This window comes from Juglans regia, chromosome 13 (assembly GCF_001411555.2).
Source record: "Juglans regia cultivar Chandler chromosome 13, Walnut 2.0, whole genome shotgun sequence".
NCBI lineage: Eukaryota > Viridiplantae > Streptophyta > Magnoliopsida > Fagales > Juglandaceae > Juglans > Juglans regia.
In genome coordinates this window covers 31,122,983-31,195,071 of record NC_049913.1, presented here as the reverse complement: position 1 = coordinate 31,195,071, position 72,089 = coordinate 31,122,983, and the positions used below count along the sequence as shown (strand labels likewise).

General features: G+C 36.3%; 1 protein-coding gene across 1 annotated transcript; it reads left to right on the top strand.

The window, feature by feature from the left end:
* The first annotated feature begins 32,449 nt into the window (after window positions 1-32,449).
* Window positions 32,450-49,534, top strand: LOC108992292. Its single transcript, XM_018966816.2, has 14 exons — window positions 32,450-32,512; window positions 32,665-32,827; window positions 36,532-37,077; window positions 37,542-38,735; window positions 38,859-39,186; window positions 39,793-40,048; window positions 40,141-40,357; window positions 40,508-40,881; window positions 41,001-41,546; window positions 42,595-43,783; window positions 44,462-44,803; window positions 45,317-45,554; window positions 46,222-48,928; window positions 49,058-49,534. Exons 2-13 carry the CDS (start codon window positions 32,708-32,710, stop codon window positions 48,693-48,695), a joined length of 7,824 nt encoding a protein of 2,607 aa, XP_018822361.2. The 5' UTR covers window positions 32,450-32,512; window positions 32,665-32,707; the 3' UTR covers window positions 48,696-48,928; window positions 49,058-49,534.
* The last annotated feature ends 22,555 nt before the right edge of the window (window positions 49,535-72,089 follow it).

Genomic DNA, 72,089 nt, shown 5'->3' with positions numbered 1-72,089 from the left:
AGAAGAGTCCAATACTTAGACTAGAGATTGGACTAAAAAAAATAGCAGATGAGAGTAGTGGGGGTTCTATGTTGAACCGATATACTAAGTATAACCCTAATGAGTATAGAAGAAAGTTAGCTCGTATGGTTATCATGGACGAGCTACTTTTCTATTTTGTGGAGGGGAGAGGGTTCCAAGAATATTTTAGTTGCTTGGAACCTAGGTTTAATATTTTTTCTCATCACACTTTGGCAAAGGATATTAAAAAACATTACCAAAATGAGAAGGATTTGTTGAGGGGCCAATTGGCGGGTCAAGTTGTTTGCCTCACTACCGATAGTTGGATATCTGTCTAAAATTTTAATTACATGTCTTTGACTGTGCATTTCATTTATTGTGATTGAAGATTACATAAGAAAATTGTGAAGTTTTGTCTAATTTTCGATCACAAAGATGAGATGATTGGGAAGGTTTTGGAGGCCGTAATAAAGGAATGGGGGTTGGCACGAGTTTCAACGATTACAGTTGATAATGTCTCGTCTGACGATATCACATTGGGATATCGTAAGACCTATCATTAGATAGATGAATAAGACAATCTTGGGTGGTAATTATTTCCATGTTAGATCTGTTGAACATATTTTGAATTTAATTATGTCTGATGGCTTGAAAGATGTTGATGTTGCACGAGTCAGAATGGCTATGAGATTTGTGAGATCTTCTCTTGCTAGATTGAGAAAATTCAAAATTGCTGCAAGGAATGCTGGCATAACATCCAAGAATGGTATTTGTACTGATATTCCTACAAGATAAAACTCAACCTTCTTGATGTTGGAGGCAACCCAAGAATATAAGATAGCTTTTGAATTATTGGATGATGAAGACATCCAATAAGTTAGATATTTTGGTAAGCACGGGGATTAAGAAAGTCTATTGCTGATGATTGGGAGGTGGTTGCTATCTTTGATTTCTTAAAACTTTTCTATGATGTGACATTAAAAATATATGGTTCTTTGTACCCTCCATCTAATGAGTTAACTCAAAAAATATATAAAGTGAAAGAACAATTGGATGAGATGTATATGAGTGACCATACTAGAATGCGGGAGATAACATTAATAATGAGGGTCAAATATGACGAGTATTGAGGGATTTGAGTAGGCAAAATCTTTTGTTATATTTGAATGTTGTTCTTGAAACCCAGCTCAAGATTGATGTCAAGCTATATGGTTTGGCACTTGTTGATAAGGGAAAGTCAAATGTTTCAGAAGTTGCTGCGGTGTCTGGAGCCTACAGCCAAAGCAGCAGGGAAACACAAAACAAGGGAAAGGGCAACAAGAAGTCTAAGAAGAGAATAGGGGTAAAGGAAGCCGGAATAAATAAATAGTTGTACATGAGTTGGAAGGTGTGATGACATTATGCTTTCGGAAACGTTATTCTAATGTGCTATACATCATTGAAATAGCTACCTAATACATATCTCAATGTAAGGTAAGACTCAGGGCTGGAATTAAGTACTGCTTATTAGTTTTGGTGTTCAGCTATATATTTATCATTCTACCCAAATGTCCTTCACCTTCTAAGAGATGATCTCTGATGTTGTAGGTCAGGTCACTAACAAGTAACATTTTCTCCTCTCAAGATATAGAGAAAAGATAGTCCAGCCACTCACAGTTTACAGTCAAGTATTTTTTCTATTTATTAAATTCTGTGAAAATAGATGTGTAAAATGAGAAGTTTGGACAAAAGAATTTTAGTATTTCTTATGTTGGGGTATGCAAAATGGTAGGTAAATTTAAAAGTTATTTATATAAATTCTTTGTGGGATGTGTTTTTTGGCAGAAATTTAGGCAAATGATTAAATGTTTTTCTAGAAGTAGAGAATAATCGTTCGTTGGTGTTTTAAATAGGATTATGGATTAAAATTGAAAAAATAAAAATAAAAATAAAAATTTTGAAATTTTGAAACAAAACATAACCTAAAAAAACTTTAAAATACAAATATTACAAAAGACTTAAAATTTTTTTATTTATTTTTAATTACAATACCATTATAAATCTCTCTGTATTAATTTTTTAATTATACACTTTTGGAGCCACACCTCATGGGTGCAAACAATCATTTGGGACCACACATCTTGGTGAAAAGCCAGCTATTTAACTAGTTCCGTGTAGGAAAACTTCCGAGTGTGCGATGCACTGGACCAAAGTTTATTCTGCAGGGGTGGATCCGAAATGCCATGCCTTGGAGAGGTTTCCGACATCTAAAAAAAAACATTTGAATCATTTATATTTAATGTGTATAATTTTTTTCTGTTTTAAACTTCAAAGATTATTTTTTAACCCTTAATTAAATAATTTACCTATTTCATCCCTTAAAAACAGAATAAATAAAGATAAAAAGAAAAGCACACGTAAGAAAGCAAAAATAACACCTATTTTAGTATAAATAACACCCATTTATACACATTATATTCTCGTAAGATTTTTCTATCAATCAATGTTGTATTAATTTTTCATTTTCTATTTACCGGTCCCCTCTTAAAGTGAAATGATATTTATAGTCAAAGTATGGAAACGTAGCGCACTCTTTTTTAAAAAATTGAGTAAATATAGAATCTACATAAAAAAATAATTTTTAATGGCGTTTACATAAGTTATGACTGTATTTAGTATTCTCTAATCTCACATTTTCTTTACTTCCTTTTTCATATATTTTTTTTTTTCTGTCTTTACCCATAAGATCTGTTGTTTTTGGGACCCTTCCAACAATTGATATCCATCTCAACTCTTCATTGGCATATTCTGGCCTAATCCTCATCATCCCTAGCATCAACTCTCAGTCCCTGTGCTAAATGCATCCCATGAAACGCATGTGTTATACCAATTAATTTTTTAGGAGATAATATCAAATTAAGACACCTTCACATCTATTGATTAGTCACCGATGAGATGATAAAAATGGTATTAGTGATCAAGTGAATGGCAACTAAAACATCAAATTTGAAATTCAAGAATTCAAAACTTTCCAGCTCGAACTTGGGAAGATGTTGGAGATAATATCAAATTAAGACTTTTGTCAATCTTGTTCACATTTCTATCCCCTTTCTTCTTTCTCTCTTCCAACTTGCTCTCCCCCTGGCACATAATCCCATATTTTGGATGCTCAAGTTTACCTTATTTTTACATCATTCTCCTAGGCTACAACCGTAGCACCACCTTACAGGATCCTGCAAGCGGTCGCTCCTTGCGATCCCTTCATCTCTTGCTCATTTAAGGTGACAAAAATATGTTTAAAGGCGTTTTATCAAAACTTAAAAATCTTGAAATTGGGTTTTAAACTTAATTAATCTCACGTTCTTTCCACCATTATACATATTATGCGAGATAAACTCGGAGCAAGTGTCCTTTCCAGGCAGTTTTATCCTAACTCTAGTAACCAAGCATGCTAAGCCAACTTATGGGCTATCTCATTTAATTCCCATCGATCCGGCCTATATTATTCACAGTAACTGCTTCAAACCTTGTAAGCATTGAAAATGTGATATCTGCCACCACATTTCCACGTTGGGTTATGGTAGGCTTGTCCAAGTTTACCAAGTGAGAAATACCCATATGATATAGAGTGCTACTATGTGCATGGCATCCATATGCACGGTCCCTCATAGTTATAGTGAAATTAATATTGTAGCTACAGCCTACAATGCTATAATGAAATGTATTTATATCAAAACCAACTTTCTCTCTCTCTCCAAGATGAGCTCTTTCCCTCTCCCCAGTGAGCTTAACCCTCCTTAGTGAAATTAACTCAGAAGTTTATCTTCTAAAAATCAAGCCTTTACAATTCCCCTCTTCTCAGAAAACCCGTACCCACCATTCTTAGCTAACCTCTATTCAGAAAGCTGCTGAAACCCATTCTCACTTCTACACAAGCCTTCTCATGCAAATAGCCTTTTCACATTCCCCTTCCTAAACTCCTAACATATCCAAAAATGGCTACCCAACCAGAAATTGAAAGCCTCATATCAAAAGCATAAGCTCTATAATAGAAAGACCTCAACTTGGATGTGAAAAGACTCAGAAGACCTGTCCATTGGAGAATAATAAAAACATTTTTCTGTTAAAAGGGACTCAGCACCGCATTGTGAGAACAAAGAAGATCCAAAAGCAAGAAACAAAAATGAGAGTGAAGGACAAGGAGACTCAAGCCAGCTAGAGGATACCCCTGTTAAAGACTTGGCACGATGGACATCAAAAGAAAAGGTGATAGGTAGCAACACAATCGAAGAAGAGATGCCTATAGCAAAATTGGTACAACAAACAAAGAACAAAAGGACATAAGCACTAATCAGACGCACCAAGAAGCCTAGATACTCACCTTATTAGAAAGTGGAGCAGGTCAAAATTGGTATTTTACCTCAATCCCAGCCTATACATGATGATGAGGCCAGAGTGGTAAGGCCAATACTACCACCAAACTAGAAATGAGATTCATATCATGGAATTGCAGGGGCATTGACAGGCCTCATGCAATTAGAAGCTTAAGGGCAAACATCAAGACACACCAACTTGATGTAGTCTTCCTCTCGGAAACTCTTTTGGTAGATGTGAATACTGTTGGTGTTGTTAATAGGCTTGGTTTCCTTAAGTATGTAAATATTACATCAGTAGGTAGATGGGGGTGGCCTTTTGTGTATGTGGAAGAATGAACTAGATGTGAAACTTATTTATATGGATTCTAATATAATAGCTCTTTTGGTGTACTCGAGCCATTCTCATAATCCATGGTTAGTTAACTTAGTTTACTGCCTTGCGCAAAGCAATATGAAATGGAAATTCTGGGATAACATGCACAATTTGGTTAATAATTTTCAAGGTCCATTTCTAGGGTTAGGAGATTTAAATGTCATTCTAGGACAGTCTAAGAAATATGGAGGAAAACCATACTAATACTTCGTATCATAGTGGGCTAATAAAGTTTATGGAGGAAAATTGGATGGTAGATGTAGGCTACTTTGGTCCAAAATACACTTGGTCTAACAATAGGCAAGGCATGGGAAACATTAGAGAAAGACTAGATCATGGCATTGCTAACCACTACTAGACTGTACTCTTCCCAAATGCAACTCTCCAACACCTCCCGATTTTTCCATGTGATCATGCTTTTATTCTGTTAGACACCTTGGGTCATAGGGATAATCATTCCAGCTTTAAATTTGAGGAGTTCTGAATAAGAGATCCAACAAGCCAACTCGTCATACAAAAAGCTTGGAATATACTCCATTTCGAGGAACTCCAGGTTTCATCCTATCTAAGAAATTAAAGGAGGTGAAGAAAGCCTTAAAATCTTGGAAGATTGCTTTGGGCATATTCAAACCTCAATAAAAAATATGACTCATTGTCTCACTCTCATACAGTCCAACAATCCTACTAATAAATCGATTCTTTGGGAAAAGGAGCTGGAAAACAATCTCACTGAGCAATTAAAAAGAGAAGAAATACTTTGGTGCCAGAAATCCGGACTTTAGTGGCTAACAACCACTTACTTGAATACTAAACTTCTTGATATGTCGACCACCATGAGGAGAAGAAGAAATTTTATTGAAAGTATGAAAATAAACCCAAATCAGTGGACTTCTGACACAAATGATATTCAAAACAGATTCTTAGAACATTTAAAAAACATTTACACCTTCTCCAAGCATACTTTCTCTCTTGAACTTGATGACCTTTTTCCTCAAAAACATTTCTGAGTCTGATAACCTTTCCTCTGTGAGATTCCAAATGAAGAAGAAATTCTTGTCACTCTTAGGAAAACTCCTTCATTAAAGGCCCCTGAATCTGATGGGTTTAATGGGTTGTTTTATAAGCACTTTTGGGATTTTGTGAAACAGGATGTGGTTGTATCTATGAGGAATTTTTTCACACATGGAAAACTTCTTAAAGAACTAAACCACACTCATATAGCTCTTATTCCAAAAACAGAGAACCCAAATACTGTCCACCAATTTAGGCACATAAGTCTTTCAAATGTTTGCTACAAAATTATTTCAAAAATCTTAGCAAACAAACTCAAGACTATTCTTTCAAAGATCATATCTCCACACCAAACAACCATTGTTCCAGGTCGAGTTATTCAAGAGAATACCATCATTGTCCAAGAAGTGTTTCACCATCTTAAAAGGAAAAAAGGAAAACAATGTCTTATAGCTATAAAGATTGACATGGAGAAAGCTTTTGATTTTATGAAATGAGACTTCTTAATCAAAATACTCACATGTTTAGGATTTCAGCCTTCTTGGATCAGTTGGATAAACGAGTGCATTTCTACTGTTACATTCTCTATGATCATCAATGGAATTCCTAAAAGTTTCTTTCATCCCTTATGAGGTCTAAGACAAGGAGACCATCTATCTCCATTCCTTTTTGTCATTGGAACTGAAGTTATTTCTAGGCTAATTGCTAGAAAAGAAATCCTGGGGCTTTTAAATGGCATTAACATCAGTAGAACAGGTCCTCCTCTCACTCATCTACTATTTGCTGATGATATGATCTTTTTTGGCAGGGCCAGCACACAAAATGCCCAAATATTTCAAAATTGTCTTGAGATATATTCAGATTGGTCTGGACAATTCACACTGGGAAGTCCTCCATCCAATTCAGCCAAAACACTTTACGTCAAGAAAAAATAAACATAAAGGAGCTTCTAGGATTCAAGCTTGCCTCCTCAAGGATTAAATATCTTGGAATCCCACTTTCCTTCTCTACCTCAAAGAAAATCTATTTTGAAAACATTCAAGAAAACATTTCTCAAAAGCTGGCTGGTTGGAAAGCAAAACTCATTTCTCAAGCTGGTAGACCCATTTTAATAAGATCAGTTGCAAGCTCCATCCCTTCTTATATCATGTCAACTCTGATAATCCCCAAGCCTGTCTTAAAAAAAAAATTGATATATCTTTTATGAAATTTTGGTGGGGACATAACCCAAACAAGTCTCATAATTTTATACAATAATCATGGAAGTCTATTTGCCAACCTAAAGCTATGGGAGGGCTGGGACTAAGATTAACATCAAACTTTAATAAAGCTCTTCTTTGTAATCTGAGTTGGCAAATGGTTAATGGGAGCAAATCCAAATAGATGACAATCCTTGAGCACAAATATATATAAAACTCTTCATTCCTACAAATCTCATTAAAGAGGCCATACTCTTAGTTTTGGAAAGGTATTTTACAACAAAGAGATTTACTGAAGAGAAATGCTTGTCGTCAGACTAATAATGGCATTTTTACTAGAGTCTTGGGAGGCCCATGGATACCAACTCAGAATACCTTTCTTCCCATCCCTCAATCAGAATCCACTCACAAAGATCCAAACTTATTGGTTTCTGAACTGGCTTTAGAGGAACCTAGAAAATGGAACATCCTTTTACTTCAGACTCTTTTCCATCAAAATATAGTGAATGAGATACAAAAAATCCCATTAGCCCAGAATAATTTTCATTCGAGAAGGGACAAGGTGGTATGGACTTTAAATGCCATAGGGAACTTTTCAGTGAAATTTGCCCAGAAAGCGATTAGTCAGACCTCTAACCAGCACTAATAAAAAATAGCTCCTGCTATTTTGAAATAAGTTTGGAGACTAAGCATTCGGGATAGATTAAAGATGCGCACCTAAAAAATACTGAATAATATCTTACCTACAAAATTCCTATTGAAAAATTGTTTTACACTAAGTGATAGCCAATTAGTCTACCCCATATGTGAGTCTAAAGAAGAAAGTCTCACTCACTTGTTCCTAAAATGCACATTTTCTAGAGTTTTATGGAGACAATCCCCATGGCCTATAAACATCTCTTGTTTTGCTCCAAATGGGATTACAAACTGGATAGAGTGCATTCTTAACCCATCAAATTTTCTCAACATTCCTACTCCAAAAGAGCATGACCAGTTTCAAATCTTTGCAATCTTATCTATGGACAACATCTGGTTCTTAAGAAACAAAGTTGTGCATGGTTCCTTTAATCCTACACTAGACAAATTTATTGATGGGGTTTTAAAGAACATTGTAATGCTCAGGGTAATACACATTTGAACAATCCTAGGAATTGGAAGGCAATACCAAAAGGCCATTATTTGCTAACATTGAGGAATATTGGAAGCATTAGTGCTGCAGTCTGCAAATCAGAAGATGGCTCGGTGGTATTTGTAATAACCAGCTTCACAAATAGCCAGAATCCTAATCAAGGAGAAGCCATAACATTATACACAGGCATTAAGGAAGTTCAGACCCCATTTAGAAGATAACAATTGGTGGAGACTCTCAAGTGGTTATAAGTGCAATGGAGGAACCAGAAAGAATTACGGATTGGATAATTGAGCCTATAATCAGAGACACCAGAATAGTCCTTCAATTATTTTATAGTTGGAGCATTCTAAAAATACATCGAGATTACAATCGATGTGCGCATTCCATTGCACAATGGGCGGCTTCCAATTGCTTATATGGAAACATACGCCTCATATCAATCCCTTATTGTCTTTTAGACTTTTATAGTGGAAAAGATCCACCTTAGATGTCTGTATTAACGCAACTAAACTGTAACTAATATTATTTCCTTTCAATTCAAGATCTTGATTCAAAAAAAGAAAAAGAAATGTACTTATATCTTTTCGTGCACATAAAACTGTGCGCCTAACATTTTCCTACGACATATCAACTGTAAGCTCCTTAGAATTGCCAACCTTTCGATCTCTGTAACTGCATTCACGTCATTCTCTTTACTAGTGCTCATGGCCATATTTACCCTACCATGATCATCCCTCAAAACAATTTCAATCTCTACCTTGCATTGATCTTAGAAGTAGGGTAGTAGATTCATATCAGACTTTTTGCTAGTCCGATCCGGAATCCGAGTATTTGGGTGAATCCAGGATAGCTATCCAAATTGTAACTAGGCCCACCTGGACTCGAGTATGGATACCAAGTTGGGTATGCAGATATCGGATATTTGACCCGGTACTCACAATACGGTATTTTATTTAAAAGAAATTAAACTATGTGCAAGACCAAGTCGTTTTAAATAGACCAAAATGACGTCGTTTTGAAATTGGTTAAGCCCTCGTTTTAGAACACTCCAATTCATTTTCTCCCTCTCTTCAATTTTGATCATCTCTCCCTCTTTCTCTATCTCTCATTGAAACCCTAAATCATTTTTTGAGCCGTCGCCGTCAGTTACCGTTATAGGTACGGGGCTCCTGATCTTTTATATCTAAGTCTTATATATTGTTTTGTTTCTTCTATTTCATCACCATCAGACTGTCTTTTCCTCTGTTTCTTCAACTTTGCTTTCGAATTCATCCACCCATGTCATAATTTTAATATGTGTATAAATGTATCTAGCATTTATCTTCAAAAATGTTAGAGGAGTGGAATAATGTTAGAGGATTCTGCTGAATCGATTTTGGGTAGATTAACAATAAAATGGAAATAATTAGAAAATTACTAGCATAATAGCATCTTTATATCGCTATAATTAGAAAGTATAAAAAGAATAAATATAAAAAGCTTTGGACCAAATATATATATATATATATATAATTGTACCTAACTTGTGTAGTGGTCCATGCGACAATAGTGGAAATAATAGAGAGACAATTTTCGTGATCTGGGCTCGTTTGTTTTCAGAGATGAGATGAGATGAGTTGAGATTAAAGTTAAAAAGTTGAATAAAATATTGTTAGAATATATTTTTTAATATTATTGTTGTTTTGGGATTTGAAAAAGTTGAATTGTTTATTTTATTTTGTGTGGAGATTTGGAAAAATTGTAATGATGAGGTGAGATGAGATGAGATGAGATGAGATGTTTTTGGAAAACAAACAAGGCTTTAAAGAGAGAAGGAAAAGATTTATTTAAAGACATGAGCTCCCCTAGGAAAGAATGAAGATAAAAGAGAGAAGGAAAAGATTTCAAAGTAAAATAAAAGTAGGAAAAGCTGAGAGTGAAAGGAGATGATCATGATTATAATGCCAAGTTTGGAGTTTGGGAAAATAGTATGAAAACCATGACATGAGATATATCGTAGATTATATATACTGAAAACTAATATGATAATACCAGTACGTACTTAACTTCTTCTTCTATCTTCTCCTCATGTGACGGTTTCAATTTTCTGATAATGAGATTACAAAGTTTAGCTAGTGAAACTTTTATTTTTCTAAGGAAGATCCAAAGTTTGTTTCGACACATATTCATTAATAGTCATTTCCTTAACCATTAAGTAAAAAAATAAAAAATACAATCGGTCAGGATTGTCGACCAGAATCCTCGGTTCAAGAAGCATTTTCAATATCTATATCACACACACATATATTTCTTTCCAAAAATAGACTTGTTTCTGGTTTTGATATTATAAGAATTCCTTTTTTGTTTTATTTCAGAAAAGATATTCTTCTGTCGATCATATAGTGAATGTTTTCAATAAACTAATGCAATTTAATTTAATTTTATCTTCTCTTTTATATTGATTTGATTTCTATTATTTTCTTAAAGCAAATGGAAGATAGTTTTATATATATTGATGGTACAACACTAAGCGGTGGTGGTGGTTTTGTTTGCTCATATATCATTGGATGTGGAAGTTAACACTAGTCCTTTAATACTTTCCTCCGTGAATACCAAAGACCTCACACCATCCCTCCCTCCAAAGGCAAAAAGGGTAGCAATTAGTATATAATATGGGATAATTTTACAAAGGTTGAGCCTATTGATCCCATTGACATTAAAGCTTGATGCAATTATTGATCAAGACTATTTGAATGCCATTATAAAAATGACATTTCATCATTGACACACCACCTACGATTCTCTTGTCAAGCCTCTCCCATTAAAGAAAAGAACCTTAGAAAGGATAAAACATCATCACAATTTGGACTTAGGATGGATGGTAAAAGTTCTAATCCTCAATGGTTAGGAAAATATGAGAGAGGAAAAATAAGAGTGACGATTGCCAAGTATTTAAGATGGTTTGAATTCTCATTTAGGATTGTGGAACACGAGGCATTTGCCGAACTTGTGGTTAATTTAGAGCCTAGGTACACCTTGTCATCACAGACTACTTTGGAAAAAGATTGTATAAATTAATAGAATGAAGATAAGCAAAATTTGAAGGCTTCATTGAGAGATCAAAGAGTTTGTTTTACCACTAATATATGGACAGAGGTCAAAGAGTGTGAAGATAGAATTGAGGCCAAACTGAGGTGTTTGATTGAGGAATACCACTAGTTTGATGGGTTAAGTAGTGGAAGATCAAACGTGGCCCAAACAAGTTTCAATGGTACTTCGTCGAATATTATTGATGACAAGCTATACTCTAAAGAATTTAATTCAGTTCTTGACCAATACTATAATGACCTAGTCCAATATTTTTAAGCTTCATATAAGGATAATTTTATTAGGTCTAAATTATGTTTGATGGGTCATATTGGAATTTCAACTTTTGGATAATATTGAATAGGCCACGAACCCAAAAATTATTATGGTAGATTATGAAATTTTATTGGGCTTAATAATTAGGTTAAAAGCTCAGTTAATAATTATGGACTAAATGGACCCAAACCCCTAAGAACTAAGGCTCGATTTATTTATGAACTCCAAGCCCATGAACCTGTTCAATTTTAAACACGCTTTGATTACAATCCTACAATCCTCTTCAAATTAGCAATCTTAAACTCAACTACCTTATATATATTTAGCTACCTTATATATATTTAGCCCTATGCATTGTACGTGCATCTTCTTATTTGAGTTCGAGTTTTAGTTCTCTATTTACCTTCAGCACGCCACAAGCTCTAAGGGACCTCACCCACAACATACACAATCACGCATAGTCCCCTCTCATGCATGTAGAAAATTTCAGTTCCTAGGGTTGTCGTCGACCCCCCTCCTGTCAAGCCCAACGTTGCTTTCGTCTCTACCAAAGCCCACACCTAGCTCATTGCACTCCTTACAACAAAAAACTATCGGACTCCATTGTCCAAGCCACAGCACCATGCTTGATTTACCACACACCAGCCTCGATTAGAAGAGAACTAGTCCAAGACCCACCGCTACAGAAGCCGCAAGCCCCTTCACACCACTACCACCTTGTACCAAGTATCGAAGCAGCCGTGCCCAACCAACTTCACGCAATGCCAAATGGAAACTGTAAGCTCCCACAACCCTTGCACCACTGCAAATAGTTTGGCAGTACCTTGTACATTCATTCATGTTGTACTTTCAACCACCCTTAGTCCAAACTAAGCCAGTATATCACCGTCAACGACCAAAACTAGCAACTTGGGATACCAACGCAACCTCTATTATTTCCCCACAAAAACAGAGCACGACTATTCTGCAAGTCACCTCATCCGCTACCCCAGGCTGGAACCACCCTGGTGAGCCTCCATGTCCTCAGTTTCAACCACCCATAAATAGAGCAACCTTAACCCTTAACCCACCAATTGAACCGCTCAATTTCTTCCCCCACTAGCCATAATTTCTCTCTCTATGTAATTCCCTCTCTTCTTCACTCAATGGCAAGCCTTTTCTCTATCTCTTGGTTTCTCTCTCCCCCCCTCTCTCTCTCTCTCCCTCCCTCTCACAACACCTCTCTCTCTCTCTCTCTCTCTCTCTCTCTCTCTCTCTCTCTCTCTCTCTCTCTCTCTCTCTCTCTCTCTCTCTCTCTCTCTCTCTCTCTCTCTCTCTCTCTCGACTATGGGTTGGTATGTATATTGTATCATGGGCTATGCAATTTACATGGGCAATGGATTTGCATTGATGTAGTGTGGGTTTAATGGAGAATATTGTTTTGTGAGAATTCGGGCCTACGAAAGGTTAGATTATTATAGGGTTATAATAATTCTAGACTTTTAATAAATATATGTTATTTTAATATTTCAGGTTTTAATTACAAAGTATGTGTTTAATTAGAAATTGACATGAGTTACGTGTCTATTTTTATAAGTGGTCAATTATGTGTCAGAAATATTGGATTAATGCTACGAGGTAAGTAACTTAATCATAAAATTAAGATTATCACATGTTAGCTGGTATGTAATGCATGTCTTCGTGGTGGGACTTTAGAAAAATAGTTTTAGAAAATAAGACGGGAATTATTGATCCTTTTAAAACTTTTTCCTTCCCTTCCCAAGATATAAAAGATTCTATAGTTAAAATTTAAAACTTGCATTTATAAATCTATGAGAGAGTTTTGCAGTAGAAAACATTAAATTAAAATATAAGTTCTTTTACAAAATAATATTTCATACGCTATACAAAATGTCTAGTCATCCATCACCTTTTCCTTGGACCATATTTGTCTTAACGCTTCGACCTCATTTCATTCCTGAGTGGGATACACAAAAAAATAAAATGCGTCGAATACTCAGTAAGCGGACTGCTCATGGTGGCGCGGTGGAGAGAAATCGAGGGAGAGAGAGCTACGGGCTTTGGCTTGGTTGAGAGAGAGAGAGAGAGAGAGAGAGAGAGAGAGAGAGAGAGAGAGCTTGGTGGTAGCACGACAACAGCAACGTTGGGAAGAGCTGAGAAGAGGAGATCGGGAGGGAGGGGGAGGCTGTTGGCATGGGAGAGAAGAGAGAGAGGGAGAATAGGAAAGTGAGTGGAAAAAGGGAGGGAGGTAGGGTTTTAATCTAGGTCATTCATCTAAGGGTCCTAAATCTGATCCAACGGTGGAGATTTAAACACTAATTTAAACTAACTAAAATATCTAGATAAAATATATATACAATATCATAAATTAAAATCAACTTTCTATTATAAAAATATTATTCTTTCATCATTAATTAAAATGATGAAGTTTGCTAAATATTTTTAAGAGACTAAAACCATCTAATTAAATAGAGTTTTTAATATAATTTAAATCTCATAATATTATTAAATAAATAAAATCATTTAGATAAAATAATTTTTTTACAATTATAATATTTTTGGGGCTTCCAAAATATAAGAGGCTTACTTTAAAATCAAGCTTGGTTCAATAATACTGAAAATATCCCATTTAAAATATCTCTTGGACATTTAAAATATTTCGAGGGCTTTAAAACACTAGACTCACTTTAAAAGTCACTTGCAATATTTAAAAACAATAATTCGGGATTTAAAACGCAAAGGCGAGATTCATGACCAACCGAGAGAAAAGAAGCGGGTGGTCACATTGTATATATTATTATTAAAGTTAGTTCTTCAGAAGCCAATGTTTATGTACCACACATGTCATGATATTTGTAAGCACATCATTCATCATAACTCATGATCATGTTTAATTCCATATTTTATATTTATTTATGTATTATGTATATCATGCATCTCAGGTTGCATAAGACACGTAAGTTTTCATAAGACAAATATAAGATACAAATTAAGACTAATCAGATGATCATTCAGATGAATGGTACTAATGCAGTCAGGGTAGATGTACAAGCCACAGACTCAAGTGTGGTCCATCACAGTATTCTGGCGTTTTGTGAAAAAGAAAATTTTAAAGTCAAGGTCAATAGTAGTACTCCAACTCCCATAGATTTTCTAGAAATGACATCTTTCTTAACTCTAGGGAAAACGGGGTATTACAAATACTTTGAGGATGAAATTAGTACGGTGTTTCATTCTGAGCTCAATAGGTATTTGTCGAATGAGATTGAACAAAAGACACACGAGTTCGAGATTTTGTGTTGGTGTAGGAAGAATTCGTATAGATATCCTATCTTTACGAAGATTGCAGGTGATGTGTTGGTCATTCATATTTTCACTATTGCATCAAAGTCTGCATTTTGCATTGATGGACGTATATTGTACCCATATAGAAGCTCATTGGCGCCAGAGACTGAGCAAGCCTTAATCTACACTCAAGATTGGTTAGGAAACAAACCAATTAATATTCAGGAGGTGGAGGACTATGTAGCAGGCATTGATATCGAAGGTAGGTATTTTTATATGTTAATCAAATCTCTCGATTTAATAATTATGAAAATCAAGTCGGTAAATTTGATAATTATGAAATCAAATCAAATTCTTAATTTGATATTATATTCAACATTCCCCTCAAATTCAATGTGAAAAATTTTGAAATCTTGAAATTGAAATTTGTGTATAACGTTCATATTTGATGAGTGAAAAACTTTTTTTTATGGGTGATCATTTATGTGTGGGAAATATTGGATTAGTATTACGAGGTAAGTAGTTTGATCATAAAATTAGGATTAGCACATGTTAATTAGTTAGATATATTATTATTAAAGTTAGTTCTTTGAAAGCCAACGTTTATATACTACACATGTCATGATATTTGCAAGCAAGTCATACATCATAATTCATGATCATGTTTAATTCCACATTTTATATTTATTTATGTATTATGTATATCATGCATCGTACTTTGCATATGACACGTAAGCTTTCACAAGACAAATATAAGATACAAATTAAAACTAATCATATGACTATTCAGATGCATGGTACCAATGCAGTCAGAGTAGATGTGCAAGCCACAGACTTAAGCGTGGTCCAATCATAGTATATTACTATCAGATCATATAAGTGGTTCCCCTTGTGGTCACAGGATATGGGACTGGTGCACAACCTTGCACACAGGGTTAAATGTGTTGGCCAGTCAGATAATTTAGATGAGTCAGATAATTCAAATCAGCTAGATAATTCAAATCAATCAAATAATTCAGATAGGTCAATATCAATTATGATACAAAAAGTCATGCACATCATAAGCATATGCATGAACAGTCATGATTTTAAATCCTCAACATGAAATATTTTATGAAAAACCTAACATTTATTATGTTTACGTTATGATGAGTTTCTTACTAAGTTTTCGACTCATTTTTAGTTTGTTTTATTTTTTTAAACCATCCAAAGTAAGAATATTTATGAAGATGGAGCTGCAAGACGAGACTTGGCCCAGGAAGACGTGACAGAGGCTTAGATCATATAGACAGTTTTCAGTTATGATTTTTATGGTACAAGTTTGGGAAATTTTAATAAATGCTTCCTTGTATTCTCTTTTATATTTTTAGTATTTTTAATAAAAGAATGATTTCATGTATTATATTTTATATTTGGCACTTCATGAAAAAGATAATTTTAAAGTTAAGGTCAGTAGTAGCACTCCGGCTCCCGTAGATTTTCTAGAAATGATGTCGTTTTTAACTCTAGGGAAGCGGGGTGTTACAAACACTTTGAGGAAAATGGTACGGTGTTTGGCTTAGAGCTCAATAGGTATTTGTCGAATGGGATTGTACAAAAGACACACGAGTTCGAGATTTTTCCTTGATGTAAGAAGAATTTGTACAGATATCCTATCATTGCGAAGATTGCACGTGATGTATAGGTCATCCCTATTTTTACTTTTACATCCAAGTCTGTATTTAGCACTGATGGACGTATATTGGACCCATATAGAAGCTCATTGGCTCCAGAGATTGAGCAAGCCTTAATCTGCACTCAAAATTAGTTAGGAAATAAACCAATTAATAATCGAAAGGTGGAGAAGTATGTAGAAGGCATTAATATTGAAGGTAAATATTTTTATATGTTAATCAAATATCTTGATTTAATAATTATGAAAATAAAGTTGGTAAATTTGATAATTATGAAACTCAAATTATTAATTTGATATTACCTTCAACATTCTCTTCAAACTCAAGGTGAAAAAATTTGAATTCTTTAAATTGAAATTTGAGTATAACATTCATATTTGTTGATTGATCACCAATGAGATGATGAAAGTGGCGTTGGTGATTAAGTGACCGACAGCTAGAACATTAAATCTAAAGTTATGGCCAACAATGGGTTGATAATGGGCCAAAGTCAAAAAAGAGCTAACAATAGGGGAAAAATGAGTCAACGATATGCTACATATGGTTTTGGTCAACTATAGAACGAAAATCAAAGGCTAAAAATAAGTTTAAAGTTTCAAACAATGTTCACAACAGACCAAAACCTAATATAAAAGACTCACGGCTAATAAATATACTCTAAATGCATGGATTTGAGATGAACACATGGTTGAATGGTAATGAAAATTTTGTGGGACACAAAGCTAGCTAAAAGGTTTTAAAAGAATTAGTCCACATGATCAAGCCTAGCGTTAACCAAAAGCTCTGATGCCAAAATAGAAAATATAATATAATGTAAAAGAATATGGAGAAGAGAGAATGAGGGAGAGAATTTGAGGGCTACATCTTTGTTATTCGCAATTGTGATTGAATATAAAATATTAGTTCCAATTTATAGGAAAATTATATCTAGATGAGGTAAAATAAATATCATCATCGTAATGAAAATCAAATCTCTTGATTTATCATAATTACAAAATCAAATCAGGATAATAATCCAATCAAATCCTTTATTTGATATTATTTTCAATCTTCAGATTCGCTCCCCTTCCTTTCTCTTTTCTCCGTATTCTTTTATAATATATTGCATTTTCTATCACTTCATACCCTGTGAGAGGGAAAAATAAAGAAACCCTTACGGGCCCAGCCACCAGGCCTAGCCCACTTGGATTAGAAACTAGGGGACAAGGGGGGTTAGGAGGTAATGGGGTGTGGGGGCTGTCAGGAGGTTACGTGGGTGCCAGGGGGCAGGAGGCAACGTGGGTGTAATGCTTGTCAGGGGGGCACAGTCAGACATGCAAAACAGGCTTCGCAGGCGCATGTGGGAAAAGAGATTCAGATAAATAGAGGGGGAGGATCTTCTTCTCAAGGATCTTCTTCTTCTTCTTCGTCTTCAGCTCTCCTTCTTCCTAATCGACCTCTCCTCCAACCAGAGAACAGGGAGCTCCAGCAAATGCCTCTTCTCCAATAAATTTACATACAACATCACCATTGTATAGTGAGATATGATTTCTCCTCTCCAAACGCCTGTAGACGTAGGCATTATGTCGAACCACGAAAACTCATGTGTTCGTCTCTTTACTTTATCTGCATTTATGTTTTCCCGTCACCGCCATGGACGTATGCACCATCACCGTATAGCCACACTGAAACACTTTTGGGGGCTCTATACAACGCCGATTGAGGCCCAAGTCGCCCTAGTGGGCCGAGATCGAATCTTTCTCTCATTCCGGCCTGTTGAGGGATTTTTACCGCCTCAACAGTGACGCCGTCTGTGGAATCTGATTTCCTCTTTTAGCCGGAGGTGGGAGAATGATGATTTTTCAGCACACTGAATAAATCACTGGATGGACAGATAACACCCTACTAGATGAGTATTCTCAACTTCTTTAACGTTTACATTTATGAAGAATGGGCGGATCGTGGGAGAGAAAATGTTAAATCTTTCTCACCCAGGCAAGGGACTTAGTCAACTTCTCGCACATGCACTCGAATCGATGTACCACAAAATAATAATAATAATAATAATAATAATAAGACATTACTTGGACACTTGCACTTCCAAGTCGTTAGTGAGCAAATATTGTGCATCTAAAAGTGCACAGTAGCCATGAGGCAGGGCACAGTACTCGGGTGGGCACTGTGCCATCCTCGTAGAGGCTGTGCATGGCACTGTGAACAATGCCATGCAGGGCAATCGAACGGGTGCACCATGGGCAGCCTCATGCCCACACCGTGGCGCCACCAATGGGCACTCCAGGTTGCTGGCATTCTTTGACACGGTCACGACGGTCACCGTCGATGCTGGCTATGCATGGTGGGGCAACGTGTAAACTTTGCCCAATGCCCTCGAGAGGCTCACGACTTGTCACCGTGAGCCCGTCTGACTCTCTGTTGGCCACCACTTGGGCCTCCAGGAATTTCTGTCTTGCGTGATGTGACCCATCCAGCGGGACCGCCCCTGGTGGTTGGTCTGCTCACCACGGTGCACGCCAACGTATGCACGGAAAGGCCACGGCCTCGGTGTGGCCTAGTCAGGGGCTACGTCGGCAGTGTCCATGCGAACCACCGGCTACGTCTGTCCCCTGGAGACGACCCATGGCCGCCTGTCCATGGCAAAGGCCTTGCAGAGCTAGCGGCAGACACCACACTGGGTCCTCCACCTCCTAGGCTCGGCAAACACCTTCATAAGGCCCTCCCACTCGACTTGGTAAACACCTGCACTAGGTCCTCCCCCACACGGGATCCTCCCCCCTTGACTCAATCCTCCTCCCCTTCGACTTGGCAGACACCCCCATGGGGTCCTCCTCCTCTTCAGCTCGACAAACACCCCACGAGGTCCTTGGCTCGGCAAACACCTCCACGATCCTCCTCCTCCTCGGCTCGACAAACACTCGCACGGGGTCTTCCTCTACTCATGGTTCTCCTCATCACCACCTCGGCTCAGCAGCCATCCCACACGAGCCCACGCCGAGTCCTTACATTCGCAAGAAAACGGGTCCCTTGACTCGATAAAATTCGAGTACACTCACAAGAAGACGAGTCCCTTGACTCGATAAGCCGAGTCCCTACACTAGCAAGAAGACGGGTCTCTTGACTCGCTACGGGGTAAGGCCAAGTCCCCGGACTTGCAGCCGATCCCTCGTCCAACAAAGCCGAGTCCCTGCACTAGCAATAAAACAGGTCCCTTGACTCGCTACGGGGTAAGGCCAAGTTCCTAGACTTGCTCCCGACCCCCCGTCAAACAAAGTCGAGTCCCTACACTCGCAAGAAGACAAGTCATTTGACTCGTTGCGGGGTAAAGCCAAGTCTCCGAACTTGCCGTTACCCCCGGGTCCAACAAAACCAAGTTCCTGCACTCGTAAGAAGATGGGTCCCTTAACTCATACTGAGCGCCACGCTTGTTTCACAACCATTTTGCGCGGGTAACCTTCAGGAACGAGCCGACTGGCTCGACAACCGCCTAAGGTGGACCAAGGGGGTCGACGGGCCCTCTAACCACTTTGCGTGGGTTAAATCACACAAACTCCAACACTAACAACAAAATAAAGGCATCAAACGAATATACAATATACGAATAAACGACAAACAACCGAGCACTGACTCGCACCATATGCGGTCGAGCCCATCTCCCGCCTTAGCCGAGCTCCGCGGTCGAGCCCATCTCCTGCCCTAGACTTGCAAAAGCTGCCTACCCGCACTCTACGTAATCGAGCTCATATCTAAAACTTGAATTCTGAAATATTTACTGTTTACGCCAGAGGAATAAATCAATGGGGATCAACCTCCGCAATTTCCTTCCCTACGTATCTAGGTAGATCAAGTCAGCAACATTTTTACCTCTAAGGATTCTCAAGGTCCTTACTTGCCCTTAAGAATCGCGGGGTACTGTGAGGGGGAAAAATAAAGAAGCTCATATGGGCCTAGCCACCAGGCCTAGCCCACCTGGATTAGAAACTACGGGACAAGAGGAGGGACAAGGGGGTTCAAGAGGTAATGGGGTGGGGGCTGTTAGGAGATAACGTGGGTGCAGGGGCTGTCAGGGGGGCCTAGTCAGACATGCAAAACGGGCTTGGCAGGCGCATGAGGGAAAAGAGATTCAGATAAATAGAGGGGGAGGTTCTTCTTCTTCTTCATCTTCAGTTCTCCTTCTTCCTCGTTGACCTCTCCTCCAACCAGAGAACAAAGAGTTCCAGCAAATGCCTCTTCTCCAGTAAATTTATATACATCATCACCATTGTATAGTGAGATATGAGGGACTATGAGAGACTGTGAACAAGGATATTTTAGTGGATTTCTCCTCCCCAAATGCCTGTGGACGTAGGCATTATGTCGAACCATGTAAACCCATGTGTTTGTCTCTTTACTTTCTCTGCACTTATGTTTTCCATTCACCGCCATGGACGTACACACCGCCGTCGTATAGCCAGACCAGAACACTGCCGGGGACTCTATACAACGCTGATTGAGGCCCAAGTTGTCCCAGTGGGCCGAGAACGACTCTTTCTCTCATTCCAGCCTATTGAGCGACTTTTACCACATCAACATACCCCACCATGAAACCTTCTCATAGCCTAACCAACATTATATTTTCAGTTGGTTGAACAAATTCTAAGGATCCTTTGCAGGGGTATAAACAAGCCGAGTTTGAGTGAGTTGTAGGTGGTTAAGCTTTGTTCGTTTAATTTTCATTTGAATGTGAGTTGAGTTCTAACTTTTCATCAGTTAGATTTAATGTGTATGAACAATTTATGTAATACTAAAGCGAGTTTGAACATGTTTTCGAGCTGCTTCATTTGTATATAGTAGATAGTTTATATTTTATTTTATAACTTTGTCTAACAATTTTGACAGAAAAACTGATTTTTTTTCTAATATCATTATAAAGTATCCATGTATTGATTTATCAAAAAAAAGTATGCATGTATGATGTATCAATGATTAGATCCGTAAGGATTCGAGTAACATATTTAATATAATGAACATGATTTCATTTAATTTCTTTAAATATCTTAAATATTCTCATTATAAATATAAAAATAATATTACAAAAATAATTACATACGAAGTTATTTGAGTTTATATGAGTTTTTACAAGTCTTATTAATTTTTTAATAATCGATTATATATTAATGTTCACAAACAATTCATTAATAAAATAATCGAGTCAAACTTAAATTTAACCGAGCCGATCTCAAGCATCTAGTCGAGTAATAGTATCTATTTACATCTTAATTGTTTAAGTAAATTACTACCGAATAGGGCCAATTTTAATACCAATGCTTTGATAGTAATTTTTAGATGTGACGCCTCTATTGATTTGTTGAAATATATATTCTTCTGATTATGAGATACAATTTTTCTATTCAGCAACCCTACAGCACACGCATGCTTTTATTTGTTGATCTTTTTATTTTTTTTTCTTAAACTCGTATGTGGTGTAGGACTGCTATGTAGAATTTTTATATGAGGTAAATAGGCTTAAGCCCTCCAAACAACGTGAGAACCCCTAGCCTGGAAACATGAATAGGTAGCTTGAGGCATCAAATATTAGATACTTAGAATATCACAATATATTTATAAATAATAATAAAATAGTTTGAATCAAGATATTTTTTTGGAGACTAAGAGAGAAAAAATTAAATAAAAATATTATAAAGTTAAAAAATTATTTAAATACCATTTTTTAATATCACTTATGTTTTAAAATTTAGAAAAATTATATTTTTTTTTTGGTGTTTGAAAAAATTATAATGATTAGATGAAAAAATTAAAAATTAAAAATTTTAAATTAAAAAATATTTTGCATTTGAATGATATTAAAAAAATATATCTAAAAATACTTGAAAATAATTATGTTGCGAAACGAAACTAATCCTTTACTAAAAAAAACAAATATAAAGAGAAGGTGGCAAAAAGTCTATTTATTTATTTAAAGAAATAACGCGTGTAAAAGAGAAAAAATCTTTATTCTGCTATGATAATGTGGAATTACCCATAAACATTTTAATTTTTCTTTAAAAGAATAATGAATAACTCAAAGATGATGAAAAGTGTGAATAGGATACAGATATGGTTTGTAACATTACTGGTAGATATAATATGATGTATATCGCAGGAATGATGAGATAGAGTATGTTAAATACTGTGGGATTTTGTCTCTTGTGTTTTATATAGAAAATACCAGACTTACAAAATATTTTATTATAGAATTCTTACAGACTTCACAAGTATGACATATCTCCAATATCTAAGTCTTGCTTAAAGGAAAAATTTATTAATGATCTATCCCATTTATTTGCTCATAAAGTTAAAGAAGAACTTATTGATATCTCGAAATTTTTTAATTACGAAAATTACACATATGATATTTTCAGTATAATTAAGAAACTTGGTATTAATATGTGTAATGATCAGAGAATGCTTCGTGAACAGATGAAGAATAGCAAGAAAGCCAAATACGAAAAGAGTGAATGAGTTAAAGATATCATTCATGATGTTATGAAATTCACTAGAGGTATTTTTTAGGCCAAAATGCATCACATTCCACAAAGACAGCGGATAAGAAGCACAAAAAGAAAGATGACAGAGAAGGTAGAGGTAAATAGGACCAGATAACTTGATTGAAGGACCAGATAACTGGAAATAACAGAGTATGGATAAAGTAGGAAATTAAAGAAATAATAGATAAGAGTATGAACAATTAAGAGTAGGCAATAGAACTGACCATAAGCATGTATGCGAAATACAGAAAATAAATAGATGCAAAAATAATAATTTGCATTGAAATATAAGCTTAGTAAAATTACAAGTTTGAAATTACAAGTTATAACTTACAGAAGAACAAGTGGAGAATGGTATGTGGAAGAAGAGAATGAAGGTGAATTCTCAAAGAATGAGAGGAATTAAGCCTGCCTTCCTTGAATCAGAGGTGCCCCTTTTATAGATGAAGGAGTCGCCTTTTACAATAATTGAAACAGTAAAATAGAGTCCGTGAGTGAATAGTAATTGGGACTATTCATTCACATGAAAGTAAAATCATGATGTCTTCAGATTGCTTTCTCAGCGTGTATTGCGGGAGCATCTGTTTTGACATAAAGTAATGGGCATCTTTGACAGAAGGTACTAGTCAGTTTGAGAGACGGCAGTCTTCCTTCGTCTGGTAGTGTCGATAATGGAGCAATGGATCATTCATCGTTAGATAATCTTGGGGTTCCTTCAGAATCATGTCCAAAAATATTTGAGTAGAGATCAACCATTGAGGCTTCTGATGATACCTCTGATTTTTTATCTTCATCAAAATTGTCATTTTCTAAGGATCTTTTAAAGAGTTGAATTAAATCATTTTTTCTTAATCCTTCAAGAACATTGGTCTTCTTTTTGGATTTTGAGGATTTCTTGGTGGAGGAAGCGCTGGTTGCTTTCTCTCTTTGTGAAGTAGTTGGTGAAGCAGATGCTAAGATTTGAGGATATCCAGTTAAAACAAGATAACCATGTGTGATAGCAGGGAATTCTTCTTTATTTTGCAGATCTGGTGCAGTTTGTGAAAAATATCTGATCACATAATCAACAATGTTTTGGTTATAGGGAAATCTATCCCACCATTTTGTGAAAGCATAACGGACTAAGATATCGCCATTTCTCTCATAGTTCTATTTTATGATCCAAGGAATCTTGTACCATTTACAGAAATGGAGACAGTAAGGAAACTTGCTCATATGTCTGTCCAGTTTAGAACAAACAGTATCGGGAAAACATTTGAATGCTCTAAGTAGTGGATCAGGAAAGTTTTCAGGAATAGGACCAAACTGGCTCCACCATGTGAGAAACCAGAAGGGTAGCTTTCCTTTAAATTTTTTATCAAAATTGAGAAACCAAGAAAGACTCATATCAAGAACTTGGAAAAACATGAATCTTTTTAGAAGTAAAGGGGTTGGTTCCCCAATCTTCTTATGTTATGACATGAAGAATATAAGCACTGTGGTAGATCAATTTTGTTTTATCAGTTTTGTCATAAATGAGTTTTATGACAATTGAATCAGTTTGGACTAAGAGGCTGGAATAAAATTGAAGATTTTTTGTGGAATCTTCAAGGATCCAGTGAAAGCCAGGGAAAAATAGGATGAAGCAATTTTAAAAGGGTCTGTATACACAAACCAATTTGGTTCTATGTAAAATAGATTGGTTGAATGCATCTTCCGTATATACTCAGTTTTGGACTTGGGAAGTAAATACTGAGTAACAGGTCTTGAAGTAATAACTTTGGCGTATGGATCATATGAGGTAGAAATAGTTGAAGCAAAAGAAATAGGTTGAAGGACTTTGCCGAGGGTAGTGAACCTATTGGCAATTTCAACAGGTGAAACATGTTCATTCTTGATGAGTTTTCTGTCAGGGATGGGGGTGAAGCAGTTGTTTGTTTTTCTTTTCCTTTTTTCTTGCTCATGGTTTGGTGTCTGTAAGAATTCACGGATAAGAAAATCAAATATAGAATTATTAGATCCTATGATATATTCAATATCAAAATAAAAAAATACTTGAAATAGCTTGTCATCGTGCAAAAATATGTTTTGATGCAATTTTTTCAACATTTTTTTCTAATACATACTTAGCACTCTTGCAATCAATTTTTAATAATAACTTCTTATTAAGTAAATCACTTTGAAATTTAGAGATATATAGTACTATAGATAAAATTTCTTTTTTAATATTACTATAATTACTCTGTGCATGGTTCCAGACTTCAGAATGGAAGCGAACTATTTGTTCAGAAGAGTCTAGCGAAACAATTTGTTTCAGAATGCCACCATAACCAATGTTGGAGGCGTCTATTTCAACAATTTTAAAAGAATGAGTAGTTGGAATGCCAAGGCACGGAAGAGTTTTGACATGTGCCTTGATCTGTTTAATAATGTTAGTATGAACTTTTGGCCAAGGAGGAGGCTTTTTCTGCAGTCATTGAAATAAAGAGCGGCATTGTTTCCTCATATCTTGATAGAATTCAACAGCATAATTAAGAGAACAAGAAATCTTTGTAACTGATTTTTGTCAAGAATGACAACTAGAAATTTGTCAGTAAATTCAATGGCCCGATTAATGGGTCTGATTTTGCTTTCAGACATGTTATAACCAAGGAATTGAATCTTGGTCTAAAATAATTTGATTTTCTTAGCTGAAATAACAAGACCATTTAGTCTAATAATATCTAGAAACGAATTCAAATGTTTTCAATGTTTATCAATAGACTTGGAGAATATGAGTACATCATCAATATAGGCAATGGTGAAATGTATGAATGAGTTAAAGATGCCATTCATGATGTTTTGGAATTCACTAGGAGCATTTTTTAGGCTAAAAGACATCACATTCCACTCGTAATGTCCAAAATGAGTATTAAAAGCAGTCTTATACCGGTCTGACTTTTTTATCTGGATTTGCCAAAATCTTGAATTTAGATCAAATTTGGAAAAGACAACATCATCACTTAACCGATGAATCAAGTTATTTTTGTTGGGGATAAGGTACCCAATCTATTCTAAGACTTTGTTCAAATGTTTGTAATTAATAACCAGACGAGAGGTCCCTCTCTCAATCTCAGCATTTTTCTGAACATAAAAAATTGCACATGACCAAGAGACTTACTATGCCTAATTATTTTTTTATTAAGTAGATTAGTGAATTTTTTTTTTTTTTTTGCAAAATTCTAAAGTCTCACTATTTATTTGAATAAGTCAAAGTTTAGTTGGAATATATTTTTCATTAAAATCTTGATATAAGGAAGAGTAACAACATGTTTCTTCCTATTCCAAAAGGCATTTGGTAAATCAGAACAGATATTAGAAATTAAACGTTTGTTAAAATCAGTAATTTTGGATTGAAGTAAAGCACTAGATAATTGTTCTGAAACCTTCTTATATTTGATTTCCTGTTGAAGGAAATTCAAATGTTTTATTTTAGCAGAAAGCAGAGATTTCAGACTTTTATCTGTATCCATTTCAAAAAGTGAAGCAATTTAAATTTTACTTTTTGTCCAAAATGATCAGTAGTGATACCGTCCTTCTAAGTCAAAAAAAGATATAAAGAGAAAATAAAAGGGATTTTCAAAATCACTTTATCAGACATATTTCTGACTAAAATAGAGGAAATTTTAAAACAGACATTATCTTGGCAAACATGAGCAGTATTAAGCTCATAATTGATCTTCATTTGAGATCCATTTGCCGAGAATAATTTTTCAGTAGATTTTTCAAAATATTTATTAGGTATTAGTCCTTCTTGGATACAATTTATATCCGATTCGGAATCAATTATAGCAACAACTGAAAATTGAAATTCATGGCAAACAATAATAGTGACTCTTAAAAACCATTTGGAAGGAATAGTTTGATGAATCAAACATATCTGATTATCAACAGCCTTTTCTTTTTAGCTTGAATCAGAGTCATTTATTTGCTCATTATCAGAAGAAATATCTTGATCAAGTTGTTTGTCAATTTTAAAACATAAAAATTCTTGTTTTAAAACATCATTTTCAGATTTAAAATTATTAATTTCAGATTTAAGTTCAATGATTTCCTTTTTAATAAAATTAATTTCATGTTATAGATCATTAGTAGAAACATTTTTGGGTTTTTTCTTTTGAAATCTCTCCAAAGTGTCTTGAAAACTAATTCTTTGCTTAGAAGTTTCTAGTTCTTGGAGAAGCATGGTCTTCTTGAGTTTAAGAATATATTCTTCTTTAAGCTCATGATTTTTGATTTGAGAAATCAAAAGTTAATAATAGATTTTCTTGTTCTTTAGCCTTGGTTAAAACATTGATTGTTTTATTCAAGAATTTGCAACAAGATTTATTACAATTACAACCAAACTTGATATCAGGAGAATCAATAGACAGTTTCTGAGTGATACTCTGAATCACTAGAACTGAGCTCATGAATGTCCGATGAAGAAGATTGCGTTTCTAGGAGTCAAAACAGTTCTTCTTGATCATTGGCATCAATATTCAACTGATTAAGTTTCTTTTTAAGTTTGTTAGGCTTCTAAAGACATTTATCGGCAAAATGCCCAAATTTGCCACAATTATAACATTTTTCTTTTGAAAAATTCTTTTTCTTAGGAAAAAATATAGAAAAAGGATTTTTAGAAGATTTTTTATAAAATTCATCACAGAGTTTTCTCCTTGTCCCGCCATGAGGTTTGGAATACTTTGTAAAATGTTTGTGTTTTCTTCTAGATAGAGCAATAGGAGGAAAGCCAAATTATTCGCAAAAAGTTTCTATTTCATATTTGGCTTTCTTGCTATTTTTCATCTGTTCACGAAACATTCTCTGATCATTACACATACTAATACCAAGTTTCTTAATTACACTGAAAATATCACCATATGTGTAATTTTCGTATAAATTCTTTCTTAACTTTATGAGCAAATAAACGGAGTAGACCATCAATAAACTTTTCCTTCCAGTAAGGTTTATGACTATCGTCTCTAAGCATTACTCTAGAAATAAAAACATCTTGATATCATCTATAATCAGATATTTGGTGGCATCGTAAATTATTCAACTGATCAATAATACGATTAGTAATGTAGGAGGGAGTTCCAAACAAAATGTTTAAGAATAGTGTAAATCAAAGTATTAATACCATCAAGATGTGTCATCCCTATAGTATCATAAAAAATAGGTAACCCTTCGTCATTACGCTTAACAACATTCTGAATTGTTTCTTTAACTTCATCAGTGAGGTGCATACGTGTAATTAAGAAATTTAGTATTAATATGTGTAATGATCAGATAATACTTCATGAACAGATGAAGAATAACAAGAAAGCATATATATATATATATATATATATATAAGTTTCAATTATTTTTATTATAGAATTCTTACCGACATATCTCCAATATCATTTCCCTATCATATACATAAGTTTCAATTATTTTTATATTTTAACTTTCGATCACTACCACACCCATTTATAAAGTTTGTGTAGTAAAACTCAAAATACTATAGCATTATTAATTTATTCTTGTGGGAAATATTTAGGATATATAATTATAGAAAATCTTAGTAATATCATTATACATTAATGAAAAATCAATACTATTTTGAGAAATCATTCGTCTATAAAAGAATTTTAGAAAAATAAACTCATAAATTGATGTAACTTGATATGATATATTAGATTAAAAAATTTTCACTATAAAATAGTTCTGATGTATCATATCAAGCCACGCTAATTTATGAGTTTATTTTTATCAAATCTCTTTTTGGATCTATCACTTCTCATTTATTTTTTTTATTCAAGATTTGGCTATCACCGTTTATATTTACACGTGATTTTAAAATATACCAATATATATTAATAGAATGATCAAATTTAAAATAATAATAAAAAAAAACATTTTAGTAGGTTCCACAATATTATAGAGGCTGGATCAATTCTTTAAAAGAAATTCTATTTAACATATTTTTTCTATTATCCTCTCCAACTCCTTTAATATAATAGCAAATGATTGACTCACAAGAAAAATATAATAAATAATTTTTAATAATTAAAAACGATAAGTGACTTAATTATTATCTAATTAGATTATTAAATCTTATTCAACAAATTCAATATTATATTTTTTTATTAATCTAATTTATTAATTATTAAATCTTATTAAAAAATAAATAAATAAACAATTTAAACCAAACTCGATATTTTTTAATCAAGTCAAGCCTGACAAGTCAAAGACCAGCCCGACTTGGCTCAATTATATCTCTAATTGAGACTATTTGTGAAACTAAAGATAGCCTATGTACATAAGTGCCACATTAAACATCTCATTAAAAAAATAATCAATTCTATAAATTCAAAACCTATTTTAAATGAGCACAAAAACATTATAAAAAAAAGAAATAATTATAAAAAGAACATAAAAATTAAATTTAAAAAACCACTTAAAAACGAGCCAACCATCAGTAATGACCGTGTGGTTTAGCTACCTCTACCTTTTTTTTTTTTTTTTTTTAATGTTCTCTTATTTTAGTTTTGAAGTGATTCTTTATAGATTCTTTTGTAACTGTTTGCTAGTTTTCATTCATGAACTTCTTAAAATAAGTTTTTAGAAGTATTTTTATACTTTTTATGTTTTCTTAAAATCAATTACTTCTTAAGTGAAACACTTGATTGTCACTTATTATCCAGCGCATTTCTTTTTAAAAAATGATAGATATGCGATATTTTTTTTTATAATTTTTTATAAAGTTATATCTTAAATAAGTGATATTTTAATAAGAAAGTCCAACCGGACGAAGTGTCTTTAAAGGATGAGAATTGTTAATTCGGGATTAAAAAAATGTCCCGAATGAGATTTTTTTTATTGAATGATTAAAAAGATATTTTTTAATAATTTTTTAAATTTTTTATTTTTTTAAATATTTATGATGATTAAAAATATATATATAAAAAAAATTTACTTAGACAATTTTTGAGTGCTGAAATCAGGATCCGTGGCAAGACTCTTAACGGATTTACCCTCTTAAATAAAGCCTCGTTTATTTTGAAAAAACATCTCATCTCATTTTATCTTATTTAATCATTATAACTTTCTCAATTTTTAATATAAAATAAAATAAATAATTTAATTTTTTTAAATTTTAAAATAAAAATAATATTAAAATATATATTTTAACAATATTTTATTTAACTTTTTAATTTTAATTTCATCTCATCTCATCTTATTTCTGAAAACAAACGAGCCTTCTGCGTAAGATGTATCCAGTACGGTGAATTTATAGTGAGAGCAAAACACATAAACTTATCTCATAATTTCACTCATTTGCGCTCTCTCTCTCTCTCTCCTTTCTCTCGAAACAGTGTTATGCCTTACCAAAAAATCTCTCTCGTTCTGCCGATATTCTCTCAATCAGGGAGGGACTCAAAGAGACATTATTAGGAACATCAGTGGGTAAAGGAACACTTTTGATACAAAACTTGCTATTAAAGAAGGTGAAGTATTTCTCAAATTTTTCCACTCGGTGGACGCTAGAGATTGAATTAACGGGATCGGGGGTGGGGGGGCGTGAGCAAAGGATTACAGAGGAAAACAAAGAAAAACAGAGGAGAAATAGAGCAGATAACTCATCGAACAGAACTTGACAGAGCAAAAACCCTTGAGAAAATCAGGTTTTAAGTGGAAGATAGAGACTCAAAACCGGCTTTTTTTATACGAGAAATAGATCACTGACTTGAGAATAAAATCTTAACTATGTGAGGCAACAATAGCAAACTTTGATTTTATTTCCTAACACTAATATCTTCGATCTTGTAAAACTGGAGTGCACAATATTTAATATACGTGAAAAGCAAGCTCTTGAACCACTGATTTTCCAAAACCTCAAGAGTAACAAATCAAAATCAAGATCGCTGTCCCGTAGACTTACTGAGGAAAACACTTTTTTCAAAGAAGTTTTTCCAAGGAAAAATCTTCCCGGACAAACAGAAACGAAGAACAAACCATAAAATAGAAAAAAAATTGAGAAAAGTCCCTAATATGAAATTTTGAAAAAAATGACTAAACAACCTCCAAAAAATAAGCAAATGCATTCAAACCCTAAATCTATAAAATTACATAACAAAAATCTAAAGAAAATCGGAAAAAGACATTATAAAAAACAAACAAAAAACCTTCATGAGAGTTCATGGCCTGAGAGCGCTTGAGATTGGCGATCGAAGAAGAGGAAGAAGAAGCAGCAGCAGCTGCAGCCAACGACGCATTGGAGGGTGAAGTTATATACAATAGAGAGTGAAGTGGAAGAGGGGAAGAGAGAGAGAGAGGGGAACGGTGAGAAAACTCAAAGAGGAACAGAGTGTGATGCAGTTCACGTAAGTTTTATGAAATTATGAAGTGGCACCTTGTCAATAGAGGGTATAAAACAGACTTGTCAGCATAATCCATGATAAGGTTAGTATATTTTTATTATTTATATATTATTTATAATATATTTATTATTTTTATATTTTTTAAATATTTTTTTAACATCTTTAATTATTAAAAAAAATAAAATAAAATATAATTTCATAAATAATCACTTTCTTAATTATTAAATAAAAAAAAATTAAATACAAAATTAAATACAAAAAAAATAATAAAAAATAACAACCGTATCATTTTCCTTCCATCTTTCTCCACGATCAGTCTTTTTTTGGTTTTTCTTGCAATAATGGCAATGAGAGTGGGACGTCCGTGACAGAATCCGAAGCGTTTTTTCTTTCATATATCAAAGGATATAAATTCTATGGATAATAATAGACTTATTATTATTTTTATTTAATAGTTAAAAAAATAATTATTAATAAAATTATATATATTTTTATTTTTTTAATTATTAAGAATATTAAAAAAGTACTTAAAAATAATAATAAAAATTTTAAAGACACTGTAAAATAATAAAAGAATGATAAGACAGTTGTAAGCCTATCCTTTCATCCCAGCTCTCTTCCAAAACCAAATTTTGTCTAATAATTTTTATATTATAAGAAGTTAGGTTTGTAGGTAAATTTTTTGTATTTAAGTTACATTAAATTTATATTACAAATATATGATTATATGATTAAATTTATATCTAATACAAATAACAATGTTGCTCGAATCTCATACTTCTACTTTACTTAAAAAAATTTTATGAAAAATTTTAAACATAAACCTCACACCTTGTATATTTATTTAAAAATATATTATTTTATTTTTTTATCTACTTAATAAAAATGATTTTATACATATTTATAAGTAAAATATGATAAAAAAATAAAATGACATATTTTTAGATGAATATATAAAATGTGCTGTTCAAATTTTATATACTATATTTTCATCTGACCGTCGCGAATCCATCAATCTTTATATGTTTTTTTATTAAGAAAACAAAATCTCTTTTAAGGATGATTAATCTTAACAGGCTTTGATAGATGGCCTTTCGATAGCTGCACCACTCAAAACTTTATTCCTCGGCCACTTTTGAATGCATGGCTTCTTGATTCTCATTTGCCGAGAAAAAGAAAAGGTTTATGAATCATGTTCGTCGTTTGATGATTCGCTTGCTTTTTAAAGGCTTTCAAGATAACCACTAGTGTGCTTGTACTCACATTCCCAAGTTGCTTCTCCTTTCATGTTTCTTTCCTTCCTGCCCAAGAAATCCCCTTTCCTTTCTCTCCAACATCTTGCTTTTGTGAATTTTAAAGTTGACAGTGAAACGGGTTTTTTGATATCATCATCGATATTGCATGCAGATGAGAAGAAAATGTGTGTGAAAAAGGAACAGGACTAGTGAAAATGACGAAGGGCGACGGTTCGGAGAAGATGAGAGGAGTTCCTACCGACCATGACTTCACTGATATTGTGCTTTCATGGTCCCTTGAAGATATTGAAAACGAAAACCTTTACAAGTACCAGGTTTGCTTTCTCTTCGCATATTTCTGTTTAGTTATTATAATCTCAGGGCAGCTTTGGAATTATTTCTAGCATTTAACACTCAGTGAAGTATGGATGAAGAATCTGATGCTTTCGAAAAGTAAAAGAGAAGAAAATAAAAATAAAATTTATTACTATCTGTTTTCTTGTAGATCATGATCTAGTCGTGAAATGTGTGCTAACTTTATATATCTTATATGTAATAAGCGGCTATAAGCAGGTGTCGTTCACTTTTTATTCCAATTATATCTCTGTTTTTATATTCTTTTTACGTTGATGTCCTTCAATTTCTGGATTTGTTTCACATCAGATTCTTTTTTTTTTTTTTTTTGTACATTTCTTCACCGTTCCCACCGCTTCCTAATTTCTATAGGAATTATCATCATTTTTATATTTTTATATTTATCAGAATCTGATTTTTTAATCTTTTCTACCGCTTAAGCTGCTGCCTACCTCCTATAAGAGTACGTTCCGTTTCCTCGGATTTCTACTGTTTTCTAACTCTCTTTTAACTTCCTGAAATCTGTTTGTTTAAACTCTGGATTCTAAATTTGTCTTCCACCTTTCAAATCTTGCAGGTCAGTTTTTTTATGTCTGTTTCCTGACTATTTACTTAGGTTATTTACATGTATGCAATGATTAAGAAATAAAAAATTTACATGACTATTTGGATTGAAAAAAATAAATTTACTTCGGAAAGTTGATTAAATCTTCATTTCTTTGCTGCTGTTCTTGCCTCCATTCATTTCTAAATCTCGATTTATTTTTGTTGTCTTTAAATTTCATTCTCTGTTTATGTATACAGTATCTGGAAAAAAAATACAAGGAATAAACTAAGAGAAATAAAATTATAAACTTCAAAACATGTATTGCATCTGTACATCTACAAATTTTCATTAAACTCTAAGGAAAACTGATACTAAACAAAAAAAACTATCAGTATATGTCGGGGAAAAAATTTCCCAACAAATATCAAACATCTCGAATTATGCTAAAAGAACACAAGCATATATAAAAAAATAAATCAGAAAATGCATCTACAGATATTCATTAAACTGGAAATAAAAATGATATTGACAAAAAACACTATCAATATAGGTCAGGAAAAAAGAAATTCAGCAACGCATGAATTACACATGTTCATATGACATGTAAACAAATACTAAACATAGTAAAGTATGCTAAAACAACACAAAAACATATATAAGAAATAAATCAGAAGATAACAAATAAAAACTTCAAAAAGATGTAGTACATCTACAGATATTCACTAAGCTCAAAAGAAAACTGATGCTCACAAAAACGTATAAGAAATAAATCAAAAGATAACAAATAAATACTTCAAAAGATGTAGTACATGTGTACATCTACAGAGATTCACTAAGCTCAAAAGAAAACTAATGCTAAGGAAAAAAAAAATTCTTCACACATGTTCAGATCACATCTAATCAAATATCAGATACAGTAAAATATGCTAAAACAATATAAAATCATATATAAAAGATAAATCAGAAGATGAAAAACAGAGGTAAAGATTTATAAACATTAAAAAAAAAAAAAAATTCAGACAAAATATATTCATCACAACAGCCCAACGCATAAGATAAAATGACAAAACAAATAAATAAATCAGAATCTCATCAATGTAACCTTAGATTTGTAGTGTTACCAAGAACAATTTAGATATCAGCACAGACAGTGAGAAAATAGATCAGGAAGAGTAAATCTCAGAAGATAGTAACTGTTAGCGTATAGAATATGTGAAAAAAAAAATAAAGAAACAATATTGCAGTGACATGCGAAAAACAATATTAGAGAGATTTCTTAAACTCAAAAGAAAACTAAAACACTATGACTTACAAATGTTCAAGCTACATCCAAATAAGAATAAATATCAAATATAGTAAAGTATGCTGGAACCAGAGGAAAGTATATATAAAAAATAAATCAAAAGATAAGATAGACAAAGATTTCTAATTATATGTGATTATTTTTATGATTAATGAGAATCATAAAATATATATATTAATGAGAATCATAAAATATGTGATTATTTTTGTGATTAATGAGAATCTTAAAATATATACAAAATTATTACATTTTATAATTATATATATTAACCTATTTTTTATTATTATATATTTTTAGATTTTTATAAATGTTTTTTTTTTAAATATTTTTTACATTTTCACAATTGGGCACACGTGCAATGCACGTGTTTGCCCTTTACTAGTATATATATATATACACCCACATATATAGGATATATAAAGGCAATCTGTCTTAAAAGAAAAAAATAAAAGAACCCTTTCAAAACAGGGGATATATGAATCTTTTCTCCCTTGCGAAGAAAAAGGAAAGAAAAACTAAAGAAAATCCTTGCTAGCTTCATCCTTGATTATATTTCATCCTCATTACGTTGGAATTACAAGTTGCTGGTTTAAGCTGTGTAAAATGGGATTACCATCTTTTCATTATCTCTTGAAAAAATTTAATTGGAAAGAAAGACTAGCACTGGAGATTTATGTAGCGCTTCTATTATTGCAACACCATCTCTCACTGCCCCCCCCCCCCCTCCAAAAAAAAAAAAAAAAAAAAAAGATATGAACTTCTTAGAAGGAAAAATTGTGATGCTTATAATATTATTATATTATTTGGGAACAAGATATTGTATAGATTACTTATAACAAAGATTTTTTTTTTTTTTAAATTTCAGTAAAATACAGAAGAAAATAATCTAATCTCGTGGCATTGAGATTTAAGTGGTTTGACTTGAAAGTGCGTCTTGACTAGCAAAGAGTACTGTCATGAGGAGTTCACTAACCAATAATTAATGGATTCCAAAAGATAGTTGAGAACACTCCAAACTTAAGCCCCAGTGAACCAAAAATATTATTATCACATACTAGGGAATATTTCATAAAAGAGAAAAATTATACGGTCTTCTCAATAAACTTAATCCACAGGATATATAAGAGAGCTAAGAAATGGTAAAAATGATGCTAGCTCTAAACCTTGTGCAACATTCTCTCTTGAAATGTAATGATATAAATCAACTCGAAGGATTTATTAGCATTCTCCCACTTGGAGAATGAAAGTCCAATTTGTGTTGTATAAGAGCAGAAATCCAACCAAATACATATGAACAAATTTGATTAAGAGATGGAAAACAACAAGTCCATTTAATTGGTTTGGCTTTGAAACCTACATCCAATTTCTGATGGGAGAAGTCAAGCCATATGTCAACAAATTGCAACCTTGCAGTTGCAACAATGAAGCTTTGATGCTGGTTTGTTGCGACCAACAGAGATTTTAGGATTAATAGAAAGAGAACCAATCACAATTAGGGGTGTAAGGAGTTCGGTCCAAATTGGTCGGTCTCAGTCCCACAAATTGTGGACCGAAAACATTTGGTCTGGTCCCGGGGTCTATAAATTTTGGATTGGACAAAACTCCTATATATATTTTAAAAATATTTTTAATAAATTTTGGGCTTCGTTTGTTCAAGATTTCAGACATTCTATTATAATCAATCCTGATGAATCTGCTACAAATACAGGCCGTTTCACTTTATCTTCTCCTATTTGTATTTTCTGGGTGGATTAATTTATTGGGATGAGCTTTTTGACCTCCAAGAAGTTTGTTTGGCACTCTAATTTGATTGAACTCTTGTTTCATAATTACAGGTGGAAAATATTCCACAATCCTTTGAATCAGTTCGCCAGTATTTTGGGTCATATAAACACCCCTTACTGGAAGAAACTCGTGCACAACTTCATTCGACTATGGAGATTATTTCAAGAGCCCCTTTTGCTAAAGTAATTGCATTTTCTGAATCTAAGGCATATGGAACAAAATTGTATGACGTTGAGGTTGATGAATGGAGAAACAAACTCACTGTTCGTGGCCAGGAGCCTTACAAGACATTGCCCGGAGATGTATTTGTTTTAGCAGATGCCAAACCCGAGGATGTTTCTGATTTGCAAAGAATAGGAAGGCAATGGGCTTTTGTAGCTGTCACCAAAATTCCAGAGGATGTGCATGAGGATGATAGCCCATCAACCAGATTTACAGTCAAAGCACTGAAAGACATTGAAGTTGACGCTGGGAACCATAAATCTTGGTTTGTGATTTTCTTGATAAATACAATCCCTAACAAGAGAATATGGAAAGCATTGCACATGCGGGGAAATCTACAGATTATCAAGAAAGTTTTGTGCACTAATTCTTTGGTACGTAATTTCGGGATGAATTTTGTAGATATAATAATTCTGAGTTAGGCATACATACTGACTTAACATGGAAATCTCCAATTATTATGAAGTGGACATTCAGTGAAAGTGGACGTAATAAATGTACAGCAGCATGGATCAGGACTGTTTTAATAATCTGAGACAAAATGTTTTACTTTTGAAGTATTATAAATAAGAAAAACTTAAGTGGAAGGTAGAGGGGACTTTGATACGATGTTAAATGTGGAGTTTTCCTGAAAGTTAAACTGATAGAAAATGGTGAGTTTAATATGTTAATCATTATTTATAATGCCTCACTTGCTGAATTCTAGTATTTCCTTATTTTTCCTATTCATCAACTATTGTAAAAGGTATTATTTTGGTTTTCTGAATTAATTTGTCTTACTGAGAATTGCTGTTGATTCTTGGTTTGATTATTTTCCCTCTCTGATGTTGCAAAACAGATTGAGGAAGATTGTGATCTCTGCCCTGCAGAGAGTGATGGCAGCTGGCATGAGAAATTTGGGACCAGTATAAATTCTAAACTGAATGAACCCCAAACCCAGACATTTCTGGCATGTCTTCGTAAGATGCATTGCAGCCACAAGACGGAAGTGGAACTTATATGGGGCCCTCCCGGTACAGGGAAAACAAAAATCATTAGCACTCTGCTCTTATCGTTTTTTAGAATGGGATATAGAACTCTTACCTGTGCCCCAACAAATGTTGCAATTACAGGAGTGGCCTCCAGCATAACAGAGTTGGTGAGTGAAACTGATGGTTCGTTTTGCTCATTGGGAGATGTTCTTTTGTTTGGGAATAAGGAGCGACTCAAACTTGGTTCAGACATTGAAGAGATATATTTAGATCATCGGGTCCAAAGGCTTACAGAGTGCTTGGGACATCAGACTGGTTGGAGGCATTGTTTTGATTCAATGATTGATCTTCTTGAGGATTGTGTTTCTCAGTATCACATGCTCTTGGAAAATGAATTGATAATAGAGAGAGAAAAGAGCGAAGAGAAAGAGATCAAAGAAGAAAGCAGGGAGGAAACTGATGCTAGCAACGAAAAGTACAAGTCATTTCTTGATTTTGTGAGAAAAAGATTCGTTTCTATTTCATCATCACTCAAAAATTGTTTTCTTGTCTTCTGTACACATTTACCCAAAAGTTACACTCAAAGCAATTTCCAAAACATGATTTCTCTAACTGGCCTACTTGAGTCTTTTGAAACCTTATTGTTTCAAGATAGTGTGGAGTCTGAAGTGCTGGAGGAGCTTTTTTCTTGTTTAGAAGTAGTTGGAGATACTTTGCAGCCACTTATGGATATGCCCTTCCAGTTGCAAGCAAGGAGAAGAGAATGCCTTTCTGTTCTAAAAACTCTTCAGGGTTCATTTAATGAACTTGAGCTTCCAATGGGTATGAACAAAGAATCAATAAGGGATTTTTGTCTTCAAGCGGCTTCCTTACTTTTATGCACTGCTTCAAGTTCTTACAAACTGCATTGGGTGGCAATGAAACCACTGAGCATTCTGGTTATTGATGAAGCTGCACAATTAAAGGAGTGTGAGTCAGCCATACCCCTTCAACTTCCAGGTTTAAGGCATGCTATTCTGGTTGGGGATGAGTGCCAATTACCAGCAATGGTTGAAAGCAATGTGTGTAAATCCTATTTGCTTGTCTTACTTACTGATCCCTTTGTTGGAATTTTGACTTTCCCCCTTTTTTTTTTTTTTTTTTTTTTCTCTCTTGCTTAATGTCATTTTAAAATCTACTGATAGATTTCTAGCAAAGCTGGTTTTGGGAGGAGTCTATTTGAGAGAATGAGCTCACTGGGTCACTCGAAGCATCTTCTTAATATACAGTATCGAATGCATCCGTCTATAAGTTCTTTCCCAAATTTGAATTTTTATTGCAACCGGATCTTAGATGCTCCGAATGTTAAAAGAAAAGGCTATGAAAAGCACTACCTTCCAGGTCGAATGTTCGGTACATATTCTTTTATAAATATAGTAGATGGACGAGAAGAACAAGGTGATGTTGGGTATGGTTGGAGAAACCTGGTCGAAGTTGCTGTTGTCATGAAAATATTGCACAATTTATACAAAGGTAACTACATTTGAAGTCTAGTGTTCTTTTGACCATATCAAGATATTCTTTGATTCTGACATCTTGTGTAATCAGTTTCTATTCAGCTTCTGGGGTTATTTCACATTTGGCTTTATCTTTTGTAGAGAAAGATGTCTAATCCTATAAAAAGGTTATATTTGTTGATGCAGCACATTTAAATCATTAATTTGATTTCAGTATAAGTTGATTTGTTTGATCTCTAATTCCTTAGATAAAATAAAAAGGTGAAAGTTGATGAGGTTTGTCAAAGTGACTGAATGTTTTAGCCTTTATTGTACTGTAACGAATGGGAAACTTTTACATGCTGAAGTAGGAGATTTTTTAGAGATTATCTTATGAGTCCTGGAAAATTTAATCAAGTCCGAAAGAAGAAAACATAAATTTGATAAATTATTAAAAATTCTGTAAAATGCATGTTTCTGTAATTAAGAAATGTCAAATTGTATCTTTATCCTTCCATGTGGTCTTACTTTCTAGACCTCTTGATAATGGAACTTCTTCCCTAAGATAAACCGTTCAACTTATAATTAACTTCTGTTTTTGATATATTTTTTTCTTTGTTTTTGGATTTTGCTTTGAGAAAAGCTTGGGTTGATTCACGACAGAAGCTCTGTATTGGTGTAATATCTCCTTATGCTGCTCAAGTAGTTGCAATTCAGGACAGACTTAGAAGGAAGTATGTTAATACTGATGGGTTCACAGTGAAGGTGAAGTCAGTTGATGGGTTCCAGGGTGGGGAGGAGGACATAATAATAATATCAACTGTGAGATCTAATAGGTATGCATCAATTGGGTTCTTATCGAATCGTCAGAGAACGAATGTTGCTCTTACCAGGGCGAGGTAATATATTGTAAACTCTTCTCGAAAGTTTACTTTTGTTTCCATATTGACATGTATGGTGAAAATATCAGTTTCCCCGTAATGCCTTTCAGGCACTGTCTTTGGATCTTGGGAAATGAAGGTACACTTGGTCATAGTGACTCTATCTGGGAAGACTTAGTCCTTGATGCTAAGAAACGTCAGTGTTTCTTTAATGCTGATGAAGACAAGGATTTACACAAAGCACTTTTAGATGTGAAGAGAGAGCTCGAACAATTTGATGATTTGCTGAATGGAGATAGCATACTTTTCAGAAGTTCTAGGTGGAAGGTATTTGACATTCAATAGTTATGCTTTCATTACAAACTATACTCCTTTTTTCAATTCTGACTAGTGCCAGTGTTGACACTCTTTCTTGATTGGGTCATGTAGCTTTTCTTATTAAATTTTATTTATTCTTTCTTTTCCCCTTTCCAACAGGTTCTTTTCAGTGATAATTTTCTGAAATCATTTAAAAAATTGAAGTCTGTAACGAGAAAAAACTTGGTTATAGGACTTCTGCATAAACTTTCCCAGGGCTGGAGACCCAAAAAGGGAAGGTCAGATCCAGTTTGTGGAAGTTCTTCACAGATCATAAAGCAATTTAAGGTTGAAGATCTTTATATTGTTTGTGCAAATGACATCAGAATGGAATGGAGTGACGAAGTAAAGGAACTGATGTACTATCAAGTTTTGAAGGTCTGGGATATATTACCTGCAGAGGAAATTCCAAAATTAATCAAACGGCTTGATAGCATGTTTGGGAAATATACAGATGACTTTATTAATCGCTGCAAAGAGAAATGTCTTGAGAGGTATGTATCCTCATTTGCATTTTAGAAAATCTTTAAAGATATTGCTAGCTTTGCAAGAATAACATTGTTATATATTGACTTTTGAAGCGGTTTAACTGTTTTTGGTTATTTTTGCTTAGGGATTTGGAAGTTCCGAAGAGTTGGCCAAGAACTTTTGATATTGTACGGATTGGGAATGTTGCTAATAGTGAAAATGAGAGTGATTTAGTTGGTTGCGCTTCTGATGGTAGAAGTTATGTTGAGAATGCAAAGGTTAGTGAGAGTCTGATGCTGATGAAATTCTACTCTTTCTCATCTGGTGTAGTGGGTCAGTTGCTTTCAAATAAGGATAGTGGTGAACTGGATCTTCCATTTGAAGTAACTGACCAAGAGCAGGAGATAATTTTTTTTCCTAGAAGTGCTTTTATACTTGGACGGTCAGGTACTGGGAAAACCACTGTTTTGACTAGGAAGTTATTAGAGAAAGAAAAGGTGTTCCAGATGGCAACAGAATTATTTTATGGTGTGAAGAGCGATAACCTTGTGCATAGCCCAGAGAATGTGGTTGAGGTGACCTTGGAGGAAACAAAGAGAACTATATTGCACCAGCTTTTTGTGACAGTGAGCCATAAACTGTGTTATGCTGTCAAACTACAGGTCACACAACTTGTTTCTCAGTTGAAAAGGTGCATAGTTTATTTGATAGTACTCTCACGTGAATTCATGAGCCACTAGTTCCATAGAGTTTGGGGAAGTTTAGTTTTTTTTAATCTCTTGGCTTGATTTTTATTGGAAACTATGAAACTCAGTTTTCACAGTATTTGATAGGGTTTTGAGAAATTTCTAAAGGAACTTGTGTTTGGATGTATATAAATCTCAATAAACCATGGACCCCTTCCAGTTTGTTTTTTGGCAGGCCTTTTTATGTTAAAACGTTGTTCATAAGTTAAATTCAAGCTAAACTTTCATACAAAATTTCATGTACTTCTTAAGTTGTTTACTCCTTGACTTTATACAAGTATATCTGCTGGATTTATTCTTTGATTTAGTACAAATTTGTATACTGGATGTAATTTACTGATAAAAAAATATTATATATATTGGATGTAACTATACAACATCTTATTATTCTTTTTTATTTTTTTATTTTTTTAACTATGTTGTAGTGTTTCTCCACATAATTTTTAGCTTTCAAATCTGTGGGAATTGGGGATTAGGCTTAGGTTAGCACAAAAGTATTGAAAGTCTTTTATTTTGTTAGTACAAATCAAGGGGGATATATTATCTCTTCAAACATCTTGGGGACAAATAGACTTTGCACCCTCAAACTATCATGGGTTTTGCATTTTGCACCCCAAACTATGAAAACCAACTCATTACACCCTCATGCTACCAAATATTGACACTTCACACTGTTTTTTAATTGATTGATAAAAGGGAAGTAATCGGTAAAGTGGCACAATCTTGATAATTAGATCTTAAGAAATAGTGAGAAGTATTAAGTTTTCGTAGTTTGAGGGTGCAATATGTCAGTGTTGGTAATTTGGGGAACAAAGTGTAAAAATCTTGGTGGTTTGAGCATGCAAAGTGTTTTGATCCCAATATTTTGTTTCTGGCTAAAAAATTCAGCTTGTCTTACAACAAAACATCCTGTGAATAAGCACTATTTTTTTTTTTGGCAATAAAGTTGTTCAAGGATTTCACTAAGAGCTTTTTATGACCTTTTTTTTGTAGCTCTGTCTGTGATGGTGATTGCTCTAAAGGTACAAGTTCAAATGATATTGATGATTTTGACGATGCAGTTCAATTCACGGACATCCCAGATTCTTTTGTTGGTGTTCCTACCATGTCCTATCCTCTTGTGATAACATTTCATAAATTTCTGATGATGCTTGATGGAACTGTGGGCAATTCCTACTTTGAAAGATTCCATGAAGTGAGAAAACTTAATCCTGTTCGAGTTGGTGGTAGATCAGTTGCCTTAGAGACCTTTATAAAGTTGAAGGAAGTTAATTATGAGAGGTTTAGTTTATCATACTGGCCCCATTTCAATGCCAAGCTAATTCCAAAGCTTGACTCTTCCAGAGTTTTCACAGAGATTATTTCTCATATTAAAGGTGGCCCACAAGCTGTAGAGGAAGGTGATGGTAAGCTCAGTCGTGACGACTATCTTTTACTATCAAATAGCCGTGTTTCCAGTTTAAGTAGACAGGAGAGAGAAATAATATATGAGCTCTTTCAAAATTATGAAAAGATGAAGAAAAAAAATGGTGAGTTTGATCTAGCTGATCTTGTGATAGATCTACATCGTCGTTTGAGAATTGGAAGCTACAATGGTGATAAAATTGATTTTGTATACATAGATGAGGTTCAGGATCTTACATTGAGCCAAATTGCGTTATTCAAATATATCTGCAAAAATGTTGAAGAAGGTTTTGTTTTCTCCGGTGATACAGCACAAACTATTGCAAGGGGAATTGATTTTAGGTTCCAGGATATACGATCTCTATTCTACAAGAAGTTTCTACTGGAATCAAAAAGCAGTGGTCATAATAAAAGAGAAGAAAAAGGAATAATGTCAAATATTTTCCGTCTGAGCCAGAACTTCCGTACTCATGATGGGGTTCTCAAACTAGCACACAGTGTTATCGAACTTCTATATCGTTTCTTTCCTCAATCGATTGATGTTATGGAGCCTGAGAGTAGTCTTGTGTATGGAGAAGCTCCGATTTTGCTTGAATCAGGGATCAATGGAAATGCAATCATCACTATTTTTGGAAATAGTGGAAATAGTATTGTTGGCTTTGGTGCGGAGCAGGTAATATTGGTACGGGATGATTCTGGTCGGAAGGAAGTTGCCAAATATGTTGGGAAGCAAGCTCTTGTTCTAACTATTGTGGAGTGTAAGGGCCTTGAGTTTCAGGTGGTTATTGCGCATGTTTATTTATGTGATTTATTGGTTTACATTGAGTTGATTAGCATTGGGGAGTTTTATTAGCGTAGTTTATCGTTGAATTCTCAATGAATAAAGCTATTGGTTTGAAATAACCTTTTTAATATATGATAGGATTTTTATTTAGGTCTTGTGCAGGGACAGATGATCTCATTTGGATGTTGAGATGAGATGAGAAATCTGTGAATAGTGGTGAAATCATATGAGTTAAGATGTTTTATGGTATTTTGGGAAAGGAGTGAGAAAAACTTGAATACAAATATTATAAAGTTAAAATATTGTTAGAATATAATTTTTAAAATTATTTGGGATTTGAAAAAGTTGATTTTTTTTTTTTTGTGTTTTGTTTGAAAGTTTGAGGAAATTGTAATGATTAGATATTGATTAGACAAAAAAGTTTAAGCTTTGAAATTGAAAAGTATTTGTACTTAAGTGGTGTTTGGATGAGATTCGATGAGATAGGATGAGATTAGTCCATCTCAACATCCAAATGGGGCCAAAATCTTAAAATGCATATTTTTGCGCATTATGTTTACATATTAAAAATTGTCGCGTCAAATGTTTAAGCTAGGGTACATTTTCTTAAACAATAATTTATTGAGCCATATTTTCCTTGTTTTTGGTGATTCTTATGTTGTCCTTGCGCAGGATGTATTGTTGTACAACTTTTTTGGCTCATCACCTTTGAAAAATAAATGGAGGGTAATATATGAATATATGAAGGAATACGATTTGCTCGACTCAACTTCACCTAGCGCCTTTTCCACCAAACACAATGTCTTGTGCTCAGAACTAAAGCAACTTTATGTAGCTGTCACACGAACAAGGCAGAGATTGTGGATTTGTGAGAATACAGAGGAGTTCTGCAAACCTATGTTTGAATATTGGAAGAAAAAGTGTCTTGTCCAAGTCAGACAACTGGACTACTTACTTGCTCAGGCAATGCAAGTTGCTAGCAGTTCAGAGGAGTGGAGGTCAAGGGGCATGAAGGTTATCACTCCACTGTTTATGAATATATTTTGCTCCTATTGTGACTCAAAAACCTGAGGTTATTTCATAGGAAAAATCATGGTGAAGGAACTATCAGACTGTTTATTTTTATAGTTTCATAGACGTAATTTTTTCCCAAACTAACTTTACTACTCCTACCAGTACTTTATATTATGTCATTGTTTTTGGCCCTTTATTATTAAAAGTTCTTCTGCTCTGATTGTGACTGGAAAACCTTAGGTTATTGCATGGAGAATATCATGGTGAAGGAATGATCAGAATATTCGTTTGTGGTAGTATCATAGGCTTCAATTGTTACCCAAATTAATAGCTAGGCAATGATGAAGTTGATACGGTCATTGTTATTGAGTTCTGCTTCGGAAATTATTACTTTTATCTTGCAATTGTAATACTTGTGAATGAGGGCATGGAGGATCTATTGACACCTTATTTTTTTTTCTTTTCTGCAAACACAATTACCTCTATGGATATCTAATTCTTTTATCTGTACAGCTATATCATGATTGTAACTATGAAATAGCAACGATGTGCTTTGAAAGAGCTGGAGATACTTATTGGGAAAGGAGATCTAAGTCTGCTGGCCTTAGAGCCAAGGCTGACCGAATGCGGCATTTGAATCCTGAAGCAGCAAATGTTATACTTAGGGAAGCTGCTGATATATTTGAAGCAATAGGGATGTGTGATTCTGCTGCCCGTTGTTTTTGTGAGTCGGGGGAGTATGAAAGAGCAGGTATACATTGGATTCTATGAAAGTCATCAAATATAACCTACCTTGTGCTTGTGGTGTTTGGGTTCTTGTTTGCTGTTAATTTATTTTGCAATGTATAATGCATCTTAAAACCTCAATCTGTCTTACAGTTGAATTAGAACCTTTTCTGGTATTGGAAGCTTTTGACATTATAGAAATAATTCCGAGTGAAGTCATTGTGTTGTGGAATGGTAAAGTCTCAAACTGTCAAGTGCCAGTTCACATTTGAGTTTGGAGAGAGGCCAGCCCTTTGTGGAAAAAACACTGAAAGTAGAACCATATCCAAACTACTCTCAGGACCACCCCACTTTGGTGGAATCAACATTGGGTAGTGACCATTTTAATAGATCTGAGGGACGAGAATGTAAGACGTCGAAATGTGCTCCACCAGTATTCCTTTTTACTGTTTACTTTGTCATCATTTCCATTACAACTGTGTTCTTCATGGAATTGTTGATATAAGTACTTGTATCGCAAAGCCTGTCATGCGAGGGTTGGAATTCCTTTTATTTAATCTCTGAATTTTTGGCCATAAAATTCTACACGTGAACAAAGCTGAAACATTAACTTGAATACCAAAAAAAACTTGAGTGGTTTGGTTTTAATGAGATTTTTTGTTTTTGACTTGCCAAACATCCAACTGTTGCAGGCAGGCTTTATTTAGAAAAATGTGGGGAGTCAAAGCTGGAAAAGGCTGGGGAATGCTTTTCTCTAGCGGGATGTTATGAACTTGCAGCTGATGTTTATGCTAGGGGCTATTTTTTCCCAGAATGTTTAAAAGTTTGCTCCAAGGGAAAATTATTTGACAAGGGTTTCGAGTATATTCGGTATTGGGAACAAGATGCAACTATAGACGTTGGCATGGTTGGAAGAGGAAAAGTAATAGGAAAAATTAAACAAGAATTTCTAGAGGGTTGTGCTCTTCATTATTATGAGGTTAAAGATCACAGATTCATGATGAGGTTTGTTAAAGGTTTTCATTCCACAGAATCGATGCGCAAGTTTTTGAAGCCTCTGGGTTGCTTTGATGAGCTTTTGTTGTTGGAAGAAGAACTGGGCAACTTCTTAGAGGCAGCAAACATTGCGAAACTAAGAGGGGAGATTCTAAAAGCTTCTGATCTCCTTGGGAAGGCGGGGAATTTCAAAGAAGCATCCATGCTAATTCTCCTCTTTGTGTTGTCCAGCTCATTATGGACGGCTGGAAGTAAAGGCTGGCCTTTAAAGCAGTTTACAGAGAAGCAAGAGCTTTTGGCAAAAGCAAAGTCATTTGCTAAGAACGAGTCCAACAACTTCTATGCTTGTGTTTGTACAGAGGCTGATGTTTTATCAAACGAGAAGACTAGTGTGTCCGTCATGAAAAATTCTTTGAATTCTTCTCAGAGACATAAGAGTGCTTGTGGTGAAATAATATCTGCTCGAAAAATTATAGATGCTCATCTTCATACGGACTTGTCAAAGTATATGTGGGAAGATTATTTTGTTTTTGATCGAATAAAGCATTCGGATCAGATGATCTCCAGAAATCAGATTTCTGTAGAAACACTTGTTCACTTTTGGAATTTTTGGAAAGATCATGTTGTGAACATTTTCAAGTATCTCAGAAGTCTTGAAACCCAAGATCTTAATGAATATAAACAATATGGAGGTTTCTGTTTGAATTACATGGGAGTGTGGAGACAGTTCCGTGAACATAACGCAATCTATCTTTTGCTCAACCCTGGTGCTGATTGGGTGAGAGATTGGGATAATCGATTCCTTCATCAGAATGGAAAGTTGGTTTCTATTGATGCTCGCCATTTAGCTTCAACTGCTCGAAGTTACTGGTCTTCAGAAATACTTTCTGTTGGCCTGCAGGTTTTGGAGAATCTTGAAGCTCTTTATAATCTCTCATTAAAGAATAACCTCTCCATGTTCTGCCAAAGTAGATCGCTTACTCATATATATGAGGTTGCAAAGTCTCTTTTGGAATCCAAATATCTCGAATGCGGGTACCAAGATGCCAAGGCATTACAGAGATTTGTCAAATTTTCTGCTGAGTCTTTCTTTGGCTATGTATTTCCTCTAGATTGGCGAAAATCATTGGCAGAGAACATGTTTTCTCTGAGAGGGAGTGAAGTTTCTAAGAATTTACTACAGCAAGTGATATTGGAAAACATCAGCTCGAGGGGCAAGCTAACTTGTGGGAAAATTGGAAGAGTCGTGATGATAATTCTTGGATTGGGTAAGCTAAACAATGATTTGTATGAGAAGATTTTAAAATTGTTTGATGGTATAGATGGGAACCCACCCTGGAAAACAGTCATTCAGAATCTTTGTGGGAATGTTGATATTTCATTTCCACACGCTACTGTGCCTGACAATATCAGTAAATCTCCAAGAGAGTGGTCTCTTCTATTCAGGCTCCATGAAGCTTTGAAGGATACCTTTAACGCCAACTGGATGAAAGAAAATGACTACATATCTCCCGGTTGTTTCTTGTATCTTGTTGAGCGCCTATTGATCTTGGCATCCTCCTTCCATGGTTACTTCATCACTTCGATGTCTTCTTTTGTTGAATGGTTTATCTACGAAGAGGTAGATAACAGCCCAAATTCCACTTTTGTTTCTGAAGTGCAACCTTTCCTAGGAGGAATCTATGAGTCAATTATCAATTTTGTTCGGCAGCTTCTTTGTAATAAGAAGGAGACACTTGAATGGATCAGAAGGTCTAATATTAATGCGAAGGATTACTATCCGCTGCTGGTGTTCAGATTGGTTGCTATAATATGTTTGGTTTATCTGAACTCTGGGAGCTTTTTGGATTCACTTTCTGAATTGCTTGGTAGGAGCTATATCACTGAGCAACTTCCATCCGAATTTTATGATATGCTTGGGAGAAGAGGGAAACATTTACATATGAATGTAAATGTGCTTGCTGAAGCATTTAAGGTCCACAATCCTCTTGTAATTGTGAGTCTGGGAAAGAATTGTTCGCAATATTCATGTCCAGATGCCATTTTTGTTGATATGACGGCAAAGCCATCTTGGGAGGACATGTTGAGAGTCCTGCGTCTTCGGACAGTCGAAGCCTCTCGAGGTCAAATTGGAGCTGTTGAAGTGGGTGCAACTTGTCAAATTGTATGAAATGGCCCAAAAATTGTTCGGCCTTGAGATTTCTGTTTATTATATAAACTGTACAAAGAATTCTATACATGGAAAGAATTAAGTATATGCTAATTCAATCCCTATACAATCTGTCAAATATTATGCTAATTGTACATAAGAGTAAATCAAGGAAACAAATATGTAAACTTATGGAAGGAAGTAGCTGGCATGCTCGAGGAACTGAATCTACTTTCTGTTACATTGGATGCGAGGTAAGCATATATTGAATTAGACATGCCCTGCCTTCTTATGCTTTGTCCAAAGGGGTCATTTTCTTTGATTTTATGGCGAAATCTTCAAATGTCAATGATTGGCGAACCCTCTCTACATTACCTTATCAGGGAACCAACCTGGGAACAATATGTCAGTGATGGGTGAACTTTCCAAGAGATTACAATCAAGAAGACAACATGTCGAACCTCTCCTGAATCAGCTTTTCTTGGAACTCAGCACAATACATCCGGTAGAGACATCAGAAATCGACAATACATCAGTGGACCGGTACAATGAGATGGACGGTGATGGTGAGGCTAAGGAAGGCAGCAGTGTTGATAAGGATAAGTCAAATGCTTCAGAAGTTGCTGCGGTGTCTGGAGCCTAACAATTATTCTACTCCAAGCAACTTGAGGACCATGCTTGTGATTGTCTGGACAGATGGTTCACAACTTTTTATGGTGTTGTCAGTATATAACTGTAAGATAAAACAAGGATTATGATGGAGTAGGTTTCAATGCCTTACTCACTTAAAGATTTGTATATTTATAAAGCAGTATCGTGCTGTAGTTACAGATTGAATTCAAATGTACAAGGATAAGTAATAGACTTATCTTAATAGACTAGTTCAAAATTCAAAACTCTGTTATTTACAAATATGTTTTCTCAGTGCTGTAGACTCGGGATCTTCTGATTCTTTTGTATACTCAGTCAAGCTAACACCCCTTGCAAACTGATGGGCCGCAAGCAGATCATTAGTTTGGAGCTTAGAAATTTAAACCGCAAGGCAGTGTGTCCCTTAGTAAATATATCTGCAATTTGATATTCTATTGAAATGTGACAGACTTGAACATCTTTATTTACCACTTTTTCTCTCACAAAGTGATAGTCCACTTCAATATGTTTTGTTCTAGCATGAAAGACTGGATTAGAAGCCAGTGCAATTGCTCCTATATTGCCACACCGAATTATTGGACATTTAGCTAGAACAATATTTAATTCTTTGAATAACATTCTCATCCAATAGAGTTTAGCAGTAACTAATGCAAGAGACCTGTATTATGCTTCTGTACTGGAACGAGAGACCACACTTTGCTTCCTAGCACTCCAAGAAATTAAGTTGTTGCCCAGAAAAACTCCATATCCATTGCTGCTGCATCTGTCATCTGGATTGTCTGCCTAATCCGAATCACAATAAGCATTTAACTCTATGCTTGATGGTGAGTAATAAAGGCCATAATCAACTGTCCCCTTGAGGTATCTTAGAACACGTTTGAGAGCTGTCCAGTGGCCTTCTCATGGGCAATGCATGAATTGACATAATTGATTAACAATATAAGAAATATCAAGCCTTGAAATGGTGCAATATTGAAGTGCTCCAACTACCATTTTGTATTGACTTGGATCTTTGAGTAGTAATCCATTTTGAGCTGTCAATTTCTTTCCAGAAACTGTAGGAGATGACAATGGTTTTGCTCCAGCCATGTTTTTCTTATGCAAGAGATCAATGATATATTTACTTTGTCGCAAGTGAAGACCATTGGAATCACGGCATGCTTGCACACCTAAGAAGAAACTCCAATTCCCAAGGTCTTTGAGTTGAACGTATGTGCCAAGTTGAGCAATGAAGTGATGAATAGCCTGTTGATTTGATCATGTTACAATGATGTCATCTACGTAGACAAGAACAAATATTTGTAAGCCATTCTTTGTATAAATAAAGAGAGATGTATCAACTGATGATTCCAGAAGACCATAGTCAATCAGTTGTTGAGAGAGCCTTCGAAACCAAGCTCGTGGAGCTTGCTTTAGCCCATATAAAGATTTATGTAACCTGCAAACAAAATCAAGTTGAGTTTTATCAATGAATCCCTTTGGTTGCTCCATGAATACCTCCTCATCCAATATGCCATGCAAGAAAGCATTAGAGACATCTAGCTGATGAATGGACCAGTGAAAGTTAACAGCTAATGCCATAATTAAACGAATTGTAGAGGGTTTAATTACTAGCGAAAAGGTCTCATGATAATCTACTCCATCACGTTGATCAAACCTTTTGGCCACCAAACGTGCCTTGTACCTCTCTATGCTGCCATTTTGTTTTCTTTTAATCTTGTATACCCATTTATTTCGAACCACAGGTTGATGAACTGGTCGTGGACATAGGGACCAAGTACCATTGGCCATTAATACATCAAACTCAAGACTCATAGCATCCTTCCATCCAAAGACAGTTACAGCTTGCGTGTAGCAACTTGGTTCCTTTTCATGATAAAAAGTGGACAACACATGAAGTGGATGTCGAGTGGAGTAAAAGGTCTGAAAACCTGGAAACTGTTTGGGCTTAAGGTTTCCAATTTTTGAACGTGTAACAATTTGTTGAATTGGTGGGGGTGGAGGCAAGCTATGGATTCTGTTGGAGGATTTTGAGGAGTAGGAGTCAAATTTGGAGATGAGGAAGCAGGATTAATGGTGATATGAAGAGTGGGTTCTGTGCTTGGAAAAGACAAGGGGTTATCATGACATGAAGGTAATGGTTCTAACTGCTGAGTAATATTAGGAAGAATTGGTAATGGAATAGAAGTGGGGAATTTGAGAACCTTACCAGCAACATCGAATTCACTTTTGGTTGAGGAGTCTGGCACCATATCAGCTCTTGGAAAAGAGGCCTTGTCAAAGATAACATTGCGAGAAATGTAAACTCTTCTAGTAGTTAAGTCCAAACATCTATATCCTTTTACAGCCGGACCACAATCAGTCCAGATTGTTGCCGTGCCATTTCTATCACAACCCATAATTGTTGGCCTGCCATGCTTACTTCCATTGGTTTTACAGCCGAGGAAGGCAATATTCTACGAGGCTATTGTGATGCAGCTGCAGCTGCAACGCCCTCACCTGCTACTGCCGCCGCTCCTTCCTGATCTAGGACACAATTACTACTGCGTCGAGCCTAGTCCTCCAGCTATTTGTCCGATTTTAGTTTACAATAGTTATGTCTGGTATTTCTAATTGTGTCTTGCTTTGTGTTGGTTTGTTTTCCTTGTAATCACTTGCTAGCTCGAGAAAATAAGAGTGTTTGCATGTCTAGTCTACTTCCAATATGGGTTTCATGCACGGTTTTGATATCTAGTAATTGGATATGTAATGATCGATGACCCTTACAAATAAAAAGTTTGTCCATGGTTTTTTTTTTTGTGTAAAAAAAAATAAAATCTATATCCTTTTTGTTGACCTGAATATCCGAGGAAAACACATCTTTTACTTTTGAAACAAAGCTTATGTTTTTCATATGGTGTAAGCAATGGATAACAACTACATCCAAAGATACACATGTCATTGTATCTCAGAACAGATTTATGGAGTATGTAAAAGGGAGATAGATTGTTTAGAACTTTTGTTGGCAGTTTGTTAATTAAATAAACTGATGTTAGGAATGAATCAGGCCAATATGTGTTGGGTAAATGTGATTGTGCAAGAAGAGTTAATCCCATTTCTCTGATGTGGCGATGTTTTCTTTCGGCTATACCATTTTGGGGAGAAGAATACAGACAAGTGAGGTGATGTAAAATACCATTTGTGCTTAAGAATAGTTTAAATTCATTGGAGAGATATTCATCACCATTGTCCGTTTGGAATTGTTTGATCTTGCAAGAAAAGTAATTTTCAACAAGAGCTTTATATTGCTTGAAAACATGAAATACATCAGATTTATTAGCCATGGGATATAACCATGTGAAACGTGAAAAATCATCAATGAAAAGGACATAAAAACGACAACCACCTGCTGAGGTTATGGGAGATACCCAAACATCAGAGTGTACAAGAATTAATGGACCATTTGTTTGTCGTGTAGACCTGTCATATGGAACTTGTTTTGCCTTTCCTAGAGGACTTGATTTACAAAATGTAGATTTGCTAAATGATTCTGTACTAGGTAGATGTCCAGATTGGAATAAACTATTTAAGACAAGTTTAGAGGGGTGGCCTAGTCGACTATGCCAACCATCTTTAGTTTTCTTTGTGCCTAACTTAGTTGCAAAGCAATGCGTCTTATTTGAGAAGCTCTTGTTGCTAGGTAGAGGATAAGCTTGACCGTGGAATAAGATTTTGTTGGTTTGGTTCTGTTTGACAAAGAAATGACAACCAGTGAGAACAAAATAACAATCATTATCTAAACAAAATTTGTTGATAGATAAGAGATTAACAGATGCATCTAGACAATGCAAAATATTTTTCAATTGAAAGGAATGTTCATCAAGCAAAAGAGAAGTATGTCCAGTATTTTGAATGGACAAACCTGTGCCATTGCCAACTGTGATCATGTTCGTGCCTTCGAAGGGATGCTGAGTAGTAAGATTTGCTGCATTACTGGTTATGTGTGCATTAGCCCCACTATCAGCATACCATATTTGATTATCAAGTGTGGCATTGGTTTCATTGGCCATGGCAGCAAGTTCAGCAGGAGGAATTCGACCTTGAAATGCATAATTGAACCTTTCATAGCAGTCAAGAGCTATATGATTTGTTTTGCCACAAATCTGGCAGGTAGGCCTATGGGATGAAGCACTTTGTGATCGAGAGTGTTGCTGAGGAACAGAACTGGAACCACGACTGTTGAATGTGGCTGGAGCTCGATTTTGTCTGGAATTATTATTCAGACCTGGCTTTTGAAATTTTTTATGAAAGGTTGGCACTTTTGACTTGTTAACAACAAAAGCATAGTGAGTATCTGCAGAGGTTTGCTGGTGACTGTCTAAGAGGGCCTTAAAGTTGAGTAGTTCAGCTTGAAAATCTTCCAAGGTAAGATCATTATCTCGAGTAGCAAGAGTATATGAGGTAATGAATGGAGTGTAACTTACCTTGAGTCCTCCCAGTAAGTGAGCAATAGGATCTTGATCATCCATTGGCTTGCCAGCTGCTGCCAATTGATCAGCGAGAGCTTTAGCTTCATCAATATAAGTAGTACAATTTTTATTACCTTGAGAGAAATTTTGAATTTGTCTCTTAAGTAAAGCAACCCGTGACCTTCAAGCTGATGCAAAGCTAGTTTGGAAAGAATCCCAAGCCTACTTAGCAGTCTTAGTTCCATACAGAGAAGCAACCAATTTCTCTGAAATAGAAGCAAGAATCTAGCTGTTAATACAATTGTCCTTCTAGAACCATATTGTATAAGATGGATTGGGGGCATCTTGAATGGTTTCTGCAGGAGCTGTTATGGTGCCATCAATATGGCCAATAAGATCATGGCTATTAAGGAAGGCCATGAACTGAATACTCCATGCCATAAAATTGGTACCAGTTAACTTTTCAGTAATAGGTTGAGAAGTGGCATGAGTGTTTAAATTAGAGTGGGGCATATTTTCAGTGTTACCTGAACTGGAAGACATTATGAAAGCGTTGAAAGGTGCGGAAGTGTTGAGGAAAGAAAGGATCAGGCGTGAGTCGTATTACTGGCTGATACCATGTAAGATAAAACAAGGATTATGATGGAGTAGGTTTCAATGCCTTACTCACTTAAAGATTTGTATATTTATAAAGCAGTATCGTGCTGTAGTTACAGATTGAATTCAAATGTGCAAGGATAAGTAATAGACTTATCTTAACAGACTAGTTCAAAATTCAAAACTCTATTATTTACAAATATGTTTTCTCAGTGCTGTAGACTCGGGATCTTCAGATTCTTCTGTATACTCAGTCAAGCTAACAATAACATCTCATTTTTGTACTTGAAAGTGCCATATTATAAATACGAAACTCTTTATTATATATATATATATATATATATATTAATATGAGCAGTTATATCTCTATCTCAAATCTTGCTTTCCTCATCTTGAGTGATTACTAAATTTAATAACGAGTTTTGATAGGTACAAGCGAGTTCGTATACCATATCGCGTACCGATAATTTTTTTTATTTAAAAAAAATTAAAAAAAAATATTTTGAGAGAAGAAGAAAATCTCCTATATCATGAAAATTATTTTTATCTTCAATTCACATCGTTTTATTAAACATATACATTACATAATAATATCGGTGCACGAATTGGTGCACGAAACTTGCTTACAAATAGATTTTTCCTTTAATAACAGCAGCTGCTGTCACATAAACAGTGCCTGAAGGCATTGCACCCTCGAGAGCTTTCATGCTTTCATATTCTTGTAGATTTCTATCTTCTTGATGTTATCTTAGATTCTTAGTTTCCATTTATCATGTGTTTGATACCCCACTCGCAATATGGCAGTATTGATATGAATAATTCGTGTTCATAGATCGAGTTTGTCAAGTGGAGTTGATTTGTACAGTATACTATTACATGGGTCACTAGAAAGGCATATTTGGTTAAGTAAATTTTTTTGTAATTCTTGAGAATCCTTGAAAAAAGCTTCTAAGTATTATTTATTTATTAAATTCCGTGAAAATAGATGCGTAGAATGAGAAGTTTGGACAAAAAAATAATTTCTTTTTTGGCAGAAATTTAGGCAAATGATTAAATTTTTTTCTAGAAGTAGAGAATAATCGTTCATTGGTGTTTTAAATAAGATTGGATTAAAATTGAAAAAATAAAAATAAAAGATTTTAAATTTTGAAACAAAACATACCCTAAAAAAACTTTGAAAAACAAATATTACAAAAACTATTATAAATCTGTCTGTATTAAATTTTTAATTATACACTTTTAAAAACTATTGAATCATAAATGTTTAATGTGTATAATTTTTTTTGTTTTGAAATTCAAAGATTATTTTTTAACCCTTAATTAAATAATTTACCTTTTTCCTCCCTTAAAAATAGAATAAATCAAAAGATAAAGAGAAAAATACACGTAAGAAAGCAAAAGATAACACCTAATTGAGGATAAATTACACCCATTTATACACATTATATTCTCATAGGATTTTTCTATCAATCATTATATTCCCATGGGTAGGGTCCTTTGGACACAACCTGCAGGAGGAAGGGTACTGCAGGGGATGAGACTCATCGATCTAAAGGCCCCTTGAATAGTGTCCAGCTCTCAAGTGTCCGTCCTTATAGTAGGCGTATTGTGCGGGAAACCCTTGATTTTCTAATAGGAAAGACATCAACGGACTACCAAGGAAACTGTCTGGGAGAAGGAAATCGAAAAATCACGCCACATTAATGGCACCACTACCCGGGCTATACGCCACATTAATGATGCCGTCGCAGAGCCACGCATCATTAAAGGACTTTGACACAGGGAACAATACGAAGGATGCAGACTCCATGGGGTCAGACACAATCTGTCCCCCTAGGCTTATAGTATAAAAAGTAGGTCCCAAATACGAGAATACTTTCTTTGATCCCTAGACTCTCTCACTTATTTATAAACTTCCAAGAATACTTACTAACTTTGGCATCGGAGACTCCCGACCCCAAGGCCGCACTCTGCTAGTCTCATTCTCTCCTATCTTTCGTAGACTCATTTCGAAAGACCTGAGTTGTTGGAGCGGCACCATCTGTGGGATAGTTATAAATCTTACGTGTCTTTCTCATGCTTGCAACAACCTGTTCCAGACAACTTTGGAGAGACATGGGAGACACCATGGAAGTAAGATTGAAAAAACATGGAGGAATGTGTGACAAAGTTAACTGACGAAGTGCAAACACTTTGAAAGGAAAATGAGGAACTCAGAAAACCTTAGCAAGAGCGGGACAGTGGAGCAGAGTCCAGCGACAGTGAGCATGCGAGCATGCGAGGTCCTGAAACACACAAGCTGGACTGAATAAGAAAGAAGAGCAGAAGAACATGCAAAACGAGCTCCTTAATCTTAAAGAAAAATATGAGGAGATAGAAAGAAGGTGGGTACATTGGCAATGGTGGACCAGTTGCTCACAATCACTGGTCTAACCTACACGAGGAGGTGATTGCGATGCCCTTACCACCAAAGTTTAGGGTCCCAGCTATGGAAATATATGATGGAGGAAGGGACCCTCTTGAGTACTTGGAAACTTTCAGGGCTCACATGATGTTGCATGACTTCCCAGGTGAAGTAGCGTGCAGAGCGTTTCCACTAACCCTGAAGGGGCTGGCACGTGTATGGTTCGGGTCTCTGGCACTCGTATCAGTGGATAGTTTTGGCAAGCTAGCCAGATTGTTTCTGACTCAATTCATGTCGAGTCGAAGGAGGTGGCGCCCAGCAATGTACCTCCTCACCATCAAACAAGTAGAAGACGAAAGCCTAAAGTCCTACCCACCCCGATTCAACAAGGAGCGCATGACCACCAATGACCAAGATAAGAAGATAACCTTGGCGACACTTCTAGGAGGAGTTTGGTTGCGATCCCAATTTTTGGCCGAGCTAGCAAGGAGGACTCCCATGACACTGAAAGAGTTCAAGGACTAGCTAACGACTTCATCAATGCGGAAGGCACTCTTTGGGCGTTGACGAAGCCAAGAAGGAATGAGTTAGAGCGAGCAGAGAGGAGGGCAAAGGCTCCGGCTAAAGCTAAGCCCCATGAGAAGTTGGAGAAGAGCTCCCAAGAAAAGAGGCGGGAGGAAGTCCCAACAAGGGGACCAAGACCTTGGTTCGATCGGCCCACATTCACCATCCAGGAGGCTGACACCTTCGCCGCACGAAGAAAGGATGATTAGGGTATAGTGGTATAGTGTGTCGTACTACACATACAACAAGTCTACCTCACATAATACCAAGGATTGCTTCTCCCAACAAGGGAGGAGGGAATATGTGGACCAAGAAAGACAACACCACCCCCCGACCCAGAGACTTGAGGAAGAAATAAGGGGAAGGTCAAGATAAAGGAGCAAGAATCACGGCAACCGGCATAGGAGGGAAGAAAGCCCTCCGTGGCGACCACCGGCACGGGAACCACAACAAGTTTGTCCTCGTTCTCCACCACGGGAGGGGCCTCCACTCGGGGAAATTCGAACTATAGTTGGAGGATTTGCAGGTGGGGGTATTTCCTTCTCTAGCAGAAAAGCACACGCTAGGTGGGCACGGTACCACAAGGTGTACTTAGTACCACGAGGTGTACTTGGCTGAGTACCATCTCACCAAGCATCGAAGGGGCGACCCTGGCCCTGTCATCTCCTTCATAGAGGCCAACAAGGAGGGAGTCCTGTACTCCCATGGTGACGCATTGGTGGTCACTATGCTTGTCGCCAACTTCACCACTCGTAGAATCCTCATTGACAACGGGAGTCTATAAACATCCTGTTTTGGGGGACCTTCACCAGAATGGGAATAGATGTTGCTTGGCTGCAACTGGCCCCCATGCCATGGAAGGGCTTCTCTAGAAGTATGGTTCAGCCTGTGGGAAGCACACATTGTCGGTCCTCGTTGGTAGTAGCCCTTGCACTGCCCCTGTCATGGTCGACTTTCTGGTAGTAAGGACCCCTTCGTCATACAACGTCATTTTTGGAAGGCCCACCCTCAATAGCTTGCGCATTGTCACATTGACCTACCACCTCAAGATGAAGTTCCCAACCCTCAAGGGAGTAGGATAAGTGCGAGACGAACATGTCTTGAAAAGAGAATGCTACGTCCAAGAGCTAAAGCAGAAGGATGGTAGGCTTACCTCAGACGACAGTGCCGGGAAGGAATAGGCCATGCACCACTTGAAGAGCCCTGATAGGCCTTTGTCTGCAACTCTCCCTACCGAGCTCGAGGGGGAGTATGGAGTGCATGGCCCCAGAAAGAATAATGAACGACAACCTCCCCAGCCGAAAACTCCATTTCTTGTTATCTTGTGATATCTTTTTCTCCAACATGTAATTTCTTAATATTTAATGAAAACCATGATTTTTTAGGACAATGCAAAATGCCTACTTCTAACTTTCATATTATCAGCAAAGCGCCAGAGAGACAATTTGCGACTAACAAAATCTACAACAACAAAATCATCAACGGATTAATGTTTACCTCCCTGCGGGATACCACAAGAAAAGGTAGGCCTAAAAGTCACCTTATCCCTCCCATGACGGAGTGAGGGTTAGCTTTCGGGCGGCCCGAAGATGAAAGCTTACATTCCTTGTGAGCGTCAACAGGCAGGAGTGGGTCCAATCACAAACTGCTCTAACAACATACCTCCCTACGGGATACCATAGGGAAAGGTAGACCTAAAGGTTGCCCTATCCCTCCCGCGGAGGAGAGCGAGATCAGCCTCACGGCTCCTCGAATGAATTACCCCGACCTCTGTAGCAACGAAGAGTAAGATCAACACCAGCCTAACCCAACACTTACCTTCTCTGCGATATCAACGAGTGGGTGCGGGTCCAATCTCAAACTACTCGAACAATGTACATCCCGCAAGACCAAAGAGGAGAACGAGGCCGAAGGCTGTTCTGCCCCTCCCGCGACGAAGAGAGGGTCATGCCCCCTGGTGACCCGAACAACTTACCTTGACTCCTATCGTAGCAAAAAACAGACCGGCTATATCGCTGTTTGAACTTACCTCCTTGCAGGATACCAAAGGGAAAGGTAGGCCTAAAGGTTGCCTTGTTCCTCCCGTGATGGAGTTCAAGCTTAGTCTTTCGATTACTCGACGTAAAAAAAAATCTCCAAAAAGGAAAAGGCATCACATAGGAAGCTACATAGTGTTAACAAACAAAAGTGGACCCAGTTACATAATGTCCAATACTCACCACAATTCAAGGACAATGTGGCCAACAACCACCTAAAGAAATTACCTCCTAGGGGGTTTAGAAAGGCAGGTCAGCCTAAAGCGTCCTAACCTTTCCCCTGCAGAGAGTGGGCAGAGTCTATGAACCACCCAAGTACTGGAGCAAAAGGCAGGGCAGATGAAGGAATATGGCTGAAAACAACAGCAATATGGCTGAAAACAATAGCAATATGGGGGAAAACAACATGCATGACGCGATATAGGCCAAAAGACTCAGGTTTGTAACATTGACCACTGTTTGAAAAAAAAGGTAATGATAACATTCTTACTTGGCAAGCAGGATGGATACAGAATGATAAATACAGGAAGTCGGGTATAATTCCAAGCTGCCCGGACAGCCCATATCGTCGCAAATGAAGGAGGTAAGTCAAGATGAAGGCCATCTTGTCTCCCTACAGCGAGTCGTGGGATCAACCCCACCGGAAGATTGCACGATAAAGGAAGGATAAGGTGGAGAATAAAAGAGTCAAGTGGGATAAAACACGACAAGAAGATGAACAAAAAAATAAAAACAATCTGCACAAGTCGTTAAGGCCCTAAGAGACCGGCCACGTGGCAATGGCTGGCAAAAGCAGCGCTAATGGGGAAGCCGCTAGTTGGCGGGGTCATCAAGTATAGGTCGGGCACTGGCAGGGTGGGCAGTAAACCTTATGGCCAACTCCCTAAGCCAACCACACAATAAGAAGGGAATATTCAATACCCGGATACAACCAACAAAATAACTAGTTCAATGGTACGCAACTAAAGCCATGTTGGTGGGAATGTCGACAAGGTCAAGGCCCTATAGATACTTCGTGAAAGATCTCAAACGCAGCTCCAGACTCCCTAAGAGATGGTCCCACATCGACCTGCGACCCTCGACAAGCCCGTGTCCCCACACTTCATCATGAACTCCCGAGAACAACTTCAACTACCTATCCAAGCGAAGGGCGACATCCTGCACTTGGGATAAGTCGTCCCGAAGACTTTTTTTAAGCAGCTCCAATTGCTCCTTCTCCTCCCTCGCCTTCCTCTTGAGCTTCTTCTGGTGGTGCTCCAGCTTCTTGATCCTTCTGCGCTCATCAACTAGGTCTTTTCGTATCCTCTCCAGCTTGCGCTCCAGCAACTCCCTTTATTCCCTTTCGTTGTGGGCATAGTGAAATGAGGTGTTAGTCATCAAACGGAGGCTTGGGTTCTCTTGCTCAATAGCCTTTTGGTCATCCACAATGAAAGCCATCAGTTGAGAAATACCTGGCGACAAGAATGACCGATATGCAACAATTAGCAAGGGAGGACTAAAAAGCAAGATGGAAAAAGATAGTAAGGAAGGACTGAACCTCGTGGAAAAAGCTGGACAAGCACTTGACGACTTGACTAAAGGCCTCTGCATGGCTCCCTCTCGTTTCTAGTCAGGACAAAGGAAGAATGACTTCCACTGAGCCCTCGACCTCAGACGATTGCATGACAACTTCAGGAGGAGGAGTTTGACCTTTGCACGAATCTTCCGGACCGGAGCTGATTACAACATTCAGAAGGGGATCATCCTCTGTTGGGAGTTCCACCTAGAAGGGCAGTTCATCTTGCAGACCCCTTAAACCCTCGCCGACTATAACATCCAAAGAGGAATCACCCCCTCTTGATGCTCTGCCTGGATGGGCGAGTCATCCACTGGACTCCTTGAACCCGTGCATACTACAACATCCAAAAGGGATTTGCCTCCCGCGCGGCCCTCCATCTCTACATGGTTGCTGGAAGTAGTAGTCGTCAGCCCCTTGTTAGCAGCCTCATCCCTGAATGAGTGGCTATCGACGACAGAGCGAGATGAAGAAGGTGGAGAAATCCATGAAGAAGAATGTTGCTCCTCGTCAGCTCGCCCAGGAATCATGGCCGTAAAGATGTTCTAGATTAGGGCACCCATCTCAACCTTGTCGGCGGACACCTCGGTAGTAGCAACCAACAGTGATGTCACGGGGAGATTGTCAGCCGGTCCCCTTGCTAGCACCTTTGTCAGAGTTGCCAAGGTAGCAGGGCGGCTGACCTCTTGGGTAGCTGACTCTTGTAGTGGAGGATTCAAAACTCCAGAAGAGGGCCTGTTGTCAACCTGGGCACCCTTCAAGCAAGGCTTCTTGCCCTTACCTAGCGGAGAAGGGTCCAAGGAGCGCTTCTGAGTAGGAGCAACCTGAGGATGAGCCACATTCACCCTATCATCAGAAGGAAGGTGGCCAAGGGGAGGCAGAAAACCTCTGAACCTCTCCTCGAAAAGAAGGACTTCAAAGAAGACGCCATCGGGGTTCTTCTCCACCCATTCTCGAACAATGGTAATGCCCTGCGCCTCGCTGGATGTAGCCGACAAATGCACAGCCTTGTCCTCCTGAACCCTTCCCCAGTTCGTCCGGATTGGGAACTTGCTACGACTCACTTGGCCTACCGGGAACTCCCACCCCCAGCCGGACACAAAGAAAAAGTTGGTAGACCAATCATTCACCATGGGGCAGACACGATCTATCCCCCCAGGCATAGTATAAATAACATGTCCTAGGTACGAGAATATCTTATCTGATCCTTAGACTCTCTCACTTATTTACAAACTTCCAAGAATACTTACTAACTTTGGTATTGGAGATTCCTCGACCCCAAGGCTGCCCTCTCCTAATCGCATTCTCTTCTATCTTTTGAAAGCCCATTTTAAAAGACTTGAGTTGTCGGAGATCTTGGAGATAATATCAAATTAAAACTTTTGTCGATCTTGTGCACATGACTTTTGTCGATCTTCTGCACATGACTATCCCTTTTCTTCTTTCTCTCTTCCAACTTGCTCTCCCCTGGCGCATAATCCCATATTTTGGATGCACAAGTTTACCTTATTTTTACATCATTCTCCTAGGCTACAACCATAGTACTACCTTACATGATCTTGCAAGTGGCCGCTCCTTGCGATCCCTTTGTCTCTTACTCGTTTAAAGTGAAAAAAAAAACTTTTAAAGGCGTTGTATCAAAACTTAGAAATCTTGAAATAGGATTTTAAACTCTATTAAGCTCACGTTCTTTCCAACATTATACGTATTATGGGAGATAAACTCCGAGCAAGTGTCCCTTCCAGGTAGTTTTACCCTAGCTCTAGTAACCAAGCATGCTAAGCTAACTTATGGGCAACTTCATTTAATTCCTATCGATTCGACCTATATTATTCATAGTAACTAATTCAAAACTTATAAGCATTGATCTGATATTTGCCACCAAATTACCACATTGGGTTATGGTAGGCTTGTCCGAGTTTACCAGGTGAGAAATACGCATTTGATATTGAGTGCTACTATGCGCATGGCATCCATATGCACAGACACTCATAGTTATAGTGAAATTAATATTGTAGCTACAATGCTATAATGAAATGTAGTTATATCGAAACTATCTCTCTCTCTCTCTCTCTCTCCAAGATGAGCTCTTCCCCTCTCCCCAATGAGCTTAACCCTCCTCAGTGAAATTAACCCAGGAGTTTATCTTCTAAAAATCAAGCCTTTAGAATTCCCCTCTTCTCAGAAAACCCGTACCCACCTTTCTTAGTTAACCTCTACTCAGAAAGCTGTTGAAACCCATTCTTATTTCAACACAAGCCTTCTCACACAAATAGCCTTCACACGTTCCCCTTCCTAAACCCCAACATATCCAGAAATGTCTACCCAACTACAAATTGAAAGCCTCATCTCAAAAATAGAAGCTCTATAATGGAAAGACCTCAACTTGGATGTGAAATGACTCAGAAGTCCTGTCCATTGGGGAACAATATAACATTTTCTATTAAAAGGGACTCAACACAACACTATGAGAACAAAGAAGATCCAAAAGCAAGAAACAAAAATGAGAGTGAAGGACAAGAAGACTCAAGCCAACTAGAGGAAACCCCTGTTAAAGACTTGTCATGATGGACATCAAAAGAAAAGGAGATAGGTAGCAACACAATCAAAGAAGAGATGCCTATAGCAAAACGAGTACATTAAACAAAGAACAAGAGAACAAAAGCACTAATTAGATGCACCAAGAAGCCTAGATACTCACCTTACCAGAAAGCGAAGCAGATCAAAACTGGTATTTTACCTCAGTCCCAATCTTTGCAACTGTTTTCACATGATGATGAGGCCAGAGTGGCAGGGTCAATACTGCCACCAAACTTGAAATGAGATTCATCTCATGGAATTGCATCAGCATTGCCAGACCCTGTGCAATCAAAAGATTAAGGGCAAACATCAGGACACACCAACTTGATGTAGTTTTCCTCTCGGAGACTCTTTTGGCAAATGTGAATACAGTTGGGCTTGTTAATAGGCTTGGTTTCCTTAAGTATGTAAATATTCCACCAGTAGGTAGATGGGGTGGTCTTTTGTGTATGTGGAAGAATGAACTGGATGTGGAGGTTGTTTATATGAATGCAAATATAATAGCTCTTTTGGTGTACTCGAGCCCTTCTTATAATCCATAGTTAATTAACTAGTTTACTGCCCTACACAAAACAATATGAAATGGAGATTCTGGGATAACATGCACAACATTGTCAATAATTTTCAAGGTCCATATATAGGTTTAGGAGATTTGAATGCCATTCTAGGACAGTCTGAGAAATATGGAGGAAAACCATATGTTAATACTTCATATCATAGTGGGCTAATAAAGTTTATAGAGGAAAATGAGATGGTAGATGTAGGCTACATTGGTCCAAAATACACTTGGCCTAACAATAGGCAAGGCATGGGAAACATTAGAGAAAGACTAGACCATGGCATTGCTAACCACTATTGGACTACACTCTTCCTGAATGCAACTGTCCAACACTTCCCAATTTTTGCATTTGATCATGCTCCTATCTTGTTAGACACCTTGGAGGGATAATTATTCCAGCTTTAAATTTGAGGAATTCTGGATAAGTGATCCAACAAGTCAACTCATCATACAAAAATCTTGGAATACTCCATTTCAAGGAACTCCAGGTTTCATCTTGACTAAGAAATTAAAGGAGGTGAAGAAAGCCTTAAAGGCTTGGAATAAAGATTGCTTTGGGCATATTCAAACCTCAATCAGAAATATGACTCATTATCTCACTCTCATACAGTCCAACAATCCTACTAATCAATCGATTCTTTGGGAAAATGAGCTGAAAAACAATCTCACTGAGCAATTAAAAAGAGAAGAAATAATTTGGCACCAAAAATTCAGACTTTAGTGCCTAACAACCACTGACTTGAATACTAAACTTTTCCATATGTTGACCACCATAAGGAGGAAGAGATTTTATTGAAGTATGAAAATAAACCCAAATCAATGGCCTTCTGAAATAAATGATATTCAAAAAAGATTCCCAGAACATTTCAAAAACATTTACACCTCCATCAAGCCTACTTTCTCTCTTGAACTTGATGACTTTTTTCCTTAAAATATTTCTGAGTCTGATAATCTTTCCTCTATGAGATTCCAAATGAAGAAGAGATTCTTATCACTCTTAGGAAAAAATCCTTCATCAAAAGCCCTTAGACCTGATTGGTTTACTGTGTTGTTTTATAAGCACTTTTGGGACATTGTGAAACAGGATGTGGTTGCAGCTGTGAGGTATTTTTTTCACACATGGAAAACTCCTTTAGGAACTAAACCACACTCACTTAGCTCTTATTCCAAAAGCAGAGAACCCAAACACTGTCCACCAATTCAAGCCTAGAAGTCTTTCAAATGTTTGCTACAAAATTATTTCAAAAATCTTAGCAAATAAACTCAAGACTATTCTTCCCAAGATCATATCTCCACACCAAATAGCCTTTGTCCCAGGTCGAGTTATTCAAGAGAATACCATCAATGCCAAAGAAATTTTCCACCATCTCAAAAGAAAAAAAGGAAACGAAAGGTCATATAGCTATAAAGATCGACATAGAAAAAACTTTTAATTTTATGGAATGAGACTTCTTAATCAAAATGCTCACATGTTTAGCATTTCAACCTTCTTGGATCAGCTGAATAAAAGAGTGCATTTCTACTGTTACATTCTCTGTGATCATCAATGGAGTCCCTAAAGGATTCTTTCATCCCTCAAGAGGTCTATGACAAGGAGACCATCTATCTCCATTCCTTTTTATCCTTGGAACTGAAGTTATTTCTAGGTTAATGCTAGAAAAGAAAACCTGGGCCTTCTAAATGGTATTAACATCAGTAGAACAGGTCCTCCTCTCACTTATTTACTCTTTGTTGATGATTTGATCTTTTTTGGCAAGGCCAGCACACAAAATGTCCAAATTTTCTAAAATCGTCTTGAGATATATTCAGACTCGTCTGGACAGTTCACACTAGAAAGTCCTCCATCCAATTCAGCCAAAACACTCTAGCTCGAGAAAAAATAAACATAAAGGAGCTTCTAGGATTCAAGCTTGCCACCTTAAGGATTAAATATCTTGGAATCCCACTTTCCTTCTCTACCTCAAAGAAAATCTATTTTGATAACATTCGAGAAAAAATTTCTCAAAAATTGGCTGGTTGGAAAGTAAAACTCATTTTTCAAGCAGGTAGAACCACCTTAATAAGATCAGTTTTTTTTTTTTTTTTTAAAGAGTTAGGGTCACTTGTTCACTAGTAACCCCTCCCCAAATTTATTAATAACCCTCACTTATGGTAGACGAAAACCGTGGTTACAAAACAAACATCTGTGGTACAAACGAAAACCCAACATGCGGAAAAAAACCAAGCCAGAATAAGCTAAAATAACCATGGAACAAACCAAAATAGAAAACCACAAACACCTGAAACTAACTAAAATGAAACGACGGCAACCCGGATTAGTCCATGCGGATAAGACCACGCAACGCTCGAGGAGTCTACAGTAATTGAGAGACAACTAAATCATTACCAGAAGCCCCATGTTTGGCTAACCAATCTGCAACTTTATTTCCCTCACGAAAAACATGATGAAGCGAGCAAGTCATGGAGGTCATAATGTCATTAATTTCCTCCCAGAAATCCTCCAGGTACCACACCCCACATTTTTTGCTCCTCCACCAAGAAATAACAGTCATAGAGTCAAGTTCAATATCCACATAATTAAGAGAAAATGATTTACAAACCTGGAGTCCATGAAGAAGAGCTAAAAGTTTTTACCCAATTATTTGAACCTGTACCAATGAACGAGGAAAAAGCATGAATTAGCTTACCATGATTATTTCTAAAGACGTTGCCAAGCAATAACTTTGCAACGTCGAATTGGGGGAAGATCGGGCTTGACATGCAAACTTTCCAGTACCTGCAAATCAAAACTAGAAATGTGAGAACTAGCATGCATATCTCGAAAAATAAGACTAATCCACAGTCGAACAGAGTGAATAATGTCAGAGGTAGATTCAAAACGACCCTCCATACGCGCCAAACATCGCCTCTGCCAAATTCTCCAAGTGATAATCATCGGAAGAATTCCCACAATAATACCAACTTGAGACGCTAGAGTCGCTCGGCGAAACCAAATCTTCACTGTATCTTTCCAATTTCGGCCTATCGGGATACCAAGATTAGCCCCAAAATAGCGCCAAGTATTTTTCACAATATCACCTGCAAAAAGAACATGATTTTGGTCCTCATAATGACCGTTAGCACAACAATCACAACGAGAGGTAATAGGAATGCCAATACGGCGAAGGTGATGATGGACACTAAGGGCCATATACCAAGCTTTCCACATATGAGAAGACATTTTAAGAGGGAGACTCTTATGCCACATCCAAGAATGCCCCTCAATAGTATCACCTCTAATACGAACACAATCCCACGCTGACTTAGTGGAAAACAAACCATTATCATTTTTTGTCCAAATCAAAACATCCAAACCCGATTTAGCCTTACAAATATCCTCTAAAATACCATCAAAGTGATTCGGACCCACTAACTGATGAATAAAATCCACATCCCAATCATTATTTAATTCGCAATCCTTCACTTGAAGATGACGATGCCCCACAATATTCATATCATTACTTAAAGGACCTCTGTCCCTCCATTTATCATACCAGAAAAAAACCTTACCATCCTTAAGACGCCGGGCTTTCTGCATATCATCGAGGTTCCTAGGAGCCAAACCACATTCCTCCACGGGACGGCATATAGAATTCCAGGCCACCCATTTTTTCTTACCTTTGCCATTATCCTCCCCCCAGAAGAAAGTACTCATCATATGATGAAGGGTTTTAATAGTGGATTGAGGGCCCTGAAGGACAGCAAAAAGATGAAGCACCATACTAGAAAGAACATGATGAAGTAAAATAAGACGGCCACCCGTCGAGAGAAATCTCATCTTCCACCCCGATATTTTCTTTTGAATATTAGTCACCATATCTTCCAGATGTACCTGTTTGAGACAACCCAAAATAATAGGCACGCCAAGATATTTGAAAGGGAAAAATCCTTCTGAAAATCCAGTCTTCCGTAGTAATAAGCTTTTACGAGCTAAAGAAATTTTTTGAGAGCAGAAAATGGCTGATTTAGAGTGATTGATACACTGACCCGACCAACTCTCATATTTATGAAGCACAGATAAAATCTCCCTTAGGGCTTGAGAGCTACCATTAGAAAAAATCACTACATCATCAGCATACATAAGATGAGAAATTATGGGCGTACCTCGGGCCTGTGAGAATTGACCAAATTTCCGAGCCTCCACACTTTGCTTGATCAATCTAGAGAGAACTTCTTGAAGAATAGTAAAGAGATAAGGGGAAAGGGGATCACCCTGACGCAAACCTCGGCCTGCTTGAAAAAAACCTTTAATAGTGCCATTCATCATTATAGAATACCAAGGGGTCGAGATGCATGTTCTGATAAGAGCATAAAAAGTAGAGGAAAAACCAAAACAGTGAAGAACCTCTAGAAGAAACAGCCAATCCACACGATCATAGGGTTTAGCCATATCCAATTTAATCATGATATTACCACCATAGGCCTTCTTATTAATGGAGTGGATCATTTCCTGCGTAATACTAATATTTTCAAATATGCTTCTCCCTGGAATGAAAGCGCCTTGTTCCCACGAAATCATTCTTGAGAGGAGCCCTGTCAAACGGTTAACAGTGATTTTTGAACATATTTTATAGAGCACCGAGCATAGGCTGATAGGCCTAAACTTATCAAAACCAGAAAGTGTATCAACCTTTGGAATTAAGCAAGAAAAGAAGCAGTGAAAAATCTTGGGAGTTGTTTAGAATTAAAAAAATCAGATATGGCTTCCAAGACATCTTCTTTCACAATTTCCCAACAACTTTTGAAAAAATCAGAACTAAAGCCATCAGGACCCGGGGAGCTGCTAGAAGGTATAGAAGATAGAGCAGAAAACACTTCATTCATAGAAGGCACCGCACACAACATCGAGTTGTCGGAATCAGAAATAATAGGTGAGATAAGAGTCAATAAATCAGGTAACAATCTGGTCGGCGTGCCCTGCAAAAAAGAAGAAAAGTAATCCACAACTCCCTGATGAATACTCTCAGGCGAATTAAACACCATGCCATTTGATGATCTCATGTCCACCACTCTTTTACGCCGTTTATTAGCAAGGCAGGCATGAAAAAACTTTGTGTTACGATCACCCTCCATGTGCCATTTTAACTTAGACATTTGAGCCAATCTAGTATCTTCACGACGGAGCCAATTATCTAATTCCGCAGAAGCGGCCATAAGATCCCTCTCCGTAGATTCATCCCAATTTTGCTGAAGTTTCTTTTCAATCTCCTCAATTTGCTGCTCGAGAGAATTAATATGCATATTAGTATGACCGAAAATCTGTTTATTCCATTCACACAAGGCGACCTTAGTGTTCTTCAATTTAAAAGCAAATTTTGTAAGCCTATGACCATCAAAAGTAGCAGACCAAGCCTAACGAACACACAACAAAAATTGAGGATGATCCACCCACATTTGTTGAAAGCGAAAATGCGAAGGGCCATAAGAAAAATTATCCATCTTGAACTCAATAACCATGGGAGAATGATCGGACGTGGTGCGTGGCAAATAAGAACAAACTGCATTCAGAAAATAAGAGAGCAACGAGAAATCGATAAGAACTCAATCTAGCTTCGCCCAAGACCGAGCAAGACCCGACTGCCCATTACACCAAGAAGAATTTCTACCCTTCATCTCAACCAAGCCGCCTTGGTGGATCTGTCATTGAAGTCCTCCATCGCCGCATTTGATCGAGGTGATCCACCCCTTCTCTCCGATTTATTCCGAATGATATTAAAATCCCCAGCAAAAAGACAAGGCTCCGATCCCATAGCCTGAGAACTAAGATCCTCCCACATAATTTTCCTATCATACGTACTGCACTTTGCATAGATGATAGTACACAAAAACTGATATGACCCCGTGATAACACGAAGGGAAACAAACTGTAAATTTGACCTCACCACTTGAATATCAAGAGTATTGGCCCAATAAATCCAGATTTTTCCATCAACATCTACATTCGAAGTAAAGGAATCAAATTGTAAATAATGTTGCAAACGAATAGCTTTGTCTAGATTTTGAAAAGGTTCTAGAACCGCAACAATTTGAGGCTTAAACTTACAAACTAAGTTCTTCAGTCTTCGACGAGAGGTACCAATGCCACGGGCATTCCAAACAATAATAGAGTTATTCATAAAGATAAAGTAGAGGGATGGGTAATGACCCGAATGGAGCTTCTAACTTTTTCAAAAAACATTGATAGATCTTTTATGAAATTTTGGTGGGGACATAACCTAAACAATCCTCATAATTTAACACCCAACTCACGAAAGTCTATCTGCCAACCTAAAGCTAATGGAAGGCTGGGACTAAGATTAACATCAAACTTTAATAAAGCTCTTCTTTGTAAACTGAGTTGGAAAATGGTTAATGTGAACAAATCAAAACATAAGAGAATCCTTGAGCACAAATATATCAAAAACTCTTCATTCCTACAAATGTCACCAAAGAGGTTAGACTCTTAGTTTTGGAAAGGTATTTTACAACAGAGATTTACTCAAGAGAAATTTTGGTCAACAGTCTAATACTGGCATTCATACTAGAGTTTAGGGAGACCCAAGGATACCAACTCAAGATACCATTATTCCCATCCCTCAATCAGAATCTACTCACAAAGATCCAAACTTACTAGTTTCTGAACAGACTTTAGAGGAACCCAGAAGATGGAACATCCTTTTACTTCACTCTTTTCCATCAAAATACAATGAATGAGATACAAAAACACCCATTAGCCCAAAATAATTTCCATTCAAGGAGGGACAAGGTGGTTATGGACTTTAAATGCCTCAAGGAACTTTTCAATGAAATTTGCACACAAAATTATTAGTCAAACCTCTAACAAGCACTAATCAACAATAGCTCCCGATATTTGGAAAAAATTTTGGAGACTAAGCATTCGGGATAGATTAAAGATGCTCACTTGGAAAATACTGAGCAATATCCTACCTATAAGATCCCTGCTGAAAAATTGTCTTCCACTGAGTGATAGCCAATTGGTCTGCCCCATATGAGAGTCTAAAGAAGAAATTCTTACTCATTTATTCCTAAAATGCACATTTTCTGGAGTTTTATGGAGACAATCCCCATGGCCTATAGACATCTCTTGTTTTGCTCCAAATGGGATTACAAACTAGATAGATTGCATTCTTAATCCGTCAAATTCTCTCAGCATTCCTACTCTAGAAGAGCACCAGCTTCAAATCTTTGTAATCGTATCTATGGACAACATCTGGTTTTTAAGAAACAAAGTTGTGCATGATTCCTTTAATCCTACACTAGACAAATTTGTTGATGAGTTTTAAAGAACATTGTAATGCTTGGGGTAATAAACATCTGAAAAATCCTAGGAATTGGAAGGCAATACCAAAAGGCCATTATTTGCTAACATTTGATGTAGTGGTGAGGAATACTGGAAGCACTACTGCTGCAATCTGCAAATCAGAAGATGACTCGGTGGTGTTTGTAATAACTAGCTTCACAAATAGCCAGAATCCTAATCAAGGAGAAGCCACAACATTATACACAAGCATTAAGGAAGCTCAGGCTCATCCTATTAAGAAGATAACATTTGGTGGAGATTCTCAAATGGTTATAAGTGCAATGGAGGAACCAGAAAGAACTGCGGATTGGATAATTAAGCCTATAATCAGAGACACCAGAATACTCCTTCAATCATTTGATAGTTGGAGAATTCGAAAAATACATCGAGATTACAATCGATGTGCACATTCCATTGCGCAATGGGTGGCTTCCAATTGCTTATATGAAAACATACCCCTTATCTCAATCCCTTCTAGTCTTTAGACTTTTATAGTGGAAAAGATCCACCTTAGATGTCTATATTAACGCAGCTAAACTCTAAATGATATTATATCCTTTCAATTCAAGATCTTGATTAAAAAAAACTGTAGTTATATCTATTCGTGCACATAAAACTTTATGCTTCTAACATTTTCCTACGACATATCAACTGTAAGCTCCTTAGAATGGCCAACCTTTAG

Excerpts from the sequence above, each read along its gene's own strand:
- LOC108992292 (XM_018966816.2), top strand. The coding sequence starts at position 32,708 with ATGACGAAGGGCGACGGTTCGGAGAAGATGAGAGGAGTTCCTACCGAC. Across the intron at positions 41,547-42,594 it reads CTTGTTTCTCAGTTGAAAAG|CTCTGTCTGTGATGGTGATT; the intron begins GTGCATAGTTTA and ends TTTTTTTTGTAG. Across the intron at positions 43,784-44,461 it reads GTAAGGGCCTTGAGTTTCAG|GATGTATTGTTGTACAACTT; the intron begins GTGGTTATTGCG and ends GTCCTTGCGCAG.